Source organism: Quercus lobata, chromosome 8, assembly GCF_001633185.2.
Source record: "Quercus lobata isolate SW786 chromosome 8, ValleyOak3.0 Primary Assembly, whole genome shotgun sequence".
In the NCBI taxonomy this organism is placed as follows: Eukaryota; Viridiplantae; Streptophyta; class Magnoliopsida; order Fagales; family Fagaceae; genus Quercus; species Quercus lobata.
In genome coordinates this window covers 9,235,112-9,307,200 of record NC_044911.1, presented here as the reverse complement: position 1 = coordinate 9,307,200, position 72,089 = coordinate 9,235,112, and the positions used below count along the sequence as shown (strand labels likewise).

General features: G+C 34.4%; 5 protein-coding genes and 2 long non-coding RNA genes across 11 annotated transcripts; 4 read left to right on the top strand and 3 right to left on the bottom strand.

Annotated features, from left to right (window-relative positions):
- Positions 1-362: 362 nt before the first annotated feature.
- LOC115958457 lies at positions 363-5,741 on the top strand. Of its 2 annotated transcripts, none has more exons than XR_004084539.1 (3): positions 363-443; positions 793-826; positions 5,597-5,741. It is a non-coding gene; the product is annotated as an uncharacterized LOC115958457 (long non-coding RNA). The 2 variants fall into 2 exon arrangements; XR_004084538.1 differs by lacking the exon at positions 5,597-5,741 and adding an exon at positions 4,213-4,282.
- An 803-nt stretch (positions 5,742-6,544) lies between these two features.
- On the top strand, positions 6,545-7,217 carry LOC115956304 (protein ALP1-like). Its single transcript, XM_031074724.1, has 2 exons — positions 6,545-6,674; positions 6,757-7,217. Exons 1-2 carry the CDS (start codon positions 6,545-6,547, stop codon positions 7,215-7,217), a joined length of 591 nt encoding a protein of 196 aa, XP_030930584.1.
- Positions 7,218-17,371: 10,154 nt separating this feature from the next.
- LOC115958319 lies at positions 17,372-18,727 on the top strand. The gene is made up of 2 exons (XM_031076720.1): positions 17,372-17,858; positions 18,402-18,727. The coding sequence occupies exons 1-2, from the start codon at positions 17,576-17,578 to the stop codon at positions 18,608-18,610; spliced, it is 492 nt and encodes a 163-aa protein (XP_030932580.1). The 5' UTR covers positions 17,372-17,575; the 3' UTR covers positions 18,611-18,727.
- Positions 18,728-34,541: 15,814 nt separating this feature from the next.
- Positions 34,542-36,090, bottom strand: LOC115956303 (mitogen-activated protein kinase kinase kinase 18-like). Its single transcript, XM_031074723.1, has one exon. The coding sequence runs from the start codon at positions 35,958-35,960 to the stop codon at positions 34,542-34,544; it is 1,419 nt and encodes a 472-aa protein (XP_030930583.1). The 5' UTR covers positions 35,961-36,090.
- A 3,373-nt stretch (positions 36,091-39,463) lies between these two features.
- LOC115955495 (aspartic proteinase-like) lies at positions 39,464-45,075 on the bottom strand. 3 transcript variants are annotated; one of them, XM_031073623.1, is made up of 14 exons: positions 43,905-44,056; positions 43,177-43,556; positions 43,001-43,061; positions 42,567-42,661; positions 42,349-42,461; positions 42,077-42,245; positions 41,943-41,982; positions 41,727-41,791; positions 41,047-41,160; positions 40,882-40,946; positions 40,612-40,765; positions 40,413-40,532; positions 39,949-40,037; positions 39,464-39,777 (listed from the first exon to the last, which is right to left on the bottom strand). In XM_031073623.1, exons 1-14 carry the CDS (start codon positions 43,951-43,953, stop codon positions 39,693-39,695), a joined length of 1,599 nt encoding a protein of 532 aa, XP_030929483.1. In that variant the 5' UTR covers positions 43,954-44,056; the 3' UTR covers positions 39,464-39,692. The 3 variants fall into 3 exon arrangements, with proteins under 3 accessions (XP_030929483.1, XP_030929485.1, XP_030929484.1); XM_031073625.1 differs by lacking the exon at positions 43,905-44,056 and adding an exon at positions 44,989-45,075 and having other exon boundaries at positions 39,468-39,777; XM_031073624.1 differs by lacking the exon at positions 43,905-44,056 and adding an exon at positions 44,954-44,976 and having other exon boundaries at positions 39,468-39,777.
- Positions 45,076-49,976: 4,901 nt separating this feature from the next.
- LOC115955499 lies at positions 49,977-52,783 on the bottom strand. Of its 2 annotated transcripts, none has more exons than XR_004084146.1 (3): positions 52,464-52,783; positions 51,385-51,473; positions 49,977-50,201 (listed from the first exon to the last, which is right to left on the bottom strand). It is a non-coding gene; the product is annotated as an uncharacterized LOC115955499 (long non-coding RNA). The 2 variants fall into 2 exon arrangements; XR_004084147.1 differs by having other exon boundaries at positions 51,412-51,473; positions 52,464-52,782.
- Positions 52,784-64,545: 11,762 nt separating this feature from the next.
- Positions 64,546-66,243, top strand: LOC115956301. The gene is made up of 2 exons (XM_031074722.1): positions 64,546-64,791; positions 64,894-66,243. Exons 1-2 carry the CDS (start codon positions 64,546-64,548, stop codon positions 66,241-66,243), a joined length of 1,596 nt encoding a protein of 531 aa, XP_030930582.1.
- The last annotated feature ends 5,846 nt before the right edge of the window (positions 66,244-72,089 follow it).

Here is a 72,089-nt window from a genome sequence, read left to right as displayed (position 1 = left end):
TAAAGTCCTAGGATACATTCATTCACAAGATTACGAGAACACCATTAAGTTCCAAGCACACAAAGGATAAATATACTATTCTCTTTCCAGCACTAACAAGTGTGGGAATTTGAAAGATATATAGCCCGTTTGGTTCCACTTTTTCAGCCCAAAACGGGCGTTTTCAAAAAAGCTAAGCCCAGTTCTGCGTTTGGTAAGTTCAAAACGCAACTTTTTTATAAAAGTTGCGTTTTGAACTTTTAGAAAAACTGAAGACAAAACGCGAACGAAAATGGACCCTCAGCGGTCCATAAATCAAAATGCGCTGTGCGCGTTTTGTTATATTACTGTTGCAATCATTGAAAGACCGAAATACCCACACGTTTGACGCCCCTCATCTCTCATCTCTGCTCTCCCTTCGCATTTGACGCCTCCATCTGTTCTCTCTGCCTTGCTCTGCCTTCGTAAGTCTCTCTACTCTCTGTCTTTTTTCTTTTTCTTTTCTTCTTCCGCTTCGTCTTCCTCTTCTTTCTTTCTTTCTTTCTGGTTCTTCCTCTCCGTAAGTCTTTCTGTAGTTTTGGATTGTGGTTTGTTTTATGGGTAATGATTTTTCTGTGTGTTCTTTGGGTTGATTTGTCATGGGTATGGGTTGTTTTGATTTGGACCGAACCGGGGTTGATTCTCATGGGTCTGATTTGGGTTTTTTTGGTTTTGATTTCTCTGTTCTTTGGTTGATTTCTCATGGATTTGGGTTTGATTTCTCTGTTCTTTGGTTGATTTCTCACTTTTGGTGTGTGGGTTTTGATTTCTCAGGTACCAAAAACACTGATCTGCTACCAAAAACCAGGTACCAACACTGATCTGATTTTTTTTTTTTTTACCGAGTGTGGGAAAAAAAATTTCGGATCTTGCTATGAATGGGTGTTGTTCCTTTACTTGTTTTGTTATTTGTTTTTGCTGATTGGAATATATAATGAAGTGTTAGTTTGATGAATATATAATGGGTATTGTGTTCGGATCTTGCTGATTGGAATATATACATGTTCTCATGAAGTGTTTTTGTTTATTTGTTTTGTTATAACAAAATTTCGGATCTTGCTATGAATGTGTATTAACTTGGAGATATTGTTATGCTTCAGTTGTGTTATATATTTCAGTTGCTATGAATGTGTAGAACTTATATATTTCAGTTGTGTTAGCTTGTGTTTTGGGGCCTGGGTTCATTTAACTTTTCTGACCAACAATTGGGGGTTGATATGAATGGTGGGGTATCTAATAAGTTGCCTTTGTCAAATTCCTGTGGGGAGTTTTTGCCGTACTCAGAGTCTTTTTTCAAGCCATTTAATGAACATCTTCAGTTTGATGTGCTTGGAAGCATGGGTCCAATGTAAAAATGTTGTATAAGCTTTATTTTTTGTTTTAAGGTATGAGTTTACACTTGTGTACGTAACAAATCATATTACTTTTAATGCTAAAATTTAAGATTTAGCCTGGTGTTTGATGATTTGCTCTTCTCTTTGGTGATTGATTAATTGAGATTGTGTTTTGAAAATTTGAAGCAGTTCATATAACTGGCCAAGCTTGATTAATTAATTGAAAGAAATTAATATTTCGGAAAAAAAAACAAAAACAAAAAACAAAATCTACCAAGGCAGTTTTTTCTTTCTTTGTTTTTTGGTTTTGGGAGAAGAGATGATTGTTCTACAAGTCTACGTCAACCCTTACCCTGCTCCTCCTCTTCCTCCAAATTTCCAAACACACTGTAAACGTTATTGGCATGATGTTACTATTAATTAAATTCACTTTTATTTTGTCAATTGCATCATATTATCTTCACAAATTTCTAATAAAAGGTGTGTGTGTTTTCTATATTGTTAAGCATTTGTCCATATAGTGTTGTAACTTGCCAATTCTACCAGTAAAGTATAAATTCGAATCCCCTCAAGTTGAACGAAAACCCCATATCATTCCAAGCGCTGCCCTGTTAGAATTTTGTAGTGTACACATTATTAAAAGAATGTACTGATTGGAATTGGTCTATGGCATGAGAATTAGGCATCAAGTGAGCACTTTTTTTTTCCCTTTATTGCTTTTGTGCCTTAAGTTCCTATAATCTGCAGGAATTGCTGTTTGAGTAACATTATTTGTTCACTTATTCTTGTTAAAATTTAGTGTACTAGAATATAGCTTGTGCGCAACGTTCTAACTCATAGAAGATGAACCTATTTTTCAAAATAAAAGATCTTATCGAGAGGGTAGACACAGTTGCTAATGTGGTACTAACCTTTTTCAGATTGTATCATCTTATTGAAAATGAAATTTTGGAAAGAATTTGGTTTTCTGAGGAATAATTTTGAAATCTGAGGAATAATTTACTAATTATTCCTCAGAATGCTTGTAGCAACTTCTTCTCGAACTTGTGAACCTCATATAATTCTATTGATAGACTTATGCCATGTTACATTGTCTTTTTGATTTGTTGAGCAATACTCTGTGCTGATTATTGGCATGTTAGTTATAATGATATTTCAGCTGTGTCCATGTGTTATGTAATGAACAAACTTTGGGTTGGTGTTCCTTGATGCGTAAATCCGGATATTGATGATTGGGTTGCTAGAATTTTATTTTTTATTTTATTTTATTTTATTTTATTTTATTTATTTTTGTGTGTGTGTGTGTGTGTGTGTGTGTGTGTGTTTAGGGGTTTGAGGTCTTTGATGATGGTTGTTGATGAGAAATGAAAATTAGGGTTTGATGGTAAATGGGTTTACGGTTTTGGTTGCATGAGAATAATGTTGTGTTGTATGGCTTGTGACTTCTTTGAGAGAGTCACCTTTTCCAATGGAGACTTCTTTTAGGGAGCCTCCATGTTCAAGCAAGACTAACAATAGTCTAAGTAACAACCAGTTCATTCTCCTACATTCCAAATGAGGCTTGCATGGGTCGATTCATACAACTCATGTTTAATTCTATTGGCCACACATGGCTCACTCCTATTGGTTGGCCATTCTAACACAAGCTAAATGTGGGTAATTGCATATGTTTTTGAAAAAGAGAGTCAAATGAGGCTCCTAACTGATCCTAACAAACATGCATGTGCTAGAATTAACTAACTCTAACTAACTTTGACAAAATAAACTCAATTACATCCAAATCTTGAATTAGCCCTAATCTGAACACTAGCTTGACTAACTCAGCTGCAGACACGTCTAGAGACTTGAGGGAGCCGTTGTTGAAATTTGGGACCCATCTGAGCCTCGAGTGCCAATTGGTGCTTGAGGTGCTACTTCAAATTCCGTTTGCTGCTGTCTGACTGCTAGATTGCAGTTTTGCCTAGGGTTACACTGCTGAACAGCAGTTGTGCCCAGGGTTGCTGCTGATTTTTTCTTATTTTCACTTCTAACAGGTTATTCCTGTAACTATTCACTTCAAAATCAGTTAAAAAATTCTTGCCATTAATTTGCGTCTAGGGTCGAGAAAAACTAAGTTTATGGTTAGTTTCGAACTGCATGTATGGCTAGAAATGGAGCACGTTTGTGTCTAAGGTCCCAAGTTATTTCACGTGCTGCAGTACTTGTGAGTTATGCCTCTTTACACACTATCTGTACTTTCATCCATTAAATGTCTAACTAAACTTCAATATTTTAGATTGATCATACTCATTTTCTTATAATCTGATATGTTTATGGACACGTATATATAATTATAACAAGGCTTTGTACCCTTTGGAAGTCTGGTTGCAGGTGTTAAAATTAAAAGCAGTATAATATATATATATATATATATATTATTTGGTAGAATGAAAACTTGTTCGAATGAGGACTAGAACATTGGTCATGATTTAGTTTTAGGATTGTTATATTTGTATTGGGATTTGAATGGAATTAATATCTTGAATTTAGAATCAACCTTCACCTTATAAGTAGTATTTAGATGCTGGATCATCTTTGTCATTTACATAATCTTAAAGCCCTCATAATGACCTTTATTCTTTGTTTGCATGTTAAAGTAGACTTGAAATGGATTGTTAAAGTAGACTTGTCATTGTGATATGTTTGATGTTCATGACCTCTGTAATATGTATATATGCATGACTAACTCTCCTTAGAAAGAGCCTAATTCTGCTTTATAATTCTGTTTGGATCTGCTAATCCTTGTACCTATTTGTTTTGATCTTAATAAAAAATTTATAGTTTTGCTAATATGCTTCAACCTCATTGGTGAACTTTATAGATGGGTAAAAACACAACTTCCAACCCCGAGGCAAAAAAGGCTAGAGCATTATGGGACAATAATTCAAGCTGGACAACTACTTTTTGTAATCTTTGTGTGGAACAGATTCAACTTGGAAATAGGAATAACGGTGCTGCCTTTAGTACCCTAGGTTGGACCAATATAGTGACCAAATTTTGTGATGAAACCGGTCAAAATTATGATAGGGAGCAATTAAAAAGTAGGTGGGATGTGTTAAAAGGTGATTGGAGATTGTGGGAAAAATTGAGGATGCATGACACAGGTTTAGGTTGGGATACAGCGAAGGGAACAATTCTTGCTCCTGATGATTGGTGGGACCGAAAGTTGAAGGTGAGTTGAGTATTTTATTAATATGTAGTTAGTTGGAAATAGATTTTTTATATTGTTGTTATCTGAGTGAAAGCACTTTTACATTTTGTAGGAATTACCCAAAGCTAAAAAATTTCGAGAGAAAGGTCTACAGAATCCAGAACAACTTGATATAATGTTTAGGGATGTTGCAGCAACTGGAGAAGCTGCATGGACCTCTTCTTCAAATACACTCCTTCCAACAATGCCACAAGAGGGTGCTGGTGATTCGGATGGTAGCTCCGAATTTAAGGATAATCAATGTGACATGAGTTTAGACATTGATAGTTTGCAACAAGGACATACTAGTCAATCACGTAGTTCAGGACTTAAGCGAACTAGTGAATCAATACCCTCACAGAAGAAAAAGAAGAAGATAGGAGGAGCTGCAATGTTGGACAATCGTATTAGTGAATTCATAACTGTATGTAAGAATAAGTCTGAAGGTACTTCTCGAGAGTCACCAAGTTCAGTTGATAATGTCATGGCGATTGTGAGAGCACTTCCTGGAGTGGATAGTAGGTTTGTGGTTCAAGCTTCCTTAGTGTTACTAAAAAAGATACATAGGGATATGTTTCTAACTTTCAAGGAGCCAGAGTTACAGTTGGCGTACCTACAAGAATTGATTTCTTTGAAGCAAAAGAAGTGACCAACCTTATGTGATACTCTATATTAGCTTAGGACTAATATTAGCTTATGACTAATATTAGCTTTATGTTTTATTAACTATGTTGTATCAACTTTAAACAATGTTATGTGATATTTAGTATTAGCTTTGGATTAATATATGTGTAATGTAAACACGTTTCGACTAATATTAGCTTTTTGTTGTATTAACTTTAAACTAAGTTATGTAATATGGATTTATTAGCTTTGGATTAATATATGTTGATTACTTTGTTGATTACTTTGTTAATATATGTTGATTACAAAGTTATGTAATACTTTGTTGATTACTATGTTGATTTATATTAAGTATTAGCAATGATTGATTATTTGTTACTTTGTTGTGTAGCCTAAACCAATATGGATGATTATAATGGTACTTATGAGAGTGGCAATTTTATGGAACTATTAATGGATGGGGATTACAGAAATTATTGTGATTATCATGATGCTAGTGATTATAATAATGCTGACAATAATAATGATGGTGATAACAATGATGATGATGATGGTGATAACAATGATGATGATGATGATGATGATAACAATGATAATGATGATGATGATGAGAGTAGTGATAGTGATGATGACAGTGACAGTGATTCTGATGATGATGATAGTAACGACGATTCTGATGAGTTTTACCAGCTTGTGGCAGTTACCTGCGGAGCAGTTGTGACATATTTCAATAAGTACATTAATAAGACTCCTTGTTATGATTCTGAACAAACAGGATGGGTTTGGGTGAGACGTTGTATGGAAGGTAATGAGAAATTGTGCTACAACATGTTTCGAATGAAAAAGGAGGTGTTTCTTAATTTGTGTCAAGTTTTAGAACGTGACTTTGGACTTCAACATTCAAGGAATATAAGATTAGAAGAGTCAGTGGCAATCTATTTAATGATACTTGGTCATGGAACATGTAACCGAATGGTTCAAGAAATATTTCAACATTCGGGTGAAACCATAAGTAGACATTTTGAGAAGATGATCACTCTGTTGGGTGCTTGCTTTGCAGCTGCATATGTAAAGCCTTCGGATCCAACTTTTAGTGAAGTTCCAACCAAAATACAAGACCATCCAATTTATTGGCCACATTTCAAAGTATGTGTACTATTGTATATTTGAATAAGTGTTATTGTCTATAAGATAATAAAATGCATGTGGAACTGAAAACTATTAATGTTTTTATTAGGATTGCATCGGTGCGATTGATGGTACACATGTGACAGCGGTTGTACCTACTGAGAAGTCCATTCCATACTTTGGAAGAAAAGGATATCCAACCCAAAATGTGATGGCTGCATGTGATTTGGATATGTTATTCACATTTGTTTTGCCTGGATGGGAAGGTGCAGCACACGACACTCACATTTTTCTTGATACTATTCGTAAACAGAGTAACAACTTTCCGCACCCACCACCAGGTTTGTAATTGGTTAATCAATTGTTCATTATAATTACATATTATATGAGTGTGTTAAAACAATTGAATTTTTTTTTTTCTAGGAAAATATTATGTAGTTGATTCTGGATACCCAATGATGAAAGGTTATTTGGCACCATACAAAGGGATATCATACCATCTTCAAGACTTTCGAAGGAGAGGTGGAAGCCCTAGAACTAGACATGAAAAATTTAATCATGCTCACTCATCTCTTCGATGTACGATTGAGCGCACTTTTGGTGTGTGGAAGAATAAATGGAGAATTATCAGAAACATGCCAACTTTTCCATTCCATATCCAAATGCTTATTGTATCTGCTACTATGGCTCTTCATAATTTTGTTAGACTAAATGATAGGGATGATAGGGGCTTCATAAATGCCAATCGAGATTCAATTTCTAGAAGAGAAAATAATAGTGAAGCAGATAGCAGTTATGAGCAGAATTTAGGATCTTTAACAGACCCTGCGATGGTGGTTCTTCGTGATTCCATTGCTAATTCCATTTGGGGGGATAATAATTAGTAGTTGTCTTTTTTTTATAATATCCTGTAGTACAATTTAAACTTGGGTTATTGGTATGTATTTTATCATCTTTTTTACATTTTTGTGTTGTACAATTTAAACTTAGATTATTGATATGTATTTTATATGTTTTTACATTTTTATGTAGTACAATTTAAACTTAGATTGTTGGTGTATATTTTATCATCTTTTTACATTTTTATTTTGTGCTTCATGTTGATGGAAATTATTTAGATTTAATTAATATTATTATTATTATTATTGTTTAGTAAGTATATGAAATAGATGATTTATAATAAGTATGAAATTAAACCACATCCACCAACAAAAAAAAAAAAAAAAAAAAAAAAAAAAAAAAAAAAAAAAAAACAAAAGTTTGAAATATCCCTTATATATACATTGTCCTTTTTGATCATTTATCCCTCAAAAAGCCACTTTTAACAGTTTTTACCAAACACTCAACTTTTTCATTATGCACTTTTTAACAGCTTTTACCAAACACTCAGCTTTTTGAAACTCCACTTTTTCATTATGCACTTTTACAAAACTCCACTTTTTCATTATGCACTTTTTCAAAAAGCTAAACCAAACTCACCCATAGTTCAAGAGTTTGGAAAAAATAATGGAAAGTAGACAAACAATACGTACATTTAATTCATACAGTCACGCATCGTACCTGTTCATCAATAATAAATATTATGACAAATGTTTCTTCCAAAGATGCAGTAGATTGTCTCTCAATCACTGAGGGCATTCTGACAACAGTTGCCTCTAGCAAAGATTACTTATATATCAATTGTACCTCCACCCTTCAACTCCCCTTTGTGCACGTATCTAACCCAATATTTGTGACAATTCTTCAGAGGTGTAGCAATGTGTAAGGGTGGCCCAAAATTTTGAATTTTTTTAAAATATATATAATTATTTTAATGTTTTCAAAATTTAGTCTACAAAAATAAGAGTTGGCCCTCCCAAATATTTGATTTAGTTTAATGATGCTCTTAAAAAAAAATAATTGGTTTAATAGTTATAGAGACATAACATTATTTTTTGCAATTCTATTTTTTATTGTAAAATGTGATCTTATATCTGTTAAATATTTGATAAAGTTTGGCATCAAACATGTTTGAATCTATATCTTTTTCAATCAATCATGAGGCAATTAGCAAGTCATTGACTCATTAAAAAATTATTGTCACTAAAACTACACATGAAATGTCTCTTTAGTTGCCACATAATGAGTTAAGCAAGATAGCTTCAAATATGTTTGGAACTTCTTCCTCCAAGTTTTAGATCATTTATGTTTTTGAAAATTTTATTAGTTCAATTGAAAGATTATTTTACTTACTTTATTATAAAATTTGATAATTTGTATAAAAAATGAAACCTTTTAAGAATTCCACTATAAAAATGGTAAAAATGAATTTTATTTTATGAAAGATTGCTATCAAACATTATTGTGATTGAAAATACTAAGTTTTTTTTTTTTTTTTTTGTGTATATATATAACTTATCAAATAAAAAAATGTGTGTATATAATAAAAAAAGACATTTGTATATAATTAAAAAAAAACATTTGTATATATGTGTGTGTGAGGTTGTCTTGATAAATATATTAGTGCTGCAATTTGGTCCCCAAACAAAAATTCCTGACTCCGCCCCTGCAATTCATGTTAGCTCATTAATCACCATAATTGAAAATAATAAAATAGTCTCTCTCCTTTTCAATGTGGGATTAAACATTTTCACTAACTCCTCATTTTCCATATTCACTTCCATATCTTTACATTTATATTGTAATATTTATTCATTTTAATTATTTAATATTAAAATGCTCCAACACTTTGTAAGTTGAAGTCGGATCTTTCATTTATTCTGCAATATACAAATCACAATTGTCAACTCTACATAGAAGACTGGGATTGTAACAATCTTTCTAGCTAAAACAACATACCATGTTGATGTCTCTAGTAAACCAAAGCGATTGTTCAATAGCTATTTTGATTCAATCTCTTTCATACACATCATAAATTGAAAATTTAGCCACGATTTGAAATACTCCCTTCTTTATTTATCCATGGATCTTTTACTCATACGAATTGAATTGGAAGTAATTGATGCAATCAAAAAACAAATAAGTATCGTGACAATGCAGGGCTTTTACTGTTAGAGATATCAGGCCCAAGACCTGAGCCTATTGTAAATTGTAATTGGTCTAGATTCAACGTAATAGAACTTATGTACAGGCCGAACTACGTTAATTTTACCTCCACTCTCCATTTCTCTCTTCTCACTATATTACAACTCTAATTTTGCTCATTCAGTTATGTGTCAAAGATTAATGAAGTAAAATTTTCAAATAAACCTAAACCAGCAAAACATTTGAGCTCTCAAATAGTTAAATTCTGTATATCATCTAGCTAGTACTGAGCATATGAGGAGGGAAAAAAACCCCCAAAAAAAAGAAAAAGAAAAAAGAAAAAGAAAAAAAAAAAAAAAGAAAAGAAAAGAAATAGAAGAAGATAAAAATAAGGCCAACCTGATTGTTGCTTAGCCACGAAGAAACTTCTCTATGTTCCCTTTAACTCAATCACCATAAGCATTATTCCGGTTTGGCATATTTGACTTTCACACAAACCCTATACACCATACATTTGTTCTTGTTAAGGTTAGAAGGGTTGGTTTTTTGGGATTGATTCCATGCCTGCAAAGTGATTAGATTAGGTTTCAAATAGAACTTAAGGAACCAATTAAAGTCAAATTAGCTTAATCAAATCAACTTCAACAGTCTTATCATGAACTTTAGCTTTATCGGTTGGTCATGAGCTATTGAGGTCTTGGGTGTACTGCCTAAAGCAGCCCCATTTTGCATTACCTCCCAACATCTAATACTTTTAAACCTAGTAGTTAACTGCTGCAGTTTGTTTATCTTAACTGTCGTTGTGCCTTTATGCACAGTTTGAAGAATATTCCAAGCAGTATGAGTAACCTCAACACAGTGGCGACGCCACGTTATGTTCAGGGTGTTACCAGGAACACCCTGAACTTGGAAAAAAAAAATTATACATATTAATTAAATTTTTTTTATTTGCTTATCCTTTAAAAAAAAATTAGGAACACCCTCAGTAAAAAAATTTAGGAACACCCTCAATAAAAAAAATTTTATTTGTTCTACTTTCAAGCCCAAAAAAAATTGTAACAGAACAAGATACAAGCCCACAAATTCTCAAAAAAAAGGCAACGGACGGCAAGCCCAACATCAAGCACACGGCAAGCCCAACAGATGGTAGCAAACCCAGTAACCCATGGATTCTTAAAAAAAAAAAAAAAAAAAAAACCCTGAACCTAATATACTGAAATCAGATCAGGCCTCAAACAGAACCCAAATTAAAAACTCTCTCTCTGTCTCTATCTCTAAAAAAAGTCTGGAACTTTTCGAAAACCCAAATTGAAAAAGAAAGAAGCAAAAAGGTCTCCCTTTGTGTCACACTCACTTGGGAGTGGGAGCGGTGCCGAGGAGGCTGGCATTTTGGAGCTCGATTTCGGTGAGTTGTTGGTCACGGTCCATCTCAATGATGAGTGGCACAGCTAGGATCAGGAAGGTGGTGTCGGCGATCCACGCCGCCTTGCCAGTGCTACGAAGGAGCTTCTTGGACATGACGGCGGCTTCGGAGGTGGCACGCTTGGCGTGGATGACGATGGACGACTGGGATACGTTGTGGCTGGCCTTGGGTCACTCGCTTTTTCCCTTGAGACGACCAATAGAATGGATGGAAAAGGAGATCGCCAGATCTCACTAAGTGCTGGACCCCACGGTGGTCCACGGAGACGGAGTCACTCCTTTCTCTGATCTGTCGGAGGAGGAGTTTGAGGAGTTGTACACAGGTGTGACTCTCTCTCTCTCTCTCTCTCTAAGACTTTGAAATGTGATGGTCATTTGCCTGTTGTTTTGCCTTTTGCTTATTGTACTTTATAAATTTTTATTAAGTTTTGCCCTGTTTTTGGAGTTATCCGATGGTGTATTTATTAATATTTGCACTGTGTTGGTGTGGTGTTGGTGAGATAAATTAATTGTCTTTTAGTGTTAGTGTTGGTGTTGTGTTTTTAGTGAGATACAATTAATTAGCTTTATTTGATTGGTTTTAGTCTTGTGATTGGGGCCATGGGGCGTTGGAATTGGGGGGTGGATGGGGGCATGGGGTCGGGGTAAATGCACATGGGTTTGTGGGTGTGTGCTAGTGCAGCAGTATATCTAATAAATAATTATTTAATTAACCAATAATTAATTGGAGGAAGCAACTAATAAAAAATAATTAATGATTTAATTAATCAATACATTATAAAAGATAAATAAATTAAATTATGTTACTATATTAGGCTAAACAATAAATAATAATTTTATAATTAATGAAATAACAATATAACAAATTATAGTTTATAAAAGACAAACAAATTAATGAAACAACTAAACAACAATAATTAATAATTTTATTAATATTTCAAATGAACTTATAGTTTATTGTTTATTCTTTTGCTAGAATTATGGACAAGTATTTGATAAAAAAACCACGTACCCAAGATTTATCTCCTGTGCAAAATTCATCTTCATCTATTAAGCGAATTCGTGTTGACTTTAAATTAGAAATTCTTAAAGAACACCCTGAAAAAAAATCTTGGAGTCACCACTGCCTCAACATTAGAGATTCTCTTGAATTCCTCTATAGAAACAGCATTAAAAATAGCATTCATGGCTTTACTATTAAAAGCGGCTGTTTCTTTCTGAGAAGTTTGCCACTCACTAACTGGAGTAGTGGACTTCTCCCATCCGTATTCAATGGAATTCCAGACTCTCTCATCAATAAGTTTCAGGAACGGTTTCATCTTTATTTTCCAGTAGGCATAGTTATTCCCATCAAAGTGAGGTGGGATCACAAGAGAGTGACCATGTTCCATGACAATAGGGGTCAAGGATCAATTCTTAGATCAAAGGACCTAAATACTAGAGCTAATCCGTTCTGATACTACTTGTACGTTTTTAGACCCCTCAAACACAAACAGATTAACCTAGTTATTTAGTCAAGTGATAAACTTAGGTAAATTATTCAAATCTAGGTTAATACAAGTAAATCATATCAAGTAAACAATGTGTAAAATAAAGAATACAATAATATGATAACCATAGAAAACCAAACCGGTAAAAAACCTGGGGAGGATTTAACCTAGCTATCCTCAAGGTAAAACCGGATCCACTATGAAAGAATTGAAGTTTTACAATAGCGACTTAGACCACTAACATCCTATTGCTACCTGGAGTAGAAAACTTACTACTACAACCATTGACAGCTCAGAGTCCACGGACTATTTCTTTCCATGATCCACAGCAACCACAAGTACTCCCACTTGTGTTTTTTTTTAAGCTCTTTATGTAGCAACTGAAACGATTACTAAGCTCTCAATATTAATCTTGATCTTGATAACCCTAAGTATGTATGAAAGCAAACACATTTAGATCTCACAAGAGATTCACACACAGCATAAACAACAACTTAAAAACGTGGCTGAGGTTTTTCCTTTTATACTTAAGGTAAAACATAAAACCCTACACGTCATATGGGCTTGAGCTTGAGTTGGAAAAATCTACAGAAAAACATTCAGTACGAGCTTCGATTGATCGAGTCTAATTTTTGATCAATCAAGCCTTGCAGAAAGTGAATAGTAATTTTCCAGCAATCACTCGATTCCAACTTTACAATAAACATACTTTGAGTAGCCTAAATCTAGACTCTAAGTTTTGATTATGGTTTGCCAACATTACGCATTGAAGTTCTAAAACATTTAGATCATAAATCCTTAGAACCTAACATGTTTATCCTATACAACTGATTTGTATCATTCCTCTTCATATACGCAAGATCAACACACATAAATCCTACCTACAAGTGAGTATTAATATTACATAAATTCTTTGCTACACAAAAATATCACCTCTTTTGATACACAAAATATTATTGCATATATTCTTTGCTACACAAAATATCACCTTCTTTAAAGTTAATTTATGTGCTTTTCTTTTCCTGAATAGAAAGTTTATATACTTGCATGAAGAGAAGTTGCCCTATAAATTACGTAAGCCATTGCTTCACTAGCAAAATACAAAGGAATAGGATAGAAATCTTAAAAGAAATGAGAATACTACATGGGGCAAAGAATATATTTGACTCAAAACACACACGTCCTTAGGAAATACATATAAAGCATGTTGACGTTGATTTCTCACTTTAAGCTATTCTGTACCTCCTAGCCCTAGGGTCATGGAAAGTATAAATTCTTGGATTGAACAAGGTGAATTCCAGAAGTAGATACCAGGCCAAAAGTACCATAAAATCATACGTAATATAGGCTCACTTTTTGGTCATCTACTTCATCATAGAAAATCAACCATCATTTCTGCAAAAAGAAGTAAAATATTTTGGCGAAAATTTAACAAATATGATTCAACTTTTGTTTACGCTTGTATGGGTTCCTTGGTAGCAAAGAGTGTGGCAGGGACAATGGTGGTGGTGTTTGGGTCTAGCATTTATAGTGTAATGAAAATCCAGAAACGTTCTGCGGATGCTGGCATAGTTAATCCAACTGATCAGGTTCTTATGGCATATCGTCAACTAGAAGTGTGTCTTATAGGTAAATTTCTATATGTATAGCCTCAACATTTTTTTTCCTTAGTTTTTGATAGAAATGTTTTGTTTCCATTCTAATGTTCAGGCAATTGTGCCTGTCATGAATTAGGATCCTAACTATATTCATTATTGAATAGGTAGTTAATAATTTATCATATAATTTTTAGTTTAAATAGATTCCAAAATAATACTAATAAATGTTTGTTTAGATACCATGATGTGACAAAATTTTAACGACTGTAATTTAGATTTTAAGAACTCAATATTAGGCTTACCTTAAGAAATCTTATCTGTAGTTGTTTTATTAATGTTCTTGTATCTTTAACATTCTTTATTCTATCATTTTTTTTTTATGTTTTTTAAACATTAGGACTGATTTTTAATGTGTACACAACCTCAAGATGAAGCTTTCAAAGAATGCATATTAGAACTGAGCACCAGCTATGGTTGAAGAGGCTGAAAATTGTTACTAGACAAGTAGAAATTTTTTTGATTTATAGATTTATGCTGTGTTTCTCTTGTTAAACTTGAAGGTTATTAGTGAAAATCTTGTCCCTTGGATTGCACAGGGTTTTTCTTTTTCCTTGCGTTGATGATAGACAGACTACAATATTATATTAGAGAGCTCCAGCATCTGAGAACAAGCTTGGAAATGACAAAGAAATTAATGGAAATTTGGATTGGTATACACATTTAGCCATGCAAAAAGTCATGTCCTATCTTATTGTTACCACAACAAGAAATTTGATGGCATTGGTAATACCAAAATCTCAGTCCTATATATTACAAGGTGCGTCAGTGACTGCTGCTTCACTCAAGAACCTATTAAGGAATCTGTAATGACCACATTTACATATTAATTGATGAAGGATGACTTCACACATAATATTCTACATCAAACAAACTTTGACAAGTTGAACATTCTTGGGCCGGCCAAAAATCTTCTTAATATATTTGATCAGCCCCATAAGGTTACTTTGGGGTGCCCTGCCAAGTTTCCATTTGAATATCCTAGCGTAGCTCAATCAATGTTATACAACATCCAAATTTTGGCTAAAATAGATATTTACTCCTAATTTGATAACTATGTAGCAAAATGCCCCTGTTTTAAAGATATTTAGTAAAATGCCTCTATTTTTGGAACTCGATTTTAACAAAATTGAGTTACATGTATAACTCGACATTACTAATATCGAGTTCTATGCATATTTTATTATTTAAATTTTTTTGAAAATTTAAGTGGAACTCGACATTGCTAATGTCAAATCCTACTTAAAAATATACATAGAACTCAATTTTGAGGAGGATATCGAGTTTTATAAAGAACTCAATTGTATTAAAATCGAGTTCCAAAACAGAGGCATTTTTTTACTTAGTTTTCAAATTAAGGGTAAATACTCATTCCCCCCCCCCCCTATTTTAACCTCCTATTTCTTTCTTCTTCTTTCTTTTTTTTTTTTTTTTTTTTTTTTTTTTTTTTTTTTTTTTTTTTTTTAACTTAACATATTAGATTTTCCTCTCTTCAAGACTTCAACAAAATCTAGATTTGGTGAAAAAAAAAAAAACCTAGAATTGTATTTTTATTTTGTAGAAAGTTGTATTAGGGGCACAAAACTCCCGCTTCTATACTTCCAAAAAGGTAATTAATTCGTAAGAAATATCATTAATATCCTTTCATAAAGATGATGAATTTACAAAAGATATGTGCTCCATCTTTCTTTCTTTTTCTCTCTCAAGAAATCACTTCTTCTATGGTCGAAATGAATGTAAACCTTAACTTTATTTATATAGGCATGCAAATTTTAAACGCTTTCAATGCAGTATTTAATTTAGATAATATGTAACATATTAGAATATTACACATTGTTATGTGCTATGGCTACCAAGAGAGAAATTATTAGGTCCACCAGGAGAACGGCTGACATGGTCCTCTCTGACTTTCTAACCAATAAAATGCTGTTATTTATGCAAATGTGATATCATCTGGTAATTTTTATTTTTTTATTACTTGTGCTGATTAGGAAATTCACACATACATTTGCATAGATAGCATCATTTCATTGGTTAGGGAGGACTGTTGGGTCCTTCCGATGTAAATAATAATTTCTCCTACCACGGCTTATCCATTGCTCAGAATTTGAAAAGCAATTGTGTTGTTCCTTCTTGAACAAAGCCAACTATGGGAAAACATTAATGTTCTCAAAATTATATATCTAATATCAAAATTAATTAATTATTAATATTTCATGTTGTTTCATGTCTTTCCTTTTTAAGCAAAAAGCAAAAAAACACAAGGGACAAGTAATGTGGTTTTGGCAGGTAAAAGAGAAGTAATCGTGACTGTAAAATTTGGCAGTATAATTGAGAGAGTGATGCTATATTACTCGTGCAGTCACCTTATACAGAAAGAAAGAACGAAAGAGGGAAGGGGGAGGAAAGAGAGAAATTTCTGGTTAGTTGATTTCATAAAAGACACGAAATCCATTGTTTAGATTTCTGATTTTTAAAGACATGCACTTGCAATGTTGTGTTGAAGACTCATCTAGCACCATATGACCTTACTGGTCTTGGATGTAATAGATAATGCACTGAACCTGGCCTTAGGTAAACCTATACCAGCAGTTTCTAAAAGCTTTGTTATAAGTCTCCTACGGTGGTGGTTTTGAAAAGTGCCAGGAAAAAATGCCCTTATAGGACGAGTTTTTTGTAGTGTCCCCATTACCACCAAAAAAAAAAAAAATTTGAGTGTTTTCTCTTTCCTAATACTATGAACCGAACATATTATTTCATTTGTAGGAGCCTAAATACGAAGTCATTGACTCACCAATCAAAGGTAAAAATAATGGGCAAACCTATACAAGTTGTCCAGAGGATATTCTATTTTTAAAAATTATCTTATACGATTGATGTGTATAACATTCCTCTTCATATACTCAAGATCAACGTACATAAATCCTACCTACAAGTGAGAGTATTATTATTATTACATATATATTCTTTGCTAAACAAAAATATTACCTCTTTTGATACACAAACTATTATTGCATATATTCTTTGCTACACAAACATCACCTTCTTAACTTTGTTTACATAGAAAGTTTATGTGCTTTTCTTTTCCTGAATGGAAAGTTTATATACTTGCATAAAGGGAAGTTGACCTATAAATTAAGTAAGCCATTGCTTCACTAGCAAAACACAAAGGAATAGGTTAAAAGTCTTAAAAGAAATGAGTATACATAGGGCAAAGAATATAATATTTGAATCAAACACATATTTAGAAAATAGAAAAGTTAAAACCATAACTTTTGTCATAACTTGCTCACGTGACAAGTTGTGAGTGGTAGAGTAAAAGTGGTGGTGGTCCACAATCTCACCACTCACGACTTGCCATAGAAGTAAGTTATGACAAAAGTTGTTGTCCGCATTACTCTTTAGGAAATACATATAAAGCATGTTTGACGTTGATTTCTCACTTTTAATCTATTCTGTGCCTCCTAGCCCTATGGTCATGGAAAGTATACATTCTTGGATTGAACCATGTGAATTGTAGAAGTAGATACCAAAAGTACCAGAACATCACACGTGATATAGGCTCACTTTTGGGTCATCTACTTCATCATACAAAATCAACCATCATTTCTGCAAAAAGAAGTAAAATCTTTTGGTGAAAAATTAGCAAAGATGATTCAACTTTTGTTTACAATTGTATTGGCGGAAATGGCACTGATTATGACCCTTTTGTTTTGGACCCCGCTAAGGAAGCTAGTGATCATGGGGTTGGACCAGTTGAAGCAGGGAAGGGGTCCTTTGGTGACAAAGAGTGTGGGAGGGACACTGGTGGTGGTGTTTGGGTCTAGCATATATAGTTTAATGAAAATCCAGAAACGTTCTACGGATTCCGGCATAGTTAATCCAACTGATCAGGTTCTCATGGCATATCGTCATCTAGAAGCGTGTCTTATAGGTAAATTTCTTTATTTGTAGCCTCAACATTTTTTTTCTTTAGTTTTGATAGTTTTTTTGTTAATTTTCATTCAATTCTAATCTTCAGGAAATTGTGCCTGTCGTGAATTAGGATCCTAATTCCTAACCATTCATTATTAAATAGGTAGTAAAGATTTTATTATATAATTTTTAGCTTAAATAGATTCCAAAATAATACTAATAAATGTTTGTTTAGATACTATGATGTGACAAAATTTTAATAATTGTAATCTTAGAAATCTTATCTGTAGTTGTTTTATTAATGTTCTTGTATCTTTAGCATTCTTAATTCTATCGTTTGTTTTTTGTTTTTTTAAACATTAGGACTAATTTTTACTGTGTACACAATCTCAAGATGAAGCCCTCAAAGAATGCATATTAGAATTGAGCCCCAGCTATGGTTGAAGAGGCTGAAAATTATTACTAGACAAGTAGAAATTTTTTTGGTTTATAGATTTATGCTGTGTTTCTCTTGTTAAACTTGAAGCTTATTAGTGAAAATCTTGTCCTTTTGATTGCACAGGGTTTTCCTTATTCCTTGCGTTGATGATAGACAGACTACATTATTATATTAGAGAGCTCCAGCATCTGAGAAAAAATTTGGAAATGACAAAGAAATTAAGCCAGGATTCTGAGCGACTGGAAATGAGGAAATTTGAGGAGGCGAATAAGCCACAGGTTAAGCAGCTGGAATCTGAATCAAAACAAAGTCAAAACAGACAAATGTCCTAGAAGCCAGCGCAAGGATCATAAAAGAAACAATCAGGAAGAGGTTGTGGAGGGCCTTATAGTTTGCTTGAAGTGTAATATATCTCTCATTAAGACCCAATGTGGATGTATGTATGTTTACTTATCCCCCCAAAAAAGAAAAAGGCATGTATTTTATTTATGATAGAGATGCAACAATGTTGTGCATCATTTTAGATTAATAAGTCCTTGGTATTCACCTGTAAATTGCATATACGTGGTGCTAATTAATTGTTGTAAAAAATATTGTTAAAATATTGTGAATATATCATTTCTCTTTCTTCAAATTATGAAGATGAGAATCATAAAGCATTAAGGTGCTCCCATAATCTTGTGATTTTCTCCGGTCCTTTGAAGAGAGATTGCACAATAACTATGGTTAGGAAGGGCCACTCCAAAATTCAATCAATAGCCTGTTTGGTTAATCAGTTGACATTGACTTAATTAATCAAATTAATTTTATAGGGAAAGTGATTGTGTTGTGTAAAATGATCATTCCGAGTGGACCCTTGAAGATCTTGATTCCCAAGACAACTCTAGTCTACTTGAACATCTATATTAATTTAGACCATATTATAAGGGTATAATTCAACACATGAACCTCAGATCAGAATAGAAGTAACACTTAATTTTCTCTTATTCTTTTGGAACAGAACCATCAATTCTCTCATCTTTTGACCAGAAATGCATATTAGCATCCTTTTTTGGGTCTAAAAGGAAGGTATGGAACATCTGAATATTTCAAACCATTAATTAGGCGGTTCCTTCAGTTATGAAATGACAAAGTAAATAAAAACAATAAAAGTACTAGTATAATTCAACCAAAAAAATCCATTTTATTAATGAAATTACATTTATTATCATTTATATATATATATATATATATAAATTTCTAAACCCAATCTATAATATATTATAACGGAAGATTGTTCAATTCATGCCATTTCCTCCAAGTTGTATGTATTCTCAGCAGATGCACCTTCCATCCACCTTCAAAAGTACAGATATAATACTGATTAGATACAACGAGTAGAAAATGATAAATCAAGGTAAAAAAAAGATTATGTCCAAGAAAAATTTAAGAATTGACTTAGAGTCTTGAACTTTTCACATACCTAGTATTAACATACAATCAGAGTTAGAAGAACCTCTCTTGAAACTCTACCATGAATATCGATCGCCTCTTTCGGCCTTGACCTTGACTGCCAATGCAAAAATCTTTACGTCCAAAAATCATTTTAAACAATGGATAGCCAGTCATAAACAAGAAGAATTTCACAATTGAAAGGTGTTCCATCTCTCTTTCTTATTCTCTCTCAAGAAATCACTTTCTTCTATAATGGAAATGGCTGTGAACCTCCAAGTTTATATAGGCGTGTAAACATTCCAATGCTTTCTTTACAGCAATATGCTCCTTACTCATATTTACATTCCATAAATAGACTTGTCAATGTGCTCACAATTTCAAAAGTTGTCATATTATTGTTCCTCGTGTAAACCAACTAAGAATTTTTTTTTTTTTTTTTTTTTAAATTTTCCCTTTAACTCCCATTTTTTACAAAATAATATTGCCAAGATTACTTGCCAAAATTATCTAGGATTGGTAACGATGATTAAAATTTTCAAATGCACGTCCTTCATGCCTTTCCTTTTTAAGCAAACGCAAGGGACAAGTAATCTATATTTGGTAAGTAAGGAACAAGAAATAATAATTGTAGAAATTTGGCAGGGTAATTGAGTGAGTGATGGCTACTTGTGCATTCACCTTGCGTGAAAGGAAAGACTCAATAAAAGAATTTAAAAAAAAAAAAATATCTTCCTTCATTTTTTAATAAAAATAATCCAATGTTTAGATATCTGATTTTTAAGGTATTAATTGCAACAAATTGATATTGTAATAATAAGTATGTAATGGAAACATGAATTTTTTTAGGCTAGGGATCGAAGCTATTACACACAAAGTATTTCTGTAACAAGATCTTACATATATTATTTTCTTTTATATATGTATAACGTCATGTTAGTCTTTACAAAATTTAAAATAATATATTTTTTCATTGAGTTAGTGTGTAAACTGTGAATTATCTTTTAAATAATATTAATCACAATTAGTATTTTTAAACATTTTATATCAAGATATTTCGTTAAATGATTTATAGATTTCATGGTTAATTTGTATGCACTAAAAATTTTAAAAATTAAAAAACATATAAAATTTAATCAATTTAAATAATAAACATAATTTTACATTCCTCGACATATTCAAGTCAATATATATAAGAAAAATAAAACAATAGTACAGCCTAAAGAAAAAAAAAACAATTTTTTTTCCTTATAGAGAACATGTACATATGCAATATGGATAGGTAACTTCTAACAAATAAATTCGCAATTGTCATTTCTTCTTAAAAAATAGTGTCTATATCTCTAATTCTCCGATTTAAAAATAAATAAAAGGTTTTAATTTTTAAAAAACAAAGAAGACAATCCAAAATCATTATAATAATAATTGTTTCTAAAAAAAAATCATTCTAATTCATCGTTTTAGGAAATAGCCTTGTAAAGGACAGATAGTCATGGGCCTTGCTTTCTTCTTTTGTGGGCTTGGAATTTTTTATTTCTTACCTTAGCAGCTTGGGCTAGCTGCTGATTGTAATGTCCACGGGTCCACTCACATCTCCTCCTTACCCACTTTATGTTTTTGAAAAATAGTGTGATGGGCCAGTTTCTCTTGGCCTTCTTCTTTTCTTTTTGTTTAATATTTTCCTTTAATTTTTTTTTTTTTTAAATGGTGCTGAACCGAAGGGCTAACGAGTAGGGAAAACCTAATTTCTTTACCAGCCCAAATTCAATTATTTTATTTCAAACAAAATTATAGTAAAGTTGGTATGACACTATGGTTATTAAAAAAAAAAAAAAAAAAAAGGCCTTTTTTCCTCTGTGCCATAAAAATTGGTAAAAGTAGCAAAGATCTTTTTCCTCCAATTCGGTGGACGAGTGCTTTTATCTGAATCTTTTAATTGTCTAGCATTGTTTAAGGGCCATTCGGAATTTGAATCTCAAACATTTCAGCACACACAGTTTTCTAAGTTCTTTTAGTGAACCCAACCATTGCCTCACCCTCGATGGGCATCCCCATGATAATTTTCACATTTTGCAATGTGATCGTCATCTCACAATGTGGTAGGTAGAATGTATGGGTCTCTGGACACCATCGCTCTACAAATGCAGTGATCAATGCATGATCAAGCTCTATGGATGGGACCATGTACAAACCCTCTAGATCAAGCAACCTCACAATGGCGATGACACGATCATCTACCATAGGATCTTGACATGTCAACTCTTTATGGTGACTTTGACAATGTAGTGTGCCAGGAAGATCCTGCAAATGTTATAATAATAGATAAATATCTTATACTATAGTCAAGTACACAATATGCCATTAAAGAAAAGGTGTATAATCTATAAGTTCAGATTAATGCTTTAAAATTATAAAAATAAAGCTTGTGTACATATTAGTCCTCAAAAATGTTACATTGTTGACATTACTTATTAACAAGAAGCATGATGTGAAAATTTTTACCTGGCTTCTAAGGTTCCAAGGTAACTCAGATCGATGATTTGCTTGTTCCTTCAAAACGCTACCATCAATGGGTCCAAGATTTATCGTCATGGTACAAAAAGATTTTAAAAAGATTTTATGTTATATCAAATAAAAGAGCATTATGAGACCAATTGAAGAAAATAAAGGAGAAAACCATCTAACGAAAACCGTGTGTATATATATATATATATATATATATATATATATAAGGTAATCAGTACATAGGGGACCAAATACGCTACTCAACTATTCACAATTGACTAAGCTACTCAACTATTCACAATTGACTGAGCGATATTTTAAAAATCAATGACTACTCCTAAATCAATACAAATGAGGACAAAAATATTCCGTGCACCCTACATATGGTCCTAACGCCATACCCTGTATTCAGCAAAGAAAGAAAAAAAAAAACGCTATACCCTGTAATTATCCTAACAAAGTCTTTTGTCTAATCTCTCTCGCATTGCTTAGAAATGTCTGCGACAACAAAATTTGTCAATTTTGAATGTCTACTACATTTGAATCAACACATATAGCTAATTATGCACACACTTTCAGATCAATCCTCACGTGCCCCAATTATACAAATATAAATAGCCACATATCTTAGGCTACAAACTTAAGTGTACCTTGAGGCGCAACTTGTACAAAACTGCAAAAATCCTTATGTTAGATAAGATTGATTAGATCAATTTGAAGCTTAGCTTTTCTTCCAATCAAACACTAACAATCTATTATTAACCCCAATAAGTAAGCATTTCATCCACATACTAATTTGATTTCAAAAAAAGTTCTAGAGAATTACTAAAATAAGTAAACCATTTAGCAAGCATTTCACATAATACAATCTTTTTGAGGCATTTTAACACATGCATCATGCATTATTGTTGCAACTACTCCAACATATAATCTTATGCTTTTATTAGTATTCAATTGGAAATTTTAAAAAATCCTACTATTATTATAAACCTAAATAAATCATACAATTAAAACATCCAATCAAATATATCATAAACAAACTTAAAGTAATTCTTCTAAAAACCTAAGTAAATTATTTAGAACCCAAAATATATTTACAACAAAACCCTTACAAAAGTTCACAAATAAGTAAGGTAAAAAAGAGCGAGCTTGCCTTGTTTTCTAATGGAGTGCTGCTACTTGTCACTGCCGTTAACGGAGAGGCCGTCATCCGTTGAGCAAGAGGTAAGGGATGACACGGTGGTAGAGCAAATAAAAGAGACGAAGAGGCACTAAGAGAGATGAGAGACTAAGGGAGATGAGGGACTAAGGAAGACGAGTCAAAGTGAGGGAGGAGAGTAAGAGTAAGAAACGTCAGTATTGAGAGAGAGAGAGAGAGAGAGAGAGAGAAAGAGAGAGGGACGTTGTTACTATTATGTAACTTGAGAAAAATAAAATACTAAAAGGTGTAGGTTTACCGTACTAGTACTCGAGTTTACTATACTTGAGTTCCATTGTTAAAAAAAATTACCTGATTGGAACTTGAGTATGACTCTTCCATTTGGGTAAATTTTTACGGTATGGAACTCGAGTTTAGCAAACTCGAGTTCCACGTGGTTTTATTTATTTTTTAATTACATGTCAAACCTATTAAAGTTGGACTTTGAGTTTGTTAAAGTTGATTTTGGGTTGGAACTTAAGTTTAGTAAACTCGAGTTCTAGAATCAGTCTACTTAATTAAATAAGTTCAGACGCATGCTATTCACCTAAAATTTTCCTAAAAAGTTACTATTCAATAGATTTTGCCGAAAATTGTGCCTACATGAATTAGGATCCTAACCATTCATTATTAAATAGGTAGTTAAGATTTTATTATATAATTTTTATCTTAAATAGATTCCAAAACAATACTAATAAATGATTGTTTAGATACCATGATGTGAATAAAATTTAACAATTGTAATCTTAGATTTAAAGAACTATGTTAGGGTTAATTACCTTAAGAAATCTTATCTGTAGTTGTTTTATTAATGTTCTTGTATCTTTAACATTCTTAATTCTATCATTTGTTTTATGTTTTTTAAACATTAGGACTAATTTTTATTGTGTACACAATCTCAAGATGAAGCCCTCAAAGAATGCATATTAGAACTAAGCCTCAACTATGGTTGAAGAGGCTGAAAATTATTGCTAGACAAGTAGAAATTTTTTTGGTTTATAGATTTATGCTATGTTTCTCTTGTTAAACTTGAAGCTTATTAGTGAAAATCTTGTCCCTTGGATTGCGCAGAATTTTCCTTATTCCTTGCGTTGATGATAGACAGACTACATTATTATATTAGAGAGCTCCAGCATCTGAGAAAAAATTTGGAAATGACAAAGAAATTAAGCCAGGATTCTGAGCGACTGGAAATGAGGAAATTTGAGGAGACGAATAAGCCACAGGTTAAGCAGCTGGAATCTGAATCAAAACAAAGCCAAAACAGACAAATGTCCCAGAAACCAGCGCAAGGATCATAAAAGAAACAATCAGGAAGAGGTTGTGGAGGGCCTTATAGTTTGCTTGAAGTGTAATATATCTCTCATTAAGACCCAATGTGGATGTATGTATGTTTACTCATCCCCCAAAAAAAGAAAAAGGCATGTATTTTATTTATGATAGAGATGCAACAATGTTGTGCATCATATTAGATTAATAAGTCCTTGGTATTCACCTGTAAATTGCATATACGCGGTGCTAAATTAATTGTTGTAACTTTTTAAAAAAAAAATAAACAATAATATTTATTAGAATATACACGAAAAAATATATTACTTAGTGTTTTAAACTAGGTTTATAATACATTAATTGTTGTAACTCAATTGCATTTTCCTGTGTCAATTTCTCAAATTACGAAGATGGGAATCATAAAGCATTAAGGTGCTCCTATAATCTTGTGATTTTCTCCAATCCTTTGAAGAGAGGTTGCACAATAACTATTGTTAGGAAGGACCACTCCAAAATTCAATCAACAGCCTGTTTGGTTAATCGGTTGACATTGACTTAATTAATCATATTAATTTTATAGGGAAAGTGATTGTGTTGTGTAAAATGATCATTCTGAGTGGACCATTGAAGATCTTGGTTCCCAAGACAACTCTAGTCTACTTGAACATCCATATTAATTTAGATCATATTGTAAGGGTATAATTCAACACATGAACCTCAGATCAGAATAGAAGTAACACTTAGTAACCCTTTATTTCCCTTATTCTTGTGGAACAGAACCATCAATTCTCTCATCTTTTGGCCAGAAATGCATATTAGCATCCTTTTTTTGGTCTAAAAGAAAGGCATGAAACGTCTGAATATTTCAAATCATTAGGCGATTCCTTTAGATAAGAAATGACAAAATAAATAAAAACAATAAAAGTACTAGTATAATTCAACCAAAGAAATCCATTTTATTACTTATCAAAAAAAAAAAAAAAACTATTTTATTAATGCAATTACATTTATTATCATATATATATATATATATATATATATGTAATTTCTAGAGCTAATGTATAATATATTATAAACGCAGATTGCTCAATTCATGTCGTTTCCTCCAAGTTGTATGTATTCTCAGCAGATGCACCTTCCATCCACCTTCAAAACAGATATAATATTGATTAGATACAAGGAGTAGAAAATGATAAGTGAAGGTAAAAAAAATATTATGTCCAAGAAAAATTTAAGAATTGACTTAGTCTTGAACTTTTCACATACCTAGTATTAACAGACAATCAGAGTTAGAAGAACCTCTCTTGAAACTCTACCATGAATATCGATCGCCTCTTCTGGCCTTGACCTTGACTGCCAATGCAAAAATCTTTATGTCCAAAAATCATTTTAAACAATGGATATCCAGTCATAAACAAGAAGAATTTCACAATTGAAAGGTGTTCCATCTCTCTTTCTTATTCTCTCTCAAGAAATCACTTTGTTCTATGATGCAGTTGGCTGTAAACCTCCAAGTTTATATATAGGCATGTAAATATTCCAATGCTTTCATTACAGCAATATGCTCACATTACTCATATTTACATACCATACATAGACTTGTCAATATGCTCACAATTTCAAAAGTTGTCATATATTATTGTTCCAATCCTCGTGTAAAACCAACTAAGAATTTTATTTTATTTTATTTTATTTTAATTTTCCCATAACTCCCCTGTTTACAAAATAATATTGCCAAGATAACATGCCAAAATTATCTATGATTGGCAACGATGATTAAATTTTCAAATGCATGTCCTTCATGCCTTTCTTTTTTAAGCAAACGCAATGGACAAGTAATCTATATTTGGTAAGTTAGGAACAAGAAATAATAATTGTAGAAATTTGGCAAGGTAATTGAGTTAGTGATGGCTACTTGTGCATTCACCTTGCATGAAAGGAAAGACTCGATAAAAAAAAAAAATTTTAAAAATTCTTCCTTCATTTTTTAATAAACATAATTCATTGTTCAGATATCTGATTTTTAAGGTATTAATTGCAACAAATTGATGTTGTTATAATAAGTGATGGAGACATGGCTTTTTTTCATGGATCCAAGCTATTACACTTGCACACAAAGTATTTCAGTAACAAGATCTAACATATATTATTTTCTTATAAATATATATATATAACACAAATATATCAATCATGTTAGTCTTTACAAAATTTAAAATAATTTTTTTTTTCATTGAGTTAGTTTGTAAACTGTGAATTATCTACTAAATAATATTAATCTCAATTAGTATTTTAAAACATTTTATATCAAGATATTTCGTTAAATGATTTCTAGATTACATGATTCATTTGTATACACTGGAAATTTTAAAAAGTAAGAAACATATAAAATTTAATCAATTTAAATAATAAACATCATTTTTCATTCCTCAACATATACAAGTCAATACATATAAAAAACTAAATAAAACAAAAGTACAGCCTATCAAAAAAAAAAAAAATTCCCTATAGATAACAAAGGCAATATGGATAGATAACTCCTAACAAAGAAATTCGCAATTGTCATTTCTTCTTAAAAAATAGTGTCTATATCTCTAGTTCTCCAATTAAAAAATAAAATAAAAGGTTTAATTTTTGAAAAACAAAGAAGACAATCCAAAATCATTATAATAATAATTGTTTCTAAAAAAAATCATTCTAATTCATCGTTTTAGGAAATAGCCTTGACCACCGAGCGCGGTCAACTGGTAATGGGTTGTCCTAACTTAACCAAGGTCTTGTGTTCGAGCCTTGGGCATGTAGCTGCGTTAAAACTCGGTTGGGAGTGCTTTGCCGCCCTTGTGGTCCTACCCGGCTCGAATCCGGATTTAGTCAGAGCCCCTGTGGTTCCGGATACTGGGTGGTTTAACCAAAAAAAAAAAATAGCCTTGTAAAGGACAGATAGTCATGGGCCTTGCTTTCTTCTTTTGTGGGCTTGGAATTTTTTGTTTCTTACCTTTGCAGCTTGGGCTAGCTGCTGATTGTAATGTCTACGGGTCCACTCACATCTCCTCCGTACCCACTTTAAGTTTTTGAAAAATAGTGTGATGGGCCAGTTTCTCTTGGGCCTTCTGTTTTCTTTTTGTTTAATATTTTCCTTTAATTTGTTTTTTTAAATGGTGCTGAACCGAAGGGCGCCTAACAAGTAGGGCAAACTCCATTTCTTTACCAGCCCAAATTCAATTATATTAATTCAAACAAAATTATATTAAAGTCGGTAAGACACCATGGTTATTCAAAAAAAAAAAAAACGGCATTTTTCCTTTATGCCGTAAAAATTAGTAAAAGTAGTAAAGAACTTTATAAATTAACTGGTTTATAATCCATAGTGTTTTCAGTAGAAAAATTTAAAGCTCAAATTTCCCCACTTCCATATGATAAATAAAAAAATGGTAAAAGAGAATACATTGAGAGAGAGAGAGAGAGAGAATTTTAAAATCGTATATAAACAAATAAGTTAAAATGCTAAAAGAAAAAAAAATTAATCCAACTTCTCACCCTAGAAAAAAGAAAAAAAAAAAAAAAAAAAAATCCCCTCCCTAATCCCACGGATAAGGTCAATAAAATTGTTTTTAAGTGCCTTGTCCCTAATCCCACGGATATTCGTAACAGGCTAATAAAAAAGACCTCAACTCACCAACCAATGACCCAATGCCTAAACTTGTTTTCGAATTGCCACTTGCCTCCCAAAGTCACTCTTGGACTCCACATTTTTCTTTAGTTGCATGGAGACTTTGACCTGCAAATTAAAGTGAGCCATCGCTTTGCTTCACTATCAAAAACAAAAAAAAAAAAAACCAAAGGAATAGGTTCAAAGTTGTACTAACTTACCAACTGGAATAAGAGAATACCCAGAGCAATGATTGACTCTTGTGATTTTCTAGAGACAGAAGTATCTATTATCCTCCACTTGTCAAACACACGAGGCCTTAGGAAAAATCCCTTTTTATATATTCCTCTTCCTTGTGTGTATGTTTATTTCTAGAAGAAATAATAAACCTAATAAAAGTTGAGGTGAGCGACGAATAGCGTTTACACCATTAGGGCAATGCCAATTTTGGGAATTTGCCAATAATAGTTAGAAAAGAAGCTCACCATGGAATATTGGAGATGCCTTTGAGGTAAAAATATCGATCAGGCCAATCCATTACAAAGGGATCTTTTTTATTAGTATTGGATAAATAATAATAGCAATATATTTTATTTGTTCCAACAAATTAATTTGGATTATGATTAGTTTTATATATTAATAGATTTTAGGATGTTAATATTTATTTTTATCCATTTGGAAGTTGGTTTGGTATAAATTCAAATTGTATTTTGATAATAAATGAATAGTAGTCATAAATTTTAGAGTTTTAAATGGGTGTGGCTTATGTCCAGTGCTCCAGTGCACTGGAGCCGCACCAATTGAGACACATGTCTATTTTTGGACACGTGTCACAATCGCAACGCGTCCAGTGCATTGGAGCACTGGCGTCCAGTGCATTGGAGCACTGGACGTAAGCTGCGCCCGTTTTAAATTGTTAACTAGTTTAACGTGAAAGTAAACTTCCTTTTAAGTAGTTAAATTATCAAATTAGGAGGCATTGTATCCATAACAGTGCTATACACAACGTAGAGGTAGGGATATTGGTCGATGATAGTCTTGGACCAAAAACAAAAAGGATCTTGGTGGAATTAGCACACCTTGCTGCAAATCCTAAGCCTAACAAAAAAAGGTTTCTAGAGACAGTGCGACCATCATGGAGGATGTTAGGATCCAACCAGCCATGTCCCATCATATATATTACATTACTGAGTAGCCTTGTGACCACCATTTCAAGTTGTGCAAGAGCAAGCAAAAGTAGCGATCATATGCTTCATCTGCAGAATCTAGGCCTAATTTACTTATTTTTACCACACACACACAAAAACAAAATCCTTTGCTTTAGATTTTTGGATAAATTTAATCATGTGATTGCCCAATCCACCCCTAACAATAACTTAATAGTCCGTTTGGATTGAGGGGGAGGGAGAGAGAGTAGAGTAGTATAGAGTAAATTTAGCACAAAATTAGCTTATTTTTAGCCAACACTACTCTACTCCCCTTCACTCCCCCTCCTTTCCCTCTCCATCCAAACAGACCATAAGAGAGCATACCACCTACCAATAATTAAATTATCCACTTGGCTTATTGGCCAATCTTCCCCTAATAATAATTAAATTCAACTATGTTACCGGTTGTATTAAAATCTAATGTGTAGGTCAAGACTCCTTAATAAGTGAAGTTGAACATGTGGTATTTTTAACTTTTTTTTTTAAAAAAAAATGGGAAATAGAGTAGAGACATGGATCAAACTAGATCACTTACTTCAATATATACCATAATAAATTACCGATTATCCTAAAGCCTAATTATTAATAATTAGGCTTGAATTAGTACTAAAGGACAGTGAAATTGTTAGAACAAAGTGTTCGAAGAGTTATTAATTAGAGAGTCTCACTGTCAAACTTGTTGTCGATGGTACTGATTAGGCAACATTGTGGGGGCATCGGTACAAGATGGTAGAGAGAGCCAAATAAAAATAATTAAAGCAAGACGTGGGTATTGTGTAATTTTCACACTCTAAAAAATTTTCTTCTATTTCTAGCAAAAATGTTTAAAAGTTCAAATATTTCCTTCACATTTTGAATATATATATATATATATAGAGAGAGAGAGAGAGAGAGAGAGAGAGAGAGAGAGAGAGAGAGAGAGAGAGAGAGAGAGAGAGAGAACATTTGCAACTATGGCTCCGGTCAATGAGTTTATGTATGAAATTCCATATGTAGTACAAACACGTGTTTTTAATTTTTTTTATAGAGTTCCTAACTCAATTTGTAATCTAATGTTTAGGTCAGACATACCTTTCTCAATTGACTTTTAGTCTAATCCCGATTTACAACATGTTGCAATTATATCTTCATAATTTCCCATTTGTTCCCAAGTTGCTTGTATTTGTATAAATTTATCTCTTTTTATTTTATTTTTTTATTTTTTTTTTGTTGAGGAAAGTATAAATTTATGTCTGTTATCTTAAATATTTCGAAAAAATGGTTGTTTGGATTTTCAGTTTTAATCACTCATAACTCTATTTCCATCACCCATAACTCAAAATTGGTGAATTCCATGGATGAGTAGTTTGTTTGGATGTGTTTTCAATTTTTGTTTCCATTACTTAATTTTTTGATTTTTGAGTGAAGAGTTATGGAAGTTGAAAACATATTTTAGATGTTTTCAAGTTATGGAAACGGAGTTATGATTGCATTTTAGTAAATACACATATTTGAGAGACCCATAGCATGTAAGTAATCAAATCTGGTCTTCTTCTTCTTTTTTCTTTTCCTTCTTTTCTTTCCTTTTCACATTGGTTTTTTTTTTTTTTTTTTTTTTTACTGGATTCGGTGAATTTGGGTATTGGGAGTTGTAGGAAAAAAATAAAAAAATAAAAGCTCCACTAAGTCAATCCGTGGGTCTCGCAAAAAGTAAAATTTTTTTAGTTATCAAAATTGGAAACAACTCCCTTAAGAAGTTGTGATATTTTCAATGATAAGTTATGAAAACTAAATGAGGAGTTATGGACAATGGTTTTTTAAATACCACAGCCCATAAGGCTTTCATTATTGGCTCTTACCCCTTTTTAAATGGTACTACAGTAGTACCATGGTAATAGTTGATTCTCAATTCTGTCTTTGTTTGTACGTGATACATACGGTCATCTTTGCTCCTTGATCACACCCAAACATTATTTTATTGTTGGATATTTTCTTTCTAAACATATACTTCTTTTTCTTATTCTTTTAATTTTTTGGGGGCCTCAACTTATGCATATTTTGCAAACCAAATAAATAACTTGTACTTTTTGAGTTTTTTCCCTCTCCAAATGTAGGTGTTCACCTCTTACAGCCCTTTCAACTTATTTTTGCTACTATTTATAAGTTTCACTGCACTTTATAATACTATTTATAGGTCTGATTATACTATTCAGTTAACTTTTATTTTTATCTACAGTACTTTCAACAAAAAATTTTCAGTTTCAACTTAAAAACTATTCCCAAACGGACAGTAAATGTGTGTAATCTTCCCATTTCATACATAGCAGTATACTTATAAAGTGTCAAATAGAAGACTGAAATTCAAGATTTTATGAATTACTTGAGACTTAAAAATGACCAGACTAACTCTTACAATTACTTATACATATACTTTTTTTTTTTTTGATAAACTATACATATACTTCTTGTTATACTTACACACATACTTGTCGTTTTATTAGATTACTTTTATTGATGAACCAATTAGATTACTTTCAAAGGTCAAATACTAGACACCGCTGTATATTATAAGCTCAGTACAATATACTAGTAATTACTTAACTTTAAGACATTGGAACCTACCTCAAATTTCTCATGAGTCATAACCCAAATTCATTTTTGCGTAGATGAACTTGAAAACATATTTTATGTTAAGCTCCAGTGAGTCGGTGCTGAATTGAAAGGCTCTATAAAGTATAAATAGTTTAATAATACAATAGTCATGTTATGGATAATATAAACCAAATCACTAATAATAAAAAGGTTATGTTAATGATTTATTAGAAGACTATTTTAGAATAATTTTTATGAAAAATATAAAAGCTTGTTAAAAGAGTTAGTTATTTTTTATAATAAAATTTATAAAATTTCTTATATTTTGAAAAAAAAAAAAAAAAAAAAAAGGGTCAACGAACTGGTTGAATTCTCGAGTGCCGTCCACATAATTCCACGTATTCATCCATTCGAAGAACAAACGACAAAGTATTCACCAACCGATGACAAGAAAAGTGAGCCGTGTTGACCTCCATCGTGTATTCCCAAAGTCTCTTCTGTTCACATTGGAAGCTTCTTTGCTTACCCAAAAAAAAAAAAATAGAAGTTGACCTGTTAATTAAGTTGACTTTGTTAAAGTCTTTTTTCATTTTATTTTAACAATGATTTTGTTCGAAGTCTGGTCCTATAGATCTAAGTAAAACTTGAAAGTTCATACTCTGCCATTGCTTCACTTGCAAAAGACAAAGGACTAGATTCAAAGTTTTTGTTTTTATGGGAATAGAGAGCCGAAATTTGACTCTTGAGGCATTTTTGGGGAGATCTCTATAACATAAACTGAAAATCTAAAGAAATTGCAACAATTTTCTTTTCTTTTAAATGATAAGATTTGAACACACTGTTGCATTATATGTATAATTTACTATCGGGTTAAGATGCATGTATGTGGATAAATTCAACCATAAACGGAGTTATCATGCATTCTTTAAGATTGATTGATTTTTTTTAAGCATTCTTTATGATTGAAGAAAATATCAAATATGTTAGCATTAGTTAGCAGCCGAGTCCCATTTACATTTCCCACCAGACCCAACTACTTTTACCAACTAGAATTTCCTGTATAACTCAGGAAAATCACAAGGGGATAAACATTAATATTATCAACTAAATTCCTGGTTATTCAGTCAAAAAAAAAAAAAAACTACATTTATTGTGATTGTCCTGGGAGCAATGCTTACTATTGAGTCTCATGGAAAAATTATTGTGTACTCCCGGAGTACCATAAATGCGTACTCCATTTTCTCACATGAATAGTGGGTCTCACTAATTAAATTCATGATGGAACCTACCATTTATGTGAAATGAAAGAGTACGCATTTATGGTACTCTAGAAGTACCTAATAATTTTTCGAGTCTCTCATGATGTATTGCACCATTCATGTAAAATGAGTATGGATTGCTCCGGAATTATTAAATAATTTTCTTTTTAAACAAAATACAAGCCCAACTATGGATACATTAAAATCCCAAAAAAAAAAAAAAAAAAAAAAAGCTATGGATACATTAATGACGGATTGGAATTATGTGGGAAAGATGCTTACAACCCACTATTCATATTAGTGTGGAGACAGCTAGCTAGTTGTGAAATTTGTATAACAAGACACTTCAATATTGGATCCAAAATAAAGGGGGTGAGGTGCATTCACCTATCCATTGTCTGGTGCATTGTTCATGCTAAGTAAAGAGACCTAGGTATAGGTGGGAATGGTCAATGCCTCAATGGTGAATTAGGAAACCATGAATTAAAAAAGAGTAATAGTTTTCATCAAAAACATCTGGTCTCAAATAGGCCACCAAAGGTTGTGGCAGGCAGCCTCACTTTTCACAGGTCACTCTAGGACATTTTAATTGGGCTGCCAGCAATTTTGTAGGAGTGGAGAGAGAGAGAGAGAGAGAGAGAGATAAGGGAATGACACTACATAATTCTTATAAATAGGTACTGGTCACATTTATTGTTAGGTTGGTTTATAAACTTCTCTTAGTAAAATTAGTATCAACTTTATAAAATAATACCGTGTATCTTTAGTATGATAGTGACTCTACAAATATAAGTGCTTGTAAGGTGTGCGGAGAAAATGTCGGAGTTCAAGTATATAGGAGGAAGCTTCACTAACATACAGTTAAATTAAACTAGAGTAAAATTCTATCTCACATTTAAAAATTAAAAAAAATAAAAATTTTGAGTGTCCATTTGGAAATGGTCTTAAATGAGCCACAAAAAGAGGAAATCACTCAAGGGGGCAGGAACTCAATTGACCTCTCAAAGTCTACACCTAAAGACGCTTTTGTTAAATATAGAGACAAACTCCAAAAAATAAAGAAATTGACCCATTATAGGACTTGCTCAAAGTCAGTCCTCTACACCAAAAGAGGGATAGAGAGGGTCAAAAAAAGGGCTGTTTCACATCGGAATAGATAAATCAAACTCTGCAGGTTTACCTTGGCTTTTCCAGCAAAATTAAAGGAATTGGGGGATTGTAAAGAAATTCTATTTGCAGAAACAAGATAAAGATCATATTGGATGAATTAGGATTCAAATGAAGTAACTTAGATGGAAGAAGACGAAAATTTTCATTATCAGATTCAAAATTTAAAATTGCTAATACAATATCATCTTTGTCACTATCATATTCCATTACAAAGTCTCTCCTAATACTAATGGCACTAATACTGTCAACAGAGTATTCAAACAAATCCTCATCAAACATTAAGCCTCCAAACTCCTCCATTTGAGTAACTTGATCCAGGGCTAATTCAGATTCAGCTGTAATTTCATCCGCAAAGAACTCGTCGAATTTTTCAGCTAATTTCTCATTTTCCTCTATGCCATTGCTTCTCACTGTGATCCAATCTTCATCCCAAGTCCAATTGGGCTCACACGAAACTGATGAGATAGTCCTTCCAATCAACCTCTTGATCCTTTCAGCTGGAGAATTGGACAAAATACCTTCATGGGGTACATTCCTAGGACATTCCAACACTTCCATTGAATCCCAAAGACCCTGTTCCAATACACTAATTGGAGAACTCGTAGTAAAGTCCTTAACTTCCAAAGAAAGAGAATCCAATTCTGCAATAAATGGATGCTCAAGAAGCTCTTTAGCTGTCCACCTTTCCCTTGGATCCCTCCTCAAACACTTGCTCAAAAAGTCTTTAGCTTTACTTGACAACCACCTTGGAATCTCTGGCGCCTCACCGGAAAAACCAATCCGATAAAGAGCTGATACCGGATTAGTCATCTCCGGCCATGGGGTACTTCCAGTAGCCATTTCAATGATTGTGCATCCAAGAGCCCATATATCAGCTGCAAAACTCTGCTCTTCTCCACGTGCCACTTCCGGTGACATGAACATCGGAGTACCGGAAATTGCTGATGTGGCAGAACCTCCATTGCCAGCAACTCTTCCCACCAATTTAGCACAGCCCAAGTCAGCAATTTTTGCACCATCCTTGCCAATCAGTATGTTCTGGCTCTTTATGTCACAATGCGCCAAGCCATTCATATGAAGATATTCCAAGCCTTGTAGAACTTGCCGTGTGTATGATCTAATCATAGGCTCAACTAGACACCCTCCTTGCCTTTGAATTGCATCTTTAAGTGTGCCACCAGGTACATACTCCATGCAAAGATTGTACACAGGCTTGTTATTTTCATATGAAATGTCATAGCCTATGTACTTAACTATGTGAGGACAACATAGTTGAGACAAAAAATGTTGTTCTTTCTGCAAGAACAGAGAGGAAGAGAGCTCGGTGGTCTTGACGGCGAATAGCTCACCGGAGGGGGCGGCCGTGGCTAGTGAGACGGTGGCGGTGGAGCCGCGGCCTATTGTTGGTCCTCTAGTCCACTCCATGAAGATAGAGAAGCAGCAGAGAGAGAACAAAGGAAGAAATATGAAGATCTATGGAGAGGTTTGGGTTGTTGGGTTTTAAAAAATGAGGTAGTGTATGTACAAATTTATATATGTGACTTTGCCCCTTTTGGCTTTGGTATAATTGTATAAACACACAAAATTTGACATATTTAAATATCTTTCTTGTAGACTTGGTTAGTTGGCCAATGTTACTACACTTTTTAAAAAAAAAATTAAAAATTAAAAATTAAAAATAAAAATCTTAAGGATTGAAGATTCTTAGAAACCCACGTGGCAAAAGGAGGGAGAGGGATTAGAAATTCACACAGCAAGAGCTAGCGGTCTTCGGACGGCGGTAACTTGGGTTTGGAATAAAGCCATCCACATGGTAACACATGAGCATGTGCAAAGATTGCGCTGTTTTAGAGGGGTCATGACATGAACACTGTGATTATTGGTGATTACCAAAAAGAATATAGTATTACTTACACCAGTTATTTTGCGGCGGCAAAGGGACAAAGCTAAAGGCAAGAAAGAAAGAAAGAAAGAAAAATGTGATATGTGTGTAATGTATATTCCAACGCGGAATTGGTGAATGTGATACTTGTTGGAAATTTCTTTTGTTAAACCAAAATATGCGAACCAATCTAAGTAATATACCAATGTTAATTTCTGTACTTAGTGACAAAGGGAAAAGGTTATAGGATCTGAATTCTGAAAAGAAAAGCAAGTGTCATTGAGAGGCTATTTTCAAATCGGTTCGGGAATATATTAAACTGTAAAGTAATTTTCAAAAGAAACACGGTTTCATATTCATGTTTTATATGTTAAATGTTTTTTTTTTTTGGTTAAATTTCCTCGGAGACTCCAAGTAGGCTCCTAGTTACCATATCTTGACGAGTTAGTTTATGTTGGAGGTCAAAGTCTCCTATTGTGTATTATTTATCGCATGATCAACGCTAGAAACCTGAGAAGGGTAATTAGAATGAACTTTTCAATGTGAAATTGGAAGATTCTTAGTGGAATCCAGTGGATAAACGCGTAGACGTACAATAGAGGAAATTCCAAAGAATTTTTATTTTAAGGTTTTGGCTTTTTAGCAAAGCAAAAACAAAGGCAGAATGGACCTAAACCAAGTCTAGACGTTAAGATTCCGAGTAACTATATACAACTGTATCCCGAGTCCACAAAAAAAGGAGTGGATTTTGGTTAATGGGACGGTGTGTATTGCTGCAAAAGGATTCTGGATTTGGACGAGTAAACTCCAAGCAATGCCAAATATGAGTCATGCCTTTTCTTGGCCTCCCAACATTACCATATTCTATCCTTTGCCTTTGCCCACATTTAGTAGAATAAAATATACCAATGTTAGCACACAATGTGAAAACTCTGTAAAAATTGAAAGGGGAATGTATAAGTTAAGCGTGATTCGTTGTGTCGGTGAACAAATCCTTCAATGTGTGCTGTGCTTTACACCGCTCTTTAGTCTTTTAGCTTTACAGCTATACAAGTTGGCCAAACAGGAGTGTTCTCTTAATGCAACCCCCAGAAAGGACAGTGATAACAACTCACTCACTGACCCCCCTTCCCCCTTCCCCCTTATCATATATCCTTTATGTAGAAGCAATCAAAACAACGAGGCAACAACATTTTCTTGGGTAGATCTAAGTATTACAAAGATAATCTTGTACTTTTCATATATTAAACATGGAACTGGCTTGGGTCCAGTGCTCTTGTACACTAAACCCATTGAAATTTGGACAAATGTCAAATAATTATCGCGTGTTCACATTTCAACGGATCCCAACCTTTGCTTATCAAACATTTCCCGAAACATCAGACCCATATATGATATACTCAACATTTGTTCTGCTTATTTAACTTATTTGTTTATGTTTTTTTTTTTATCACTATATTTTAGTACAAACGTTATCCTTAATATACTTTTTAACCAATTTTCTAACAAATAAACAAAAAGCTAATCCAATCCCACTAATAAACCTTTCTTCCTTTTGCTCCTTTATTTTGATAAATTGAAATAAAAGACTTTACAAAACGTATTATGGGGTACAAGTACTTAAATAAGGCACCTGTGCCATGTGTCATATCCATGGCCGAGGAGTCTATTGCCAAGTGGAGGAGGCCATGAGCTCGGACAGTAAGGCCACATTAGTGGCACATTGCCAAAGAAGGTCCTATGGCTGAGAAAAAATTTCGGAGAGGGGTTAGCCCTAACATGACTGAAGGGGTGGTGGCAGCTCCCACATTTAATGCATCCCACCAAACCTCCTGACTGCATTTATGTGAAGAAGATTCCTGAACAGTGCTGTTTAGACCGCCGCAACTCACAAGGGGCTTGCGGTGGTGTCTGATAGGATAAGCACTTAAGTAGTGTACTGCACAATCAACAAATGGAGGATTGAGATCGCTTGAAAGGAGATATATAATATGAGAGACCCTCCAAGGGAGAGGGGAGGAAAATCTGTAAAGAAAACACTGTAACATTAAGAACAGCAAACTGTAATCAAATCTAAGAGAAATATATTCAAGAACTGCTCTCCCCGAATATTGCCGAGGAGGAAACTATGTACTACCTTTGACTACCCATTGTTCTTCCTTGCTCTCTAATCCTCCTTGGCCCACTAAGGCCGTTATATTTTCCTTAAAGCCTAACTTTTTAGCCTACGTTCTACAAATTTATTGTATCGGGCTCTTTGGGTCTTAAACTGTACATTCTTTGAACCCAAGGGTTAAAGGCCATCCCTACACGTATACTTACTGGTCCGTCTTGCATTTAAATCAGTCCCGTCTATTCTCTTCTCATTGTCTCTATTCTTCGTCTGACATTACCTTGTAGCTTTCAACTTGTGCCCAATAATTCCCTGGTAAATACTAAATACTCCCAAATAAAATCTGTCACCCCACCAACAATTACTGTCCCCCGAATAATTCGAATAATAAACTCTATCCTTTAATATTTTGCCCATCATCCACCGAGAACCAATGAATATCAATTCCAAATCGAATGAATTATTTCTGAATTAATACTCTCATCACTACTCCCTACCTCTTTCCATCCACAACCACAAGCAATACAATATCCTTTCTTGTCAAATGTCATGCCACAAAACCCTGACAAAACATCTTCTGGCTTTGCAGGCTGTGCTCAATGCATAGTCATTTCTACTGTCTCTCAAAAACAAAAACTATCGACATGCATTTTTTTCTCAAAATTTATTACTTTTTAAAATATGATTTAATAAATCAAGTTTTAATACACGACAATCTCATGAACCACCACGTAATGCATTAGAGAAGATTTCTCCGACCTGGTTTAGAGGAAAATTTAATCTTTTTTGAAATCTGACTGTTTTGACTTGACACTGCCTATCGAAAATCTTACAATTACGGAACTATTTGCAAGGCAATCTTCACCGGTTAAGCCCAATTCGCAGTAGCTTGTAGCTCAGTTGCCTTTAGAGAAAGGCAAAATAATCAAGACAGACCATAGAAACATGTTTATATTATAACGTATAATTCTTTTAACATGATTAAAACAAGTTTGATGCGGATTCACAGAAACAAGCTCCACATTATGCCCACACATATTTACATGTAATTGTTATTTGGAGCTTAAGTTCAACACCAAGGACGATATTACAGTACAACTAGTATTTCAGAATGCAACGTGTTCGAAGAGATGGATAGACAAGGACAAACTGAAACAGCAGATTAGGCAGCTTCAGCAAACCCAACTCTCTGATTGCCATAGTCAAATACTGTATGGTAGCGACCCATGAAAACATCCCCCAGGATCCTGTGATGCACAAGAATTGAATGGATATAATAAGTTCCAGTCCAACTTTACCAGCAGTGAGATTATGCATCTCATTTTGAATATTAATATCCAATAAAATCATTGAATGGACTTATTATGACACATGAATCTTAAAAGGATAGTTAATCAACAGCAGAAGTTGGGTAATACCAGAGAGGTCCACGAGGAGGTGGCACATCCAGAGCAGTAAATCCACTAATGCATTGAGCTGCTTCTCCCTCACCAACTTTAAGGACATACTGATTGAATCATCCAAAAGAAATAAACTTGACGTTTGAGAATAATGCACTTCAAAGGTAACAAATGCCCAAAATAACCAAAATGAATTACATATCCATGTTCACAAACAGCAATTTAAATAGCCATAGTCATCACTGTGCCATAATACAACAAGGGCAAAAAAATAAAAAAGAGAATCTAATTTTCCTAAGCCTTGCTACTGAGCATGTTGCAATTGGAAGAAAAAATTGCTCTAACGCCAACTGGAAAAGAAAACTAATTACATATATAGCATATTTTAGTGACTGGAAAAAAATCATATAGGAAGCACCCAAAATCAAAGCAACAACTAAGTTCCAGAACCATTTTAGAATATTTAAGTAATCATATCAAACCTGCTCAGGGCTGAGATCAAAAACCCTTCCACCAATCGTAAGGGAAACATTAGGCAATGAAGACAAACTGTTACAATCAACTGCTGATTCTCCCATTGGACTAGGCAGCCGGTCACAGAGCTGCAATTATGACAGAGTATGAGCAAAGCACGTAATGGCAGAAAATGGGGAAAAAAACTGGATTGAAGGGTTACTTCACCTCATTGACATAAGTTAGTATACGGTCCTGTGTTTGATTCTGCTTAAGTTGGTTCTGCATCCAAACAACTGTCATCTCACATGTAGAGCACATTGCATCGCGCAAACCATTAGATGCTTTACGAGTGTTATCCACAACACTCTCAATGTCCATACTGACCACGACATATTTGCAAAACTATTAATTAGTTGAAGAAAACACCCATAAAAATTGGTCAAATTAGTGATAGAAATGTATATTTCCAATTGCAAGAAACCAGTTGACTCTTACCTTACACCTCGAGTCCCATCGAAAGTGCACAAACCAATCTGTGAGCAGATTTTCATTGGTTGGTCCTGGCAAAATATGGTGTTGGTCATTAGAATTGAACAAGCATATATCATACAACAATTAGTTAAAAGAATGGTTTTTATAGCATGACAACTTGGTAAATACCTTTTCTAACAGCATCTTGATTATGGTTTCTCCATATTCTGCAACTACAGCCTTGCACTCTTGACTTACAACCCCAGTGGCTCCTATTGCATGATTGACTTCAGTGATGATAGTCTGCAAATGAGAAAAAACAATATTGATCAAACAAAGACAAACAGGATGAAAGCGTGCATATGTAACACTCTTTTCTGATGCATTTAAATAGCATGACCACCGCATTTAAAAAAGAAAAAAAGCATGACCACCACAGACACATTCAGGGTAACATCAATCACCAAGTAAAAAGTTGACCCATGACCTGAATTATCCTACAATGTAAGCAGCAACACAGAACAACAGCAAAAAGCCAGTAAAATATAAATCATTTTTCCTATTAAAGAGTAATATGGAAAACAATCTCAAGCAGGAGATAATGCGAAAAATCCATGATAAAAACGGACGCACAAACCCACAAATTTCTTTTTTGATTGGACAAACACAAATCATCTGCTTCCTCATTTTTAGGTTAGCCCATATAGTAGATGACAAGAGACAAAAGAGAAAAAAGAATGGACAATAAACAAACATGCACATCCAAGAACACAGCAGAAAAAGGAATTCCGTGTAACAGGCATGTTTAAGGCATCAAAATCAAGTGTATCCACACAGCTTTGACTCTACACATGAGAGGAGGTACTCACCGTTGGGCCTGCCAACAAAGATGTTCCAGAATCTGCAATTGCTGAACATCCACTGGCACAAAATCCTGAAATAGACATGTTTGAATCATGATGGAACCAGTAAATGCTACAGGAACAGCAACAAAAACTAATAAAGGCTAAAACCCACGTGTCCTGGGAAAAATAGTTTCATGCTCCATAAACCAAGAAAGCAACCAAAATTTCTATAAATCTTACCAGTTGTTTGACCATCAATCAATACATCACCCATGTCAAACTGCCAACAAAAGGAACAGGAAAACATTTAGAAAATTGAGATTATCTAGAACAAGTCATTGATATTACAAGTGCATGAAATTTGGAACACCAACCTGCCAATAGCCCTTCTGTGTCACAGGAACATAAGTATGCTTCCCCTTGTAATGGTTAGGATCCACCCCACCAAAAACAATCTCACCCCCTTCTTCTTCATCAGTATTTCGGTTAAACCAAAATGAAAAAACCGGTTCCTTAACAAGACCTTGTTTAACCATGTTGTACCTGGAGCACTTCAATAGTTACCAAACTTGGAATGGAAGATCAACAAAAATCAAAATACAAGAAGCAGCAACACATATGATAGTGAAGGTGCAATAATATATACCACACAGGTACAGCATTTCCAACTGAAATCTCTTTAAATCCAAGGCCAAGTATGCCATCAAACTTGGCCACCAAGAATGTGATGCTGGGCTCTCTAGTTGCCTCAATAAATTCCTGAGAAAGGCCACCTTTGTCAATAAAGGGAAACCAGCAAGAAGAATTTGTGTGTATGTAGAAAATATATGAATGTATAAAATAGTACTAAGACCTCGAAACTACCTGATTCTTGACGACAAGATCACCAACTTTCACATGGTCTTGACTAAAGTACCCAGAAATAGCTCCGGTTCCATAATGGATATCAGCTGGTTTACCTGCACAATGTATTAAAAACAAAATTCTTTCTTTAATTTGTAGGAAAGTGCCACAAATACAAGTAGGTATCCATTTTCCAAAAACCCAAGACACTCAATTCATCCATCCTCTCAATCTACACACTCAACATATTGCAGGCCTATGGAAACAGAGACACAAAATATTGGTGCCCATTTGTCACTAAACACACGAGCATTGCTAATATAAAATATCATAACTCATGATATGGGATACCTATCAGTAGAAGAATTGAATGCACACTAAAAGATTGAAAGAATTCCAATAAGTAATACAAGTATTTCAAGACCAGTAAACTGAAAAAGGAAACAGACACAAACCATTCTTCTTGTAGGTACTTGAACTGCTTGACTTGTACTTGGAATGGAAATAGCAAGCAACCTGGACCCAGATGCAATATCATGACATTATCTCCTATGGAAGATTATGTAAAAAGTAATTCGAAGAATAAATCACACACAAATATCCAAAAAGAAATTAAATCACAAAAACTCACCGAGAAGTAACACTTGGAAGAGGGCACCCACAAATTAGAACTACCAGTGTCAAATATTACAGTGAACTTCTGAGGGGGAGTACCAATACCAATCTCTCCAAAGTACTGGGCATCCATGTAATTCTTTAAAGATACAATATCAATGTCCTCTGGATCTCCTGAGTTCCCACGGAGATAATATTTCCGAATAGAAGCACTCCGGACCTCTCCATCTTTTGACTCGAGCTGGGCAGCAACCCGGTTATTTTTATCAAGCTTTGTCTTTTTTAATCCAATTCTGACCAACCCGCCATTGGAAGCAGAGAACACCAGAGGAAACAAGAGGAAGCAAAGGAAGAAGGTGGCAACAACTGTTTTGAGTTTGGTACCCATCTTGCTACCTGTCAATTGAGAAGACAATTTCTTATATGAAGGAAAAACACTAATAAACTAATAATAACTTGTAAGCTGGGAAAAAAAGAAATCAATTTCTACACAAGTGGTTTACAGACCAGCCCAAGTCCACCAGAGCTTGAGGCATTTCCCCACATGCTTAGGCACACAGTTGCATATAAAAGCATACGCAATCACGTTATTAGACGAGTTCTCACTAAAAATACCTTTTGTTTTAATCTAGGACCTAAATATGCAATTTAAAAGTCCCTAAAATACATCAAAAGCATTATTAAAGGAAGAACTTCATATTGTTTCATTTTATCATAAAGGGACATGTAAATTTTGATTCTTACCCTCTCTTTTGTTCATGAGATCACAGAGTATGAGCATAGATATAAACATAACTATCACCGATTTCTGGCAATTGATTTCCGATATAATTCATCATCTCAAATTAATAAAAGCCATGCGTTTGTATTACACTTGATTAAATGAAGGTTTAACCGTTTAACTTCTCTCTAGTCCCAAAAGTGGAAATCCAATTTTATTCCCCCCCACCCCCCCCCCCCCCCCCCCCCCCCCCCCCCCGCGGGGGGAATTTCTCGGCAACCAAACAGAACTGAACTAAAGAAGCCCCAACTTCCTAACACGCAATGATCACCCTTGTATAACAACAAAAAAAAGTATCTAACCCAACATGTATATGCAACACTCTAATGTGAGACCCACACAGAAAACACATGTAGACCCCACATGCATATTATGGTTATATGTTACGTGCACCCATGGCACAAGACACCAACTAGCACAACAGAATAGCAATACCAAACATGGAAAAATAGTGCCATATCTTACACGCCAAGCTAGAGTTCCAATCAATCAAAAAGAAAAAAAAGAAAAAAAACAGCTCGTCGTAGATAATGAGTTTTCAGTAGCAATCAAACCTTATGTTTGATTCCAGATAAAACAGTGAAATTATTCAGTAAAAAAATTACAAAATTTATTTATTTATTTTAATCCGAAATGTAAATTTCAACTTGATCAAGTCAAGGGGGCTGCGATTCACTACAATCGATTCGATGGAAGTACCTAAACCTAGCTTTAAGTTGATCGACCAAAAAAAAAAAAAAATTTAAAAACCTAAAAATTTAAGAATTCAATCATTTTATTTTCCCACCGTTTCTCAGCAACAAAACAGAATCGTAAACAGAGAAACTCAACCTCATAACAATCAATCATCAAATTCATAACAAAATTAAGAAAATAGAAGGTGCAACAATTAAAGCAACATCAAGCAATCACAAAAAAAAAAAAAAATAGATACAAATCAGTACAAAAGTCAAAGACCATGATCGATTCAAAAAAGTAGGGAAATGAATTTCAATTTAGAAGATGAAATTACAGAGAAAGATGGAGAGAGTTTGAATTTACTCACACGGATCACACAGCTCTTGACTCTTTTCGAAGAAGAAAACAAAAAAGCACCGAACAATTTAGAAATGGTAAAGCTCAACAAACCGTACTGGATGGTTCGGTTCGCTATAAACAAGGGAGATATTTCAGTGTAGGCTGGTATCTTTTAATCTGGACCGTACACGTTGACACGATGCCAGAATGGAGGTGCGAAAAAAAAAAGTATATTCTTTTCTGATTTATCAAGGAGAATTTAGAAATGGGGCTGTGATTCTGTGTAGTGTTGTGCATGGAACTCAATAAATAACCGATAAGCATGATTAAGATTAACCCAGTCCAATCCAAGGTAATAGATTAGTTTTGAGAAGTGATAACCTTCACGACAATTTCACAATAAAATTTACGCGTTAAGTTATCATTGATTCTAATTTAAGTTCATCATTAAAATTATTTTTTTGCCCACAAGTAACCGTTAGTAATAATCTATTATTGAAAATTTATTATAAAAATGTTGTAAAAATATTATAGACATAGTATTTATCATTAGTTTCAAAACCGAATAAAAATAATCAATTTCTTCTATGATTTTTAAAATCTAATTCTTATATTTTGACATGACCATATAGAAATTCGGTAAAGTGGTTATCATTATTTTAATATTTATTTATTAAAATTTTTTATGGGAATTTATTTAAATTATTAAAAATGTGACAAATTCAATTCAACCATCTTAAAATAGAAGGATAGAATTTTGAAATTTTATCTTTGAGTTATTTTGAGAACTTTATACAATGTTGACCCCTAAATTAGGTTGAACATTTTTTGTCTTGGCATAAAACCGGCAGTTTTAATTTTAGAATAAGGTAAAATTGCATAGTATTAGAATCCAAGACCATCAAAAAAAAAAAAAAATTAAGGAATAAACCATCAAATCATTTATTATTATATAATAAAAGTTAGGCTTAAAAGTCGTGATTGCTCTAAGTGGTTGCACTAAATTACAAGAATTTTTTTAGAATTTTAAAAAAATTAATATAATTTTTTTTGTACTTATCTTCTTCTCCTATAATTTCTAAATTGAGAAAAATCTCAATTTGATTACAATTCAAACTCTTTATCTAATCCTTTTATTATTATAATTTATAATTTGATAATTTTTTTTTTAATTTGATTATAATTCAAACTCTTCATCTAATCTTATTTAAATTATATTACTATGTGTAAAAAAAAAAAAAAAAAAAAAAAAAAAAAAAAACAGCAACAATCTTCATTTATTCTTTTTTTTTTTTAATTTAAATTATATTACTTCGTGTTAAGAAAAAAAGAAAAAACAACAACAACAACAACAACATAATACCCGTAAAAAATACAAAAAAGCAAACAGCAAATCTTTTTTTTAGACAATTATTGTTCATACTGATTTACCGAAAATGTTTTTGGATAAAGTTAAAAAAAATTGTAAATACTGTAATAAATATTTGAGTTTAAAGTAAACACCTTCTCTTTCTTCTCAAAAAAATAAAAATATCTATATATAATAAATGTTTGTTCTTCTAAAAGAAACAATTTTTTTTTTTTTCTTTTTTGGCTATAAAAGAAAAGTTTTCTTTTTTCCATAAAAAAAAAAGTTTTCTTTTTTCTTTCTATTCATATGACCTTTTTTTAATCCACTTTTTATGGGATTTATGAGATTGCAATAAACAAATTGATTAGAAATCTTAATTCCAATAGGATTTAAATTCTATATCAAATGAAACTCTACCTATATATTAATATATATATATATATATATATATATATATATCCTTTTTGAAGTGAAGTTTATTCCAATGTGAGAATGTCTAAATCCCATGACAGGTATGCATTCTTTCTTCATTATTATTTTTTCATTTTGTTTAAGCTATTTTGCTTTAACTTAAAAAATAAAATTAATAAAAACTTCTTACATACGTTTTAACCCAATTCATAATATTAAACTTTTGTACTCATTTATTCTCTTCTACAATAATTGGTTCAAGTTTTAAATACATACTCACACTTTCATTTCTTAAAGTGATAGATAAAACAAACAGGTTTATTCTTTATTCTTTTTCTAAATTTATATCTAATTTATAATTTGTGTTAATTTCTTAATTTTAAATTATGAATAATTTTGATTATATTCTTTATATTGAATGTAAATTGTTGATTATAGGTTTTTGGTTGTGTTATATTCTTCGGAAAAAAAAGAAATGAAACAAAATAAAAGAGTTTATATAAATTTGCGAACAAAGCTAAATAGATAAGCCTAAGAAATGTTTACTAATAATAGTTTTATTAGTAACTTTTTATTAACATGATTTAAATATAAATTGAATAGAGAGATAATTTATTAACGTGATTTAAACTCTACTAAAACTTTTTTAAGGGATTGGTTTAAAAAAATTTCAAAGTAATTTTCTAATTATTAACTACTATGCGCTAACTTCTAACTACCAAAACCCACAATTGAAATACTAATCTGTATGAGACATCACTTCCAAAAATTAATATCTTAACTATTATATATTACGCTGGCTTTTTCTAAAAAAAAAAAAAAAATTAAAAGAAGGGTTTTCTCCCTCCCTGCAAAACAAAGGGATTATAACAAGAATTAGCTACACAGGGGTAAGACTATGCCGCCTCTTTTCTACAATAAATGTTAAATTCAGATAATTTTTCATGCATTTACACACGCTACAGGAAGGAATTATAACAAGAACTAGCTAAACAAGGGTAAGGCTATACCACATCTTTTCTACAATAAATATTAAATTTAGATAATTTTTCATGCATATACACACACATGTAGCGTGCAACGCACAGGATTTAAATTTTAAGTTTAAACTTAAACTTGGTAGGGTAAAACTCACTCAAGTTTCAGTACCTTCTTCCATACTTTCAAGGACAAAAGTTAAATTCTCATGTAAGTCTCTCTATACTTCAAATTTTTAAATGTTTAATAATTTAGATTGTTCTTAATTATTGAATTGAGATTTCACTTAAACATGATTTCAATTATTGTTTTGAATAATTTTTAACTATTAAATTCAAGGATTTTCCATTTAAATATATGTCATTAGTTGAGCCTTAAAGTTCAATGTATTGTTGAAAATCATTTTATATATATATATATATATATATATATATTTAGGTACCTCTACTATCTTCCATTCAATTATATATATATATATATATATGTGTGTGTGTGTGTGTGTGTGTGTGCATTTTATGATACCTTAGTTTCACACAACATGCATTCATTATGTAGCTTAAAAGTAAAATGTTCATTTATTTTTATGTGCAAGACTTAGGTACAGTACTTAGGTACTGTTCCTTAGGTTCCCCTCTTAAAATTCTGTTATGTGAATTTTTTTTCTCATGGATAGAAGTGTATTTTTTTATTTAAATAGTCATATGGCTGAATCTTAAGAGGAGAACCTAAGGTATTGTACCTAAATTTTTTCCTATTTTTATTATTTATTTTAAGTAAATTAATAAAAAAATTATTTACATATAAATTTTGATTAAGCCGTGCATTGCACGGGCATAATGCTAGTGTATTAAGAAAGTTAGACATTTATTGGCCTTTATGTGAGGAGGTATAATGAGCTTAACTCTTCGCTCATGGTTTTATAGACATTTGTTTAAAAAAAAAAAAAATTAACCACATACTTTCACAAATATACCAAAAACCCAATCAAATCCCACATTCACACCCTTAACCTCTCTCTCTCTCTCTCTATATATATATAGTTGCTCTCTCTCTCTTTCTCCCTCTAATTTGATATGTTGTTGGGTTGGGGTTTTGTTTTAGTTCTATCGTTAAGAGGACTAACATGTGATGGGGGAATTCGTTTGGGTAATTTTTTTTTGTACATTTATGAAAGTTTGGGGTTTAAATTGTCTTATTTAAAAATCCAAAGTTTGATGTGTCCCAAGTATAAAAATACTAGGTGTTTTAGAAACTTCTTCCAATATTTTTTTTATTGCACGTGTCTAGTTTTATTTAGTACCTCTCATTTCATTTCATATACTTACAGTCTCACATTATGCCAATTATTTGATGGGTTTGATTAACAAGTGCTCTTAAGACATTTTATAATAGACCATTTTAGGAAAATTTTAATATTACTTTTATAGGAAATATAAAAAAGTCTATGAAAAAATCAATTGCCTTTTCTTTTCCCATAAATATTTCTAAAAATAATTGCTAAACTAATGATTTCAGGATATTTGTTAACTTTTCCCTTATTTTATTACCTATGTTTCAAATTTGATCCAAAAACTTTAGGGCCCATTTGGACTAAGATGGGAGGGTGGGGGAGTAGCTAGAGTATAGTTGGCTGAAAATAACTAATTTTAGGTTAATTCCACTTTACTCTACTTTACTCCCTCTCCCTCTCCCTCATCCAAATAGACCATTAGGCTTTTGGATGTTGAGCCCAAATACTAATTAAAAAAAAAATTGCAAATAGAGTAAAAATATATGGCCCAATAGGCCTTGCAAAATCAGCCCAATGCCCCAAATTGATCTAAACTAATCACATGTGAGTTGGCTTGGATTAATTATTTAGCATTTGTGTATTGATTTGGGTTGGTAGTTTCTCAAGTTAACCCAATGAAATTAGTTTGGGTTGGAAGAGTCCTTTAAAGCTAACCCAAATCAACCGTCAATAAATAAGGATATAAAGGCTAGTCTTCAATTTTTTATTGTTTGGGACTGTAAAAATGTCTTCCTTAGTGAGAACTTTAATTGCCCAAAACCTGGTTGCTTGGGCAGTTTCTTGCCATAGGCCAGCTCTGTCACGCCCCAAACCCGATACTCGGATTTGTGACCATGACCGGCATGCTAATATCAAGCCTAAACCTGATATTAACAAGAACCAACTTAACTTTTTGAAAACTTTTACAAAAAATTTCCTCTTTCTTTTCAATCCTTGTTTCTTTACTTAAATTATATGACCTTTCACTTGACATTCAAAGCATCTACATTGTACTCCAAAGGATAACATAATTCACCAGTTACTCAAATTCTGAATTTCACATAATACATCTCTTAATACTTTAAGGTACACACTTTCATTAGATCCTAAAATACACAATACTATAAAGCTAAATATCAAATTGCTAATTTAGGATCTATACATATAAAACTAAAACCAGCTCCTTCCAAAACTCAACTAAGGCTTTCTCTGCTCCAAAATAAAACCTGCTAACTGAAAGAGTGGAAGGGGTGAGCTACACAGCTCAGTAAAGGTAAGATATATGAGAATTCAATAAGGATGCATGTAAATCAGATCATTTCATTCTATGAATATTCGAATGGGAGAATATCTTTTCATGCATAGTATTTTATACTATTCATAATAATAGCTTAATCGCTTTTCATAGAAAATAATTGTTCTCCTTTTTCTCATCGGTTTAATATTACCAAAACCTTTCAGATTAAACTTCTTTCATTTCCTACAAAGTCGCCATATATATATTCTCATTACAAAATAATTATTTTAACTTAAATCAAATAATCGGCAACTTTGTATTAAAATAGAAACATCTTGACCCAATAAGAAAATATTTCTTTATAAACATTTTCCCAAAGAATATTATAACTCTCATAGTCATAAAACTTAATATTTCATACAGAACAGGTATCTGATAACTTTTAAACATAACTTGTACTTTCATCAGAAGTTTTATCTTTATAGCACAACAGAACTTTAGAAACTTTTATCTTTGATGAACAGCTTTTCTTTTCATCGGAAACTTCTTCTTGCCATGAGAGCTTTTGCTTTTCACAATGCATTTTAACAAAATAATTCTCTCATGATTAATAACATAATATAGTTGTTCATAAATAACTTATTGGTTAGTCCATATCTGATAAGTCTGTACTTATTTGGGAGGCTTCTAGCACCACGGTGCTAGGCATCCAGCATTCCCCACAATGCTAGGTATTCCCGGGATTACATCATAATACATATCTTCCAATCATGGGGGTAGGTTGGCTTCCCCCACAAGTTGGCCGTAACCAACAAGGGGCGGGTACAGCAAAGCCAGTCCCACTTAATAGCCAATCATATAACATTTTCCATGGAAAGCCAGTAATTAACCCCTACTGGCAGAGTTCAGATCACCAGAGAACATAATCCGAAAACATTTCATACTTTACATTTTACTAAAATTTCTTATTTTGCATAACATCTCATAATAATAGCATTTCCATTCTTTTCATTAAACATCATATTCGTGGAAATTAGTAATGACATCAATATACTTAAATCATATACATAGGGTTTCGAGAACTCACAAACATATCTTGTCAGAATAATGATTATATGTCATATCTCTAATCAAAACATTTTAATGCATAATATACTTTAAAATAACCTCATGACTTACCAAATATCCATATAACTTATCCCTTACCTAAAAGCAGAGGAATCGAGAGCCTAAAGTCGAAGGAGCTTAGACTTGGATACTGGTAACACCTAAACCAAATATCAAAGCTTATTACAATCTATAATTCCTTATCGTAAATTTCACATTCATCTCAAAGCCTATCTCTTAGAATCAAGGAAGTCCTAATCCCACCTCAAAGAGGTTCCCACAAATACAAAATATATTCATCAGACAACATGATGTACTAAATCATAGAGAAACCAATTCATAAAATTTATATATGATTATAACATATCAAAGGATGAGCAAATTAAATTATAGCTCAAAACATTCACCCTAACTTTAGAATTAAATCCTCAAAGTTAGGCATGTCCCTTACTGTTCACTGTTCTATTCCAGCAGCATATGCCCCATTTGTAAAATACAAACGGGCTGTCCAAACACATCCAATTGTCGTAAAATTTTACATAACTACTCCCCTATATGTTCATTATGACCCATAAAAATTTCGGAGTCAAATAATAAACCCATGATTTACTAAAAATCACACAAGACAGCATACTCAAATCTGTCCTGACATAATTTCTTGCAAATTAAAAATTAAACCATTATTTTTATATTAATCCAAATGCTGTGAAACCAATTCAATAACAACCACAAGTGTCTTAGGTTTCATAGGAATTATCCCTAGCATCCAAATTCACTATATGCAATATAATACATAATTTATCATGCATAAACACAGAATCTGTCACAGTGACAGCTTTGTAATGTTTTTTGTAAATTCACAAACAATTATCAAACAATGGTATTTTCATATGGGGATTTTTATAAACTCATTAGACGTGTTATAAAACACTTAAATACAGTCATTTAACCATTTAGAGCAAATTACACACAACCAAAAATCCCAGCAGCAGCATCAAAATACTCATCCTAACTTTTTCTTACTTCCTTAATCCTATAAAATCATTAATTAGTAAAAACCCTAACCTACCTTCAACAAATCCCCAACACAACTTCAAAGCTTCTTAAAACAGCATATATATATATATATATATATATATATGTAGACTTACATGAAAGGATTTTCCTTTCCTAGTGGCTGGACCAGAAGGTATGAGAGGTAGAGAGCTTGAGAGAGTTGAAAGAAGCTTCCTTCTTGCTGGTGGACTTTCTGTCTGGTGCAGCCAAGAAAATGAGATAAGGGGAAGACTTTTGGGTGGGGTTTTGTCTTTCTTTTGGTGTGTGAACCGGTGGACTTGAGAGGAAGACTCAAGGGAGCTTCCTAGCACTTTCCTTAAGAGAAAAGAGTGTAAAGTGAGGTGCAAATTTCTGATTTGCATGGATCCGTGGGAAATGGGAGCAAAAGAGTTTCTTGAGTCTTATTTCTTTGAGAAAGTCAAAGAAGAAAATGAAGTGTTGCCGTGTAAGTTTAAGGAAAGAACAAAGAAATAAGACAAAGAAAAGGAATAGGGAAAGAAGAATAAGAGATGAACCTCTTGGTGTAGTCAAGAAGTCAAGCAAAATATCTTGGGCAAACTATCTTGGGTGACATACGTATATTGCTAAGGAAAGGGAGGATAACTCATCTTTTCAACTTTCTTGCATTCACACTTACTTTTCTACAAAAATAATATCACTTTGCATATACATATATATATATATATATATACATACATATATATATATATATATATGTGTGTGTGTGTGTGTGTATATATATATATCTCTCTCTCTCATAACTTAACCACTTAATATAGTTTTGTAGATGCTAAGTATATATTTACAATACAAATAGTCATTTCAATTATTTATAATCTTTAAAATTCTTATTCAATGACATTATAAAATAATATGTTTATTAAATACTCTTATATTAATTTTTGTAAGTAAGTGGCTTAAAATATTAATAATACTTAACCACTTAAACACATAGTTTAATTATAAAAATTGGGTCGGGGTGTTACAAGCTCAATGCATTTTGGGCCATATGCAACAACCTTTTTTTTTTTTTTTAAGATAGTTTCAACCTATGGCATCCGCTCTTGATGATGACTCTTTATAATTAGACCAAAACATCAAATTGGTTTTTAGTGTAGATGGGGATTGAATCCTAGATCTCTTATTCAAGCATCAGAGACTTTACCAGTTGAGCTAACAACAACTTTAAGCGTAGTATTTTCTTATAATTGATTACTTAATTAAATAATATTTGTTGGGTAATAAAACTTAGGAAGAATTACTTAATTACAACACATTAGATTTTTTAATTAAATTCAAACACCTGGTTATATTGACCAATAAAATAGAAACAATATTTTATTTTCTAGTGACAATTAAATTTAATATAACTATAGGTTTGAATTCAATTAGAGAGCTGACTATAGAATTGTACCTAAGTTGTACCCATTTTCTTTTCTAAAAAAGTTGCATTTATATATACTATAAATTTTACTACATAAACCTTATAACTTAATGTGACACTAATAGAAAAAAAAAAAAAACACTTTTGACATTCATGTATTATGTCATTAAAGTTCACTAACCGTGGGTTTCAGTTAACTCAACTAGTTAAGTATTTGATAGTTGAATAATAGATTTTCCCGCTTACACCAAAAACCAATTGGTGTTTTGGCATAATGATAAAGATGGCAATCACCAAAAGTGGACATTATAGGTTGAAACTCTATAAAATAATAAATAAATAAATAAGTCCACTAATCACATTTCACTACCATATCACTTTGTAAACCTTTTATTATAAAACTAGTATGTAACCCATGCTTATGCATGGGAATGAAGAATCATAGTGGTACTATTGATATTAGCTTGAGCTATTAAACATATAGGATATAGTTTGACCAGTACATTTGGAGGTACTAAAAGTTTTTTCTTGCAATTTTCATGATATTGGTTATGCTAAATTTCTCATTACATTGCTATTACGCATGTAGGAACTGGATTTGGAAGCCCAAGCCCACTTAGAGTAATGGAGCCTTGCACTTCAACCCAAGCCCAACAATAGAATTATTTTAATGAAGAGATGGGAAAGCAATCCCAACACAGTAGTATATCAAGTTTCTGGCTAAGGATGTTAGTCACAGTCAAGGAAAAATGAGTCAAAATAAGTAAAAAAGCTCTCCTTGATCTTTCCCGAGGATGTGTTCTTATATAAGTCTTGTTGAGGTTATCTCAGTTTGTACATTATTCTTTTTCCTTTTTCTTTTTATTTTTCCCCCTCCAAAAAAAGTCTCCTCATCTCAGAGCTTCTTTCTTCTTATATACCCTATTTCCTAGTATCGTGACCTTCCACGTGTATGCCCTAGAACTCTCCCTCTGATATTTGTCCCATCAAGGCTTTGCTGAAGGTGGTAGAAGGGGTTGCTAGTTGTGAAAACACTGTTCAAGGGTCACCTCCTCATAAATGCAGCAGATAAGTTTGCTACAAGGCATTTAATGCAGAGGTGGTAGGTATGCCCTTTCAGGTAACTTCCTACAACCCACTGTATTTCCCCAAAAAGCCACTTCTCCTCCTCGGGCGCTCACAAGACAGCATGCCTCTTCCCATCCTCTACTCAAGTAGGTCACCTTCTTGGGTCTGAGGCACTTTACAGATGGTTTGGTGAGGTATGTCCCGCTTCTCGCCCTTCTCGATCCTCGGACACCCCACGATGCATATAATTTTGAAAATCACTATTGGATCTACAAATACAATATCAATTCACAATTATTATATGTGAAATTCTACTAAATACAACACAAAATAAAATAATAAATTGTTCAAATAATATTTCTTAAATTGAATGGGGATAGGTGTATGAGATCGTTCAGCTTAATTACAGTTTGTTATGTTCAATATCTTCGTATACAAATATTTGAATAAAAACTATATAAAAAATATATTCATTAGTTCAGAGCTAGAAAAAATAATAACAAAATTCTAAACAATTTAATTTGTATGGAAAGCTAACGAAAGAAAAATCCAATTTTAATTCTAATTGAATTTTCTATAAACTATGGTTTAATATATATATATATATATATATATATATATAACCTAGTTAGTAATGGACTGTACATAGTCATGGTATATTACATAAATGACTTATAAATTTGAATTGTTTTTAGTTATATGATTCGGTGTTTTATGGTTTATTTATATTGAACTCCTCATTTTTTACACTAAATTAACTCATTTGATATAAAAATTAAAAAATTTAGATTAGATGGGACACATGACGCAAGATTAAATTCTAATTGAAATCCAATTTTTATACTAAATTAATTCACTTAGCATAAAAATTTAAAACTTAGATTAGATGGGACATGTGGCACAAAATTATACTCTAATTGAATTCCAACTTGAATTCCAATTGGATTTTTTTCTTAGCTTTATCTATTAATATATACTAGCTTGTAACCCCATACATATGTAAGGATACACTTAAAGATATACAATAAAATGCACAATATAATTCATATATATATATATATATAATTTAAATACTATTGATAGTCATTTTTATATTTTGCTAATTCTTTAAAAAATTTTGTAAGGATATTATTAGGTATAAAATGTAAATTTTTTTTTTAAAAAAAAAAAAAATTATTGTGAAGCACTTTGTAAGAGGCAAAATTTTTAAGCCAATTATAAAATGCCACATCAAAGTTTAGTGGCAAATTCTAAATTAATGTCATTAAATTAGATGATGACATGTGTCATCCAAATTGGCATCACATTGGCATATCAAAATTTACCACGTGTCATTTGGCCCACAAGATAAAGATAAATTTCTTATTTAAAATTTATAGGTAATTATCTTTATTAAAATAAGTAAATAAATAAAATAAAGATAAATTTTCTATTCAAAATTGGTAGATAATTATCTTTATTAAATAAATTAAATAGAGATAATTATTTATCTTTGTTGATTATTATCTTTATCAAAATATGATATTTATCAAAATAGATAAATAGAGATAATTATCTCTAAGAAGAATTTGGACCAATCAAAAGTCTGCTACATACTTTCAAGCATATCAATTCATAGTGGAGTTTATCCTCTGAAATCACTATAAATAGAGGACATCCCCTCTCATTTTCGACAGGAAGTTTTCAAGGGGTCCAAGCTCTGGAGAAATTCTGTCTCAAGAATCTTTGAAGAACTTGTAGAACATTCAAAGAGCTAGAAGAACAACAAATCTCTATCAAGCTCAAGGCTTGAGATTCGTTAAGAAGACCGTTCAATCCATCTTCCAACCAAATTCAAGGAGATCTATTGTTCGAGTTTTTTGAAGTTCTATTGGAATTAAGCTAAAAAGCCTCCATAAACCTCAACAAACCCAAATCTTTGAAGCTCAATGGATCACGCCTCTAAAACCCTGAAGAACTTCAACCCTAGAGCCTTCACATTTGAAGACTTGAAGAACAATAAATCTCTAATAAGCTCGAAGCTAGAGATTTATTGTGAAGACCGATCAATCCATCTTCCAATTAAAGTCAAGAAGATTCTTGTTCAAGTCAAGTTCAAAGAAGATAGAATCAGAGGGTATTCTTTTGTAAAAGAATTGAAATAGAGATTGTACTCATTATTCATCAATACAAATTTATATTTGCAAACCATATTTCTTTTCAATTGTTTGATTTTCTATAATTGAGAAAAATTTGTGTTTACACACTTTTTTTTTACGATTCATTTATTCTAGACTCTTTGGTTTTTATACTTAATAACTCATATGGATAAATATTTATAATGTGGTCCCACATTTAATTCTAAAATTAAGAAATAAAAATTTTCAAGAATAAATAATTTATGACACATGGCGCAAAATTTGAGCTCTAATTTGAATTTCTCTCGGCATCACCTATTATTATTACTAGCATGTAGCCCGGGCTTACACATGGAAACATTAACAATTGTGATGATAAGATTTTCATCTTGGTAGATTTGGTTTCCACATTGAGCATTATAAATGGAGATAACTTGACACCAACATTTAAAAATCAAATTGGACACATAGCACAAAATTAAACTACAATAAGAAATTAATTTGATTTGATTTGAATACTAAAATTGTACTTCGACTTAATATAATATATATGATTATTATTTTTTTCCACTTTTAACAAATTAACAAAATCTTAATCCAAACACACTAAAAACTATTAAAAAATAAGATTCAAAGAAATCTTGGTTTATTTTTAATTTCTCATTTTGTAGATTTTTTTTTTATGGTAATTTGAGATATTACTATAAGCTACAGTTTACAGAATGCTTCATCAACATATGAGATTATTGTTGCTGTGGTTATTTCAATTTTTATAGTTAAAAACCCAATTTCAATTAGTGGGATGGCAAGCTATAGGCTCACGATTGTTGGAACTGTAATGTATAGTGAAGCCAAGAACAAATTCAAATGAAACTTGTGTTTGTTATCATTAAGCTAGTGTTGAGGTACAAATTTTCGGGCCTTGATTTTATTGGCCCACTCACAAAATACCCACATGAGCCCACACATTATTTAAAACCCACATAAATATTTCCCATATATATTACCCAAATATTATCCATGTAATTGGGTCTTCACAAATACTCCGTACCCAAGCCCATAAATTGCCATAGGCCCTCTCACAAATATTACTTATTATATCCCACATATCATCCAACTTAAATTCTCCACAAAATATGCTCATCATATCACTACCAAAACTGGGCCGCAAAATTACACTATCTCCACACAAAGCCCAACATCATTTGGCTTGAGGGCAAAACTCAAAGAAAGCCCAAATTCCAAAAGTCCCACTACGATGTGGCTAATTCCAAAATTTCCACTACGATGTGGCTAATTCCTAAAGTCCCACTACGATGTGGCTAATTCCAAAAGTACCACTACGATGTGGTTAATTCAAAAAGTCCCACTACGATGTGGCTAATTCCAAAATCCCACTACGATGTGGCTAATTCCAAAAAGTCCCACTACGATGTGGCTAATTCAAAAGTCCCATTACGATGTGGCTAATTCAATGTCCCACTACGATGTGACAAATTCAAAGACCGCTACGATGCGGCACTATTTACAAAACCCGCTACAATGCGACACTATTTACAAAGTCCATTGCTACACGGCACCTTAAAGCTCGTTGCTACACGGCAATACTTTACAAAATCTCAAAATCATTTCCACAAAGCCCAAATACTTACTTGGCATCTATTTTCACAAAGCCCAAATACTTATTTGACATCTATTCTTACAAAGCCCAAATTCTAATTTGTCACTATTTTATAAAGCCCAAATATTATTTTGGCAACTCTTTCATAAAGCCCAAAGTACTAATTTGGCAATTATCTTTACACTATTTTTATAAAAGCCCAAATGCTTATTTGGCATCTATTCTTACAAATCCCAAATATTAATTTGGAACTATTTTATAAAGCCCAAATATTATTTTGGCATCCATTTTACAAAGCCCAAAACCATTCTAGCAATTATCTTACAAAACCCAAAATAACATTTTGGCAAAAACAATTACTTTATACTCAAAGCCCAAATGTTAATTTGGCACTTATCTTGCAAAGCCCAAATAATCTTTTGGCAACTATTTCATGAAGCTCAAATGCTACTTTGACACATATCTACTAAATTCAAATATTATTTTAACATTTGTTAAATCCCCAACTCATGGGAAATACAAATTACTCATCTCTCAAAAGAATATCTCTTTCACAAAATTTTATGGGAACTATGTCTATTATTTCCATAATCAACTAATTATAAAGCCCATGAATATCACCCATGGCAAAACTACTCATCTTGTAGGGTTAACCAAGTCCAAGCAAGCTTATCAACACAGCCCGGTTGGGTCAGGCCAGCCCACACACAAATCTTAGCAATTGAAGAACACGTGAACTGGTCAGCCAAATTTCAGCTATAATTAAATAGCTAGAGCCCCTTCCCATCAGGTCCCAACATGTCTAATCAGATCAGAATACAAACACATGTCCACCAGGGGATGAATCCTTTCTCCACAAGCTGAAATCACATCATCTCTCAAGTGACATAAAGCTGAAGGTGATGTGACAAAAAGCTGGGAAAGCTGGGAAAGTTTCAGCCAGCTGTTACTTCTTTCTCCTTCAGCTCACTCAATCAAGAAACCAAAGTTGCCATGACCAGACCAGTGAAGCTCTTGAAACGACACAAAATCAGCTCATTTTCATACTAAAAATATGTATTCTCTGGTTCATGAACCAAGTACATGAACCCCAAATGGGGAAACTTAGGGAAATGTGGTTTGGAGGGCACCAAAGGGGATCCCAACAGAGTTCTCAGCAAGGGCTCCAAGGTTGACACCAGACTTAGGGTGGTCCAATCTGCCCTGGGGAACTCTGATTTTAGTTGCAACATATCCAAGATCATTAGCCTAAAGCATGCTCTAATCCCATCAGCCAAGGCTAATCAGCATTCAATGCTAAAACCAGAAACCTAGCTGTTATTGCCCAAAACAGCAGAAACCTTCTAAAGTTAAGCTTACTACTCTTAGCTAAAAATCTTAAGAACGATTCTCAAAGGATTTTCTGGAGATTGAGGAAGATTTAGCAAAGATTATTTGCTAATCACCCCTTGAAAACCCTAATATAAATGGAGCTCTCCATTAATGCTTTAACCAACCAACAAGACACTAAGACTTACACCAGAAAAGTTTCTGCCTTAACCTCTCTGCTTAAGCTTTCTCTAAGTTCTGAAAAAGCCTCTGAGTTCTTGGTTTCAAGCATAGAAACTAAGTTTCCCAGCTCCTGACTCACAAATACTTTCTCATAGCTCTACTCTAAAACACTTACTTGCCCCAGTAGAACATTCCAGCAGTATTACTATACACTCTCACTCATTACTCATACTACTATACACTCTTACTCATTACTCATTTTTTTCACAAATGATTATCTCTACTCACTACATATATCATATTCATGAGCATGCCATGGCACCATAATGATCTTGCTGCGCTAGCCGGGATCTCTTTCTCTCCCTTCATCTCACACTAAGTTTTCTCCATTATTTTTCATTAAGGAACCGATGATATTTACCTACTCATTTACTATCAATGGTTATGATGTAACTGTTACTATAGAGTTTTTCCCTCATATTGTTGTATTAGAAGACTTCTCTCCAAAGCTAACGGATGATGAGTCCAAAAACATAGATATTTCCCTTAGTCTGTAAAGTAACTAATTGCTGGAGACCTATCTTGTTTTGTTTTACTATACTGCTGGGCTATTTTCTGCAAGAAGACTTTACCGCTGGGCTGTTTTCTGCAGAGACATTTCACTACTGGGCTATTTTCTACGAAAACGCTTTACTGTTGGGTTATTTCTTGCAGTATGCTTTTCAACCATGATGACGTGTTCGCTGTAAGAATTGTTTATGGGCCACTCTTGTCAATTCCAATGTAAGCCCAAAGCATAAAATATAGTGGATTTCTTGGATTTTCACTGATAGCCTTTGGGCTGTGCATCGAGCCCATCGTCGAGTTTCGGTTTAGACCCCCCGACCCAACTTAAATCTTATTTGTCGGGAAGGAAACTTTTTCGCCCCCGACACTTTGGCGACTCCACTGGGGAGTCTACTGAAGCCAAGAGTTCTCCGTGCCTCTTAGGTTATGGAACAGCTGGCAAGAGGGGACTAAGAACACCAGTATCCTAGTGGCACAAAGCCATCACAGTCAAGCTCCACAAGGAGGACAAGCTGACCAACATGAGGTCAACCAAGAAGATTTTGATCGCTGATTCTCTTTCCTCTTGGAAAAAATACAAGGAATGCAACAAGCTCAGTTCAAATTTACTGAATCTTTAAAGGTCTTGAGAGAGACTCAAAGGCCAACGCCTTAGCCATTACATGAAGAACCAAATCTTAGAACATAGCAGGAAAGGGGATCAGCCACTGGGAATCCTCAGTCTAGTGAGCAAAATGCCTCTCTTCCTCAATTTGTTACAATATTTGATCTTACTGCTTTGCTGGAAAGGGAAAGGCTTAGCCAAACAAAGGAACCAAGGCACTTTGTTCGTAGGCCTCCCTACCTAGCTGAGTTACTAAATAAGCCATACCCGGAGAAATATGAAACTCCCACCTTCTCGCTTTACGATGGGAGGAAAGGAAATGTGATTGAGCATGTCAACAAGTTCCTTGATTCTATGGGACCTTTCGCTGGAAATGATGATCTTTACTTAAGGGAATTCTCAAAATCTCTTACCGATCGTGCTTACACATGGTACTCTACTCTACAACCAGGCTCCATTGCTACATGGCATGACATGGTTGAAAGCTTCTGTTCAAAGTATTTTCACAAGAAGGAAAAGGTTACCATCCTCACTCTTCACAATACCAAGCAAAAGTCCTCCGAAGGACTCCTTGATTTCATCCGGCAATTCCGAGATGCTGCTCTTGATTGTTATGGGCAGTTTAAAGAGCAAGAGTTGGTTGAGATTTGCATTGACAACATGTCTCATGAGTACCGAGCTCATTTAGAGAATCTTGATATTATTCAGTTTGCCCAGTTGCTCCAGAAGGCTTGTAAGACAGTCGTATCAGCCAAACCTTTCACAGCTGAAAGGCCTAAGCCAAAAAAAAAAATGCTCCTCAAGCTCTTGCAGTCTCCACCAATGAGCTAATAGTTGGGGAGAAGCAGAAAAGGGAAGAGGAGGAAGAGTATCCTCCCATACCATGCACCGATGAAGAAATGAATGTCGTCATTGACAAATGGATGGTTGATGGAGTGCTTATGCCCTTCAAGCCTATCTGTGAGCCTACTCAGGAAGATATGTGAAAACCCCTTTATTGTCGGTATCATTGATATGTGGGTCATGGAACTAGAGATTGTAGAAGAATCCGGAGAACATTTCATAAGAAGATTTCAGATGGAACTTTGAACCTCACTCGTGAACAAGAGGTCCAGCGGAACCCACTGCCTCAGCATCACAGAGGAAAAGCTACAGTCGCCGTACTTTTTCATAATGGGGTTGATGAGAATGAAACTGCAAGCGGTACAAGCATGCCTCCAGCAACTATCTCTGCTCTTCAAAGAAGCCCTACCTTTCGGACTTTGTTCAATCAGTTAGGGCTTAATGAGGAGTTAAGAAGATCAGCAACCGAAGCTCTTGTATCCATCGCTGCCAGCTCTGGAACATACTGTCTCACAACTGAACCTCATGCCAACCGTGCCTTCTTAGAGACTACTAATGTCATCACTTTCACTGACGAGGATATGGAGGTACATCACCCTGATCATAGTAAACCATTATATATTGCTTCTCAGGTTAACGATGTTCACATAAGAAGAGCACTAGTCGACACTGATGCATCACTTAATCTTATTCCAGCCAGCACACTTAAAGCAGCTGGTATCCCACTCAATAGAATAGCTGGGGCTCCTATTGAGGTTTTTGGTTTTGCTGGAATTCATGAATGTACTATTGGGAGTATACAGCTAGCTCTTAAAGTGGGGCCCATTGTCGCTTTCACCAGATTTCATGTTATCGACTCACCAGTTTCTTATCATGCTCTACTTGGGAGGCCATGACTCCACAAACACAAGCTTGTGCCATCAACTTACCACCAATGTGTCAAGGGGAGGTTTAATAGTAAGCCTATACGCATCCCTACTAATCCTACACCATTTGATGTTTCCGAAGCACACTACTTTGAGGCTACTTTCTATAATGAGCTCGCCCCGAGTGGGGAAAATTCTACTTCAAGGCCTGTTGGGATTCCTTTACCCAGCTGGCAAGACATTGAGAATAATCCTGAAATAGACATGAGGTCTTTCCTTGATCAAAGGAAAAAGAAAAGAGAACGTGGGGAAACCTCCAGCAATGCCTCACAGCCAAGTTATGTACAAGTCCAACTGCCGGATGGTCGTTTGGGGTACCATTTATGACGGTACGTGGGGCCTAGCTGTCTCAAACAGAAGGGTCCCGGACTGAATGAAGCAAGCACTACACTAACTTGCTATTATACTCAGGAAACAGAAACCCCAGTGGTAGAAGAAAATCTACGTAGCAGTCTGGCAGAACTATCTGAAGAGCCCCCAGTGGTAACTAATTTTTCACCTGATGTGGAGCTAGAAACCATTAATCTCAGTGATGATCCTAATGTCCAGTGATCAATTTCAGTAAATGCAGCCTTGCCACCACTAGAAAAGGCTCAACTTATTTCACTATTAAAAGAGTACATTGATGTCTTCGCTTGGGAGTACCATGAGATGCCCGGTTTGGATCCTAACCTAGTTGCACATGCTTTCAACGTGGAACCATGGGCAAAGCCAGTGGTACAGCCCATGTGGACCTTCCATCCTAACGTTGAAGCTCAAATCATTCAAGAAATCCAGAAGCTTCTCACTGTTGGGTTCATCAAGCCTATTATGCACCAAAGTGGCTTTCAAATATTGTGCTAGTCAAGAAAAAGAAAGGGCAAATACGATGCTGTGTTGACTTTCGGAATCTTAATAAAGCATGCTCCAAAGATGAATTTATACTTCCCAACATGGATATGCTCATTGATTTAGCTGCTGGGCATGCTATGTTTTAGTTCATGGATGGCTTCAGTGGCTATAATCAGATCAGAATGTCATCCAAAGATGCAGCCAAAACAGCCTTCCGAACTCCTATTGGTAACTTTTATTACACCATCATGCCCTTCGGTCTTAAGAATGCCGGAGCCACATACCAAAGGGCTATGACCGCAATCTTTCATGACATGATGCACAAAGAGATTGAGGACTATGTGGATGACATTGTTGTGAAGTCAAAAACCAGAGGAGATCATCTTGCTATCTTACGAAAGGTCTTTGAAAGGTGTCGACTCTACAAGCTCTGCATGAATCCACTCAAATGTGCCTTTGGAGTTATGGCTGGGAAATTTCTGGGATTTCTTGTCCATTAAAGAGGCATAGATGTTGATCCTAACAAAGTGCAAGCCATTGCCACCATGAAGCCACCTGTAACACTCACACAGCTCAAAAGTTTCCTTGGTAAACTCTCATACATCCGGTGGTTTATTTCGGGTCTTACTACCCTCACGGCTGCCTTTGCACCACTGCTGAAGAAAGGAAAACCCTTCCGCTAGGAATCAAGATATCAGCAGGCATTTCTCCAGCTACAGTAACTCATGACCAAACTGCCAACCGTATGTGCGCCCGTACCAGGGAAACCACTTAAGCTGTATTTGGCTACCAATAACGAAGCAATAGGGGCACTCATAGCCCAAAATGATCAAGAAGAGATTGAGCGACCGGTTTATTATGTTAGCAGAAAGTTAAAAGATGTAGAAACTCGCTATCTAAGGGCTGAAAAGGCTTATCTTACTCTAATATATGCTGTCCAGCAACTGCGCCATTATCTGCTAACTCACACGGTACAGCTCTTAACAAAATCTCATCCAATCCACTGACTCTTAAGGTGATCGGTTCTTTCTGGAAGGCTAGCACAATGGCTCTTGCAACTATCTGAGTTTAAGATCATAGCAATCACTCCAACAGCTGTAAGGGGTCAAGCCATCGCTGATTTATTGGCAAACTTTCCCGGAAAAGACAGCTGGGACATTACTGATGATGTACCTAGAGAATTGCCAGCAGTTGCACTGGTGGAAACAGCTAGGGCGGCTTGGATTTTACATTTTGATGGATCCTCCACTACTTTTAAAGGAGGGGCTGGAATAGTCTTATCCAATAGCACCAGAGAAATAGTGAGTATGTCATTCAAGCTTGATTTTCCATGCACTAATAATATGGCTGAATATGAAGCATATCTCACGAGCCTAGTGGTAGCTCGTGAAATGGGCATCAAACATCTTCGAGTAATTGGAGACTCAAATCTGGTTGTCTGCCAAGCTAGAGGAGATTTTGCACTCAAAGAACCATCTTTAGCTCTATATAGAGCTATGGCCCAAAGGTTGGAGGACTCTTTTGAAGAATTCAATATTGAACACTCCCTAAGGTCCGACAATCGCTTTGCCGATGCTCTAGCCAGATTGGGATCAAAAATCAGTTTTGAAGGTGCAACTACAGATGTCACTTTTGTAAAAAGGCCTATCCCAGTGGTACAAATGCTAAAGGAAGAATTCTCTGATCAACTGCTGGGACATACAGACTGGCGATCTTCCATTAAAGAAGCACTATTATCACCGGATGAGAAGGATCGTTTGAAGATACTCAAAGATTATGCTCTAATGGCAAGGGAATTATACAAAAAGCTACCTGGAGGAGTTCTAGCTAGATGCTTGAGCCCTGGTGAGTCCACTGAGCGATTAAAAGAAGTTCATGAAAAATCTTGTGGCCCCAGCGGTTCTGTCAGTCTCTACAGGCGCCTCCAGCGGTTAGGCTATTACTGGCCAGAAATGGGCAAACAAGTTGCCACTGTCCAAAAGCAATGTACCGATTGCCAAAATCCTCTTGATAAGATGGAATCATGTGCAATCTTTACCACCAACGATTGGCGTGTACCCTTCCTTGAGTATCTCATAGAGGGCATTTTGCCTGACAATCATGAAGAGGCCTACCGCTTAAAAAAATTGGCTACCCGCTATTTTGTGGAAGGAGGTATTCTTTTTAGGAAAGGGTTCAATGGGGAGCCTTTGAGATGCCTAAGGACCTCTGAAGCACAATCGATTATGCAAGAGGTGCATGCGGGTGAGTGTGGTGACCATCAGGGCAAAAGGCGACTTCTCCAGCAGCTACTCAATCTGGGGTATTTCTGGCCCACAATGAAACAAGATGCATCTGAATGTGTGAAAACATGCCACACTTGCCAAGTCCACCAACCTTCAAAACATGATGACTCCTTGGCCATTTCATACTTGGGGGCTTGACCTAATAGGCCCAATCAATCCACCATCCAAGGGTCATATTTGGATATTAGTGGCCACCAAATACTTTACAAAGTGGGTGTAAGCCATCTCCCTAAAGAAGGCTACAGGCCCAGCCGTTGCCAATTTCATCCGAGAACACATAATCTGTAGGTTTGGCATTCCCTACAAGATTGTTACTGATAATGGCACTACTTTTGTCAACAAGGATGTCTGAAAATTACTTGACCATCGCCACATCAAGCACTGCAAGTCCACTCCTTATTATCCACAAGGGAAAGGTCAAGCGGAAGCCACCAACCGAGTGCTATTGAGAATTCTCAGCAAGATGGTGCATGAATATGAGGGTGGCTGGACAGAACACCTGTTGGAAACCCTGTGGGCATACCGAAGTTCAAGCAAAACAGCCATCGGACTATCACCGTTCTCTCTTGTATATGGTACTAAGGCTATATCTCCTGTTGAGCTATTGGTTCCCACTCCAAGGGTTATTCATGGACAAGAAACAAATATAGATGCGGTCACTTGTGTAGAAATCAGAACTATAGACCTTGAAATCTTGGAGGAGACGCGAAATCTTGCCTATGACTGCACCCAGCGGTACCAGCAGCAAATGGCCAATGCTTACAACAAATGGTTTTGAAGGCAGCAGATCATATCAAGAGGAATCTCTCAGCACCCTCTAAGTTTGCCCCAAGTTGGGAAGGGCCCTATCTTATAAGGGAAGCCAGTGCCAGCGGTTATTATCGTCTAGCTACAACGGAGGGCGAAAGTCTCACGGAACCTATCAATGGCAAATGGCTTAAGTTGTACTATGCTTAATTCGACTTTCAAGTATGTGCCAAGTAACTCTCTTTTGTATGGCCTTAAGCTACTTCTACTATGCCAATAAAGAATTAAGCTTTGCCTTTTGCCTCAAACATGAATTTCTTATACTTACAAGTACTCTAATACTATTTTCCATACATAAATATGCTTACTCTAAACAGTGAATAAGATTACAGCCCTAATAGCTGGGCATTTTAAACCAAAGTGATCATAAACACAATAAGCATTTTTCAAAACTATGTATATGACTTCCATGACCATATTTTAGCTTGAATATATTATTCTTTGATAAATGAAGTATTTTTCACAAAATAAGTTCATATACTTATGCATAAACAAAGACAGAGCTTGCATAGCTGGCAAAATGTTGAGTTACTACATAAAGTTCACATGGCTGGTGCACCTCTGCACAAAACACAGCCTACATTGTCAAACAAACCCAAAAATACATAACATGTCTCATTACATCATATTCTAAAAAAACAAACTGTTCAAAATACCAAACTACTAATAATGATGAAAAAGCTAGTCAAATAAGCCATCGCCAAAGGTCTCTGCTGAGGGGGAAGCACCTCCAGCTAACGATGACTGCATCAATGCATCTCTCTGACTTAGCAAAAGTGCAAGCTCAGCTCTCTTTGCTGCTATTTCTCTCTCAAGATCAACTATTTTCCTTGAGAACTCATCATCTCGGGTAATGCAAGCCTCAGCAGCAGCCCGAATCTTGTCAAGGATGAATTGAACGCCGAATTTCATGAACAACAAGTCTTTAAGAGAATTTTTCCACTCAAGTACTCTCTGCAAGTTTGAACTATCAAGCTTCGTACGCTGCATGTCTAGCAGCACTACAACAAGCAATTCAAGACCAAATTTCCTCAAAGAGGCACCTAACTTACATCCAGCTATGAAGTGGGGGTGTTTCCTCATAATTGCTGCCAGTAGTGGCTGGCCTTCTACCGGAATTTCTGACCGTTGGAATATGACAGTGTTACTTGAAAGAGGATGAAAGTCAGTTGCCACTTTTTCATTCTCTTCATCTTCTGCAAATCTTTCTAGAAATTCTTCAAGGCTCATTCCCTTAGCAGCACCACCAGAAGACTCAGGCCGTGACTCTACAAAAGAAAAGAGGCATGGTTATACCCTCATCAATATCAGAAAAGCATTCGCACAGCCAAGTGTTATTGAACAAGAAGTTTATTTTACTATTCACATGAACAATTCAAAGTTATCATACCTGGAGGTTCTTTGTCATGATGTGCATCATGAACGGTTGGAGGAACAACTTGTCCTTGGCTGGGCATACCAGCAACAACTTCTCCAACAGTAATAGCAACATCCAGGTCCTTACCAGCAGATTCCTCGCTGGATTCCTCAGCAACAGCTTCTCTAGTAGTGGCAGCAGCAGTAGGGCCTTCACCAGCCATCTCTATGTCTTCATCAGTTGGACCTAGAGAACAAAGGACGTCAGCAGAGGAAACACGAGAAGAAACGTAAGTGAGGAACAGTAGTTTACCAAAATCAGCAGCCGTACCCTCAGAATCATGCTCCTCTGATTGCATTTCTTCACCAGACTGTTACAGCCATAAAAACACACAGTTAATGCCAAAGAATGAAGGCAAAGAAGAAAAGAAAAAAGAAAAACAGAATAGAAAGACTGTAAGAAGATAAGGGTTTCGAAAAGATACCTCTTCTGAAGTTTCAAGGATCTGTATCCTACTAGCACCGGTTTTCCTTCTATAATGCTTCGTTGGTGATGACGAGCTAGCAGGGGCATCAACTGGGGCACTGAACTTAGTAACCTGAGCAGCACCAGAGCTAGATTGAGCAACCACTGGGGGCTTGGGGCTGCCAGCCTTAGACTTTTCAACACCTGCTTTTTGTCGACTCACCTTCTTAGGCTTGTCTGTGGATGAAGGTGATTTGCCACAAGGTCTTTTGGGTGCACCAGTGGTTGGGTTGGACTCGAGGGCTTTTACAATAATGTTCTTTTAACTCCATTCCACGGGAACATCACCCCCGTGGACCACCCAGCCATTCAGATCAGCTCTCCATTCAGCAAAACCCAAGTTCTGTCTAGCAGCCCAAGCTGAAGCTGCCTTTGTGTTTGGAATAAGTTGGGCATTTGGAGAAAGCCCTTTAAGAGGAGGACCTATCACCACCTCGTCAACTTCTCGGCTTTTCACATAACCTTCAAAGGTACTCATCACTTTGTTCCAATACAATTTCATACTTGGGGTTGCATACCCTTCACGATGCCTGCTCGGGACCAAAATTCTCTCTATTCTATTAGCCTAATACTTTAGGGCTGTACCATGCACTAATGGTTGCACTGCATCACTCAAAGCACAAACTATGGTGTTAATATCTGGAACATCCTGATCAAACCTGAATTGTCTCATGACCCTATGTGGGTTGTACTGTGTTAAACCAAATTTGTCACCTCTTGGGTATGGGATAAATGAGGGCGATGTGATGAGCAAGAGATTGGGGATCTTCTCATTCTCATTCAGCCTAAACTCCTGGGATCCAGGTCTGGCACTTGAAAATAGGTTTGGACATTAAAACCCAGCAGCAACATATGAGTAGGGCTTCCAAGCAAAGTGGCCTCCATCATCCAACAATGTTATGAAAGGGAGGTTCCACACTTTCAGCCCCATCCATTTCATCAATAAGGGTAAGCCGTCTTCAAACCCAAGAAATTGAAGCTCACCATCAGGACCAGCAGGTTTGATCACCCAATTGCTTGCCTTTACATCACCAACATCTTTACAAACATCAGCATAATCCTTCGAATGCTCCCACATGAAAGTTTGCAACAGTACAACATTGATACTAGACTCTATGATATGATAAGGAGATCCCTCAAGCTCATCACTACACAACTTATCTAGCTCAGAATATAAGGTGCCTAAACACAGGGTGCCTAAAGGCAAAGACGCACCTCTACACAACACTACAGCTAAAGGAAAAGTAAAAGGCTTCACAAACTGAATTGGGGCAGTATTAAATACACACTTACTCATCCATAAAGCCAAGAATGCTGCTCTTCTGACATCATCATTCCCAAAATTTCTAAACTCAGAGATCCAAAAGGAAAACCGAGCTCTATTACCTCCCCAGGAAGCGGAGGTACCTCTAAACGTCTCCAAAAACTTAAAGGCATTCTCAAGTTCTACATCAGACAACTTCAATTCTAAAGGATTGACATCTCCCATGTTGGGCAGCAAGCATATCCTTTCCACATCTTCAAGTGTGACCGTGGTCTCACCCCAAGGGAAGAAAAAAGTGTGGATATCAGTGTGCCAACGATGTACCATGAACCGGAGTGCCATCACATCTCTATACATGTTCCACCCATGAGATAGGACCACGGCTTCGAATATTCTGGCATCCCTCAAAATTTGGCAAAAACCTTCATCAGTAACTTCTTGCTCCACCCAGTCAGACCAACCACTAGTTGTGCCACAAGGGCACAAGAACTGAATAGGAGCCGACAGGAACTCCTTTCGCTGAAACCGCAAGTCAAGTATACCAGTAGCAGCTGGGACCCACGCTGTCTCTGGACGGGGGGCTTCACCTTTCAAAATCTATATCTTTGGCACCCCAGGTGGATTAACCTCAGGGGCCCCAACCGTTGGGAATAGAAGGGATGAATAGTACCATGGGTCTTGTAACGGCAGCAAGGGCTCCCCTGGTCTAACCTTCACATCATCACTCCCAACAGCTACCATAGCTACACCCCCAGCCGTAGCATCTTTTTCTGGCACAGTCACCCCAGCAGTGTTGGCACCACTAGGACCCAGCGGTTCTTCTCCTTCAGCCATGACTTACAGAACTAGAGGTGCTTTTTTTTTTTTTTTTTTTCTCAAGAAAAAGAGAAAAGGAGCAGAAGAATACCCACGGCCACCACGGGGAGCAAGAAAAAATTATGGGTCTTTCTCTCCTTTGGCTGAAATCATTAAGGAAAAAGAGAAGTGATGCAGTCCCTTACTAAACCCTGGCCGCCGCTCTCTCTCTCTCTCACTCTTGGTCGAAGGCAATGGAAAAGAATAAGAAAATGCTTTATTTCTCTCTCTGTTTGGCCAAAAATCTCAGTCACTCTCTCTACCTTGGTTGAAACTATTCTATCACCCTTGGTCGAAAATAGAAAAGGAAAGAAGAAAAGATGCTCTCTCTGCGTTTCTCACTCTGTTTTTTGGTCCAAGCAAAAAATAAAAGAATGAATAGCCAAGGCCAACCCTTTATTGGTAAGCGTGAAGGGTACAGATGACAAGACATGGAGAAGAGACCAGCATTTAATGCCATAAACCTGAGGAGTAATTGAAGACCCACCAAGTGCTGAATGTGGGAAGGTACTGGACATGGGAAAATTGTAGAGGCCCACTATTCATAATTGCTACCAAATTTCAAACTCGCACGTATGACCAAAGCAGAAACTACTCACATGTGACTCGGGGGGCTAAATGTTGAGGTACAAATTTTCGGGTCTTGATTTTATTGGCCCACTCACAAAATACCCACATGAGCCCACACATTATTTAAAACCCACATAAATATTTCCCATATATATTACCCAAATATTATCCATGTTATTGAGCCTTCACAAATACTTCGTACCCAAGCCCATAAATTGCCATGGGCCCCCTCACAAATATTACTTATTATATCTCACATATCATCCAACTTAAATTCTCCACAAAATATGCTCATCATATCACTACCAAAATTGGGCCGCAAAATTACACTATCCCCACAAAAGCCCAACATCATTTGGCTTGACGGCAAAACTCAAAGAAAGCCCAAATTCTAAAAGTCCCACTACGATGTGGCTAATTCTAAAGTCCCACTACGATGTGGCTAATTCCAAAAAGTCCCACTACGATGTGGCTAATTCAAAAGCCCCACTACGATGTGGCTAATTCAATGTCCCACTATGATGTGGCAAATTCAAAGACCTCTGCGATGCGGCACTATTTACAAAACCCGCTACGATGCGGTACTATTTACAAAGTCTGTTGCAA

Excerpts from the sequence above, each read along its gene's own strand:
- LOC115956304 (XM_031074724.1), top strand. The coding sequence starts at position 6,545 with ATGGCTGCATGTGATTTGGATATGTTATTCACATTTGTTTTGCCTGGA. Across the intron at positions 6,675-6,756 it reads CTTTCCGCACCCACCACCAG|GAAAATATTATGTAGTTGAT; the intron begins GTTTGTAATTGG and ends TTTTTTTTCTAG.
- LOC115958319 (XM_031076720.1), top strand. The coding sequence starts at position 17,576 with ATGATTCAACTTTTGTTTACAATTGTATTGGCGGAAATGGCACTGATT. Across the intron at positions 17,859-18,401 it reads TCTAGAAGCGTGTCTTATAG|GGTTTTCCTTATTCCTTGCG; the intron begins GTAAATTTCTTT and ends TTGATTGCACAG.
- LOC115956303 (XM_031074723.1), bottom strand. The coding sequence starts at position 35,960 with ATGGAGTGGACTAGAGGACCAACAATAGGCCGCGGCTCCACCGCCACC.
- LOC115955495 (XM_031073623.1), bottom strand. The coding sequence starts at position 43,953 with ATGTTTATATCTATGCTCATACTCTGTGATCTCATGAACAAAAGAGAG. Across the intron at positions 43,557-43,904 it reads TCTCATGAACAAAAGAGAGG|GTAGCAAGATGGGTACCAAA; the intron begins GTAAGAATCAAA and ends CTCAATTGACAG. Across the intron at positions 42,462-42,566 it reads ATCTTGTCGTCAAGAATCAG|GAATTTATTGAGGCAACTAG; the intron begins GTAGTTTCGAGG and ends GGCCTTTCTCAG.
- LOC115956301 (XM_031074722.1), top strand. The coding sequence starts at position 64,546 with ATGACCAAACTGCCAACCGTATGTGCGCCCGTACCAGGGAAACCACTT. Across the intron at positions 64,792-64,893 it reads ATTATCTGCTAACTCACACG|ATCATAGCAATCACTCCAAC; the intron begins GTACAGCTCTTA and ends TCTGAGTTTAAG.